General features: G+C 51.0%; 2 protein-coding genes across 5 annotated transcripts; one reads left to right on the forward strand and one right to left on the reverse strand.

The window, feature by feature from the left end:
* Window positions 1–1,544: 1,544 nt before the first annotated feature.
* On the reverse strand, window positions 1,545–35,056 carry LOC136640369 (zinc finger protein 721-like). 4 transcript variants are annotated; one of them, XM_066615448.1, is made up of 7 exons: window positions 11,697–11,845; window positions 9,645–10,221; window positions 9,037–9,184; window positions 8,786–8,868; window positions 7,730–7,856; window positions 6,699–6,827; window positions 1,545–4,726 (listed from the first exon to the last, which is right to left on the reverse strand). In XM_066615448.1, the coding sequence occupies exons 2-7, from the start codon at window positions 10,182–10,184 to the stop codon at window positions 3,543–3,545; spliced, it is 2,211 nt and encodes a 736-aa protein (XP_066471545.1). In that variant the 5' UTR covers window positions 10,185–10,221; window positions 11,697–11,845; the 3' UTR covers window positions 1,545–3,542. The 4 variants fall into 4 exon arrangements, with proteins under 4 accessions (XP_066471545.1, XP_066471546.1, XP_066471548.1 ...); XM_066615449.1 differs by lacking the exon at window positions 11,697–11,845 and adding an exon at window positions 10,393–10,460; XM_066615451.1 differs by lacking the exons at window positions 6,699–6,827; window positions 7,730–7,856; window positions 8,786–8,868; ... (1 more) ...; window positions 9,645–10,221; window positions 11,697–11,845 and adding exons at window positions 5,078–5,083; window positions 20,635–23,340; window positions 31,233–31,319; window positions 32,543–32,669; window positions 34,902–35,056 and having other exon boundaries at window positions 1,545–4,477.
* A 5,098-nt stretch (window positions 35,057–40,154) lies between these two features.
* Window positions 40,155–52,477, forward strand: LOC136639288 (class I histocompatibility antigen, F10 alpha chain-like). Its single transcript, XM_066613349.1, has 8 exons — window positions 40,155–40,271; window positions 44,555–44,830; window positions 47,010–47,279; window positions 47,766–48,056; window positions 48,466–48,540; window positions 49,412–49,450; window positions 50,503–50,535; window positions 51,106–52,477. Exons 1-8 carry the CDS (start codon window positions 40,202–40,204, stop codon window positions 51,108–51,110), a joined length of 1,059 nt encoding a protein of 352 aa, XP_066469446.1. The 5' UTR covers window positions 40,155–40,201; the 3' UTR covers window positions 51,111–52,477.
* The last annotated feature ends 2,381 nt before the right edge of the window (window positions 52,478–54,858 follow it).

Below are 54,858 nucleotides of genomic sequence, written 5' to 3' on the forward strand. Positions count from 1 at the left end.
GACTGGCTGCGCCGCCCCCCCAGCTACACTACTGCCTAGCTCTAAAAAATCTTTGCAGGCAACGTTGTGTGTTTCTATATATACACTGCTGGTTCCCTACCTTTGAAGAGCGTCGTCGTCGTCCCCCAGTTAGGGCAATTTGTCATTGATTATGTACTCTCTGGTCTCATGAGACAAACTCAAGCTTGCTTGTGACTTTTCTCCCATGTGTGTTGTTTTGTGACGCCCAAGTCCCTCACCAGGCCACCCACCCACCATAACGTTGTGTAACAAGACTTTGCTGGAAGAACATAACATGAGCCCTGGATCAGGCCCATCCAGTCCAACTTCCTATATCTCTCAGTGGTCCACCAGGTGCCTCAGGGAACACCAAGGGATAACAAGATGCCTGCACCCTATTGCCACTCCCTTGCACTTGGTATTTTGAGGTAGCCTACTTCTAAAACCAGGAGGTTGCACAAACCCATCATGGTTTGTAACCAGTGGCAACAGGATGCAGGGATCTTGTTCTCTTGTGTGCTCCTGAGGAATCTCAGTGGTCCACTGTGAGATACAGGAAACTGGACTAGATGGGCCTTCGGCCTGAACCAGTGGGGGTCTTCTGAGGTTGTTATGAGACTTCCCTGGACAGAAGGGGGTCTTGCTGCACAACATAGGAACACAGCCAAAAAACAGGCAGTGCTCAACTCAGAAAAATCCTTGAAGCACCACAAAGACAAAGGCAGGAAAGGGCCTTACCAATTTATATCCTTATAACATCCTTCACCTATACAGGGGTGCCCGAACCCCGGCCCTGGGGCCACTTGTGGCCCTCAAGGACTCCCCATCCGGCCCTCAGGGAGCTCCTAGTCTCCAATGAGCCTCTGGCCCTCTGGAGATTTGCGGGAGCCCGCCCTGGCCTGATGCAACTGCTCTCAGTGTGACAGCCAACTGTTTGACCTCTTCATGAGCTATGGGATAAGGGCTCCCTCCACTGCTAGCTGTTTCACATCTGTGATGCAGCAGTGGCAGCAAAGGAAAGGCCGGCCTTGCTTTGTGCAAGGCCTTTTATAGGCCTTGAGCTATTGCAAGACCTTCATTCATTCATATAAGTTCCATTGCTAATGTATTCATTTATGTAAATTTATTCAAATTTGAAATGTAATTTTTTTTTTTTTTGCTGGCCCCCGACACAGTGTCAGAGAGATGATGTGGCCCTCCTGTCAAGAAGTTTGGACGCCCCTGACCTATAATATCCTTACAATAAAAACTTTATTGACAAGTTACTGAGAGCTACTCATCCTGTATGCCTGCTTCATTTTGAATATTTACATTAATGGGAATGTTTCAGAATGGTGCAGATTAAGACAGTCATTTGCTGCCACGCACCTTTCAAAAAGAGCAGAGCATTTCCGAAGCCAGTCATGGCACAATGGCCCCTATCCTGGCAGCAAGAGCTCCTTCAATACATCTCAGCGCTTCCAAATGCTACACTTTGGGACAACTAATGACTCTTCAGCCAAATGAATTTGATCTCTTCCCTCCTGTCATTTCCATAGGTCTTTGTATCGAATAACAAATCAAACAGAATTTCTAAAAGGAACACTATCCCAGACTCCTTGTAATATTCAGAGAAGTTACACCATACATGAGTGTTTAGCCTCAAGGCTGCCTCCTTTATTATGGTAAAATCTAGAAGAATTTTTTTTTTTTAATGGCAGTTTGAAAATACAATTCCAGAACTTATTCAAGAGATATGCAGTTTATAAACAGCATCAGCCCTGAATGCATATAAAATTCTTACATGAAGTTAAAATATTCAGTCATTTTCGTTCTGCTTATAGTGGGGGAAACTCTTTCTACGCAAATATAAATGTATGTGCAGGAAAGACAAAAGAGGAGGTAGCTGAGGGAAAGATTCTGCCTACCCACTGTGAGGAGGTCATGAAGTGAAATTGTTTAAAGTCTTTCTAATGGATGACTTTGTCTCATAAGAACATCAGAAGAGCCCCGCTGGATCAGGCCAAAAGGCCCACCTGGTCCAGCTTCCTGTATCTCACAGTGGCCCACCAAATGCTTCAGTGAACACAACCTGCATCCTGGTGCCCTCCCCTGCACCTGGCAATCAGAGGCAGCCTACCTCTACCTTTTCCACCCATGCCCAAGACTGAGCCCAATCTACTCAGAAGCTACGTTAGACTTCCAGGCAAGTGTGGTAACAGAATGGTGGGGGTGCCTACCTCTGGCACCCACTCACCTCCACTGCCCTTTGCCCCCACATCCAGACTTGGAAAGCAAGAAGGGAAGAGATGCTGTAGCCCACCACTGTCCTGTCCACCACACATCCACTCCTGCTCTGTCTCTTTCTTCAGAAAGTGGGAGGAGCAAAGGTTGGCACATCAACGGGGAAGGGGGGGCAGTAAGTTCCATGCAGCTTCTGGCGCCAGCAGACGTTGGGCTGTCCTTGTTCTTTCTAGTGCTGGAAGTGGGTGGGTGTGCCAGTGCTGTGCCTTTCCTGCAGTGTGAGGAGATGGGTGGAGGCCAGAAGTGGCAAGGAAGGAGCAGGCCAGCAAGCAGAGGAGGTGGCCACTCGCCTTACGTCTTTCTCACCACAGGGAATCAAAACACTCACAACCCAGTGCCCTATGACCACCACACCTCTTAAAGAGACAGCCTCAAAGCACATTTCCAGCACTGCAAATCTCCCCCTTAGCCAACACTGCCAAGGTGTGGGAGCGGAAAGAGAGATGGAAACTCATCTCTAACCCTAACCCTCATTTTCATTTGGAAAATCCCAGGAGCACTAAGTGATTAGCTCCCTGGATAGGGCAAGCCTGCATTAGCAAAACATGTTTAGTGTGCCTGCTTTGTAAAGGAAGGGCAGCTTTGGGACGCCCGGCCAAAGCACTGAAGCTGTTTCCAGCAGCGGTATATATTTTAATAAGAACATAGAAATATAGGCACGGAATTAAGGCACAAGGAAAAGAAACTGAACTTATGCAAGCTGGTTGGCTAGTAGTTATTGGCAACTTCTTCAAATGAGTCCTCTCATCAAAAAACATATTGTACAGACCAGGGATTCTTAATCAGGGGTATTCATACCCTTTGGGTATATGGGGGCCAAGTGAGGGGGGTACATGGGGGAGGGTATAGGACTCAATCTCTAAACAATTTTTTAAATTAACTATCACCATTATTGATATGGAATGAGGTGTTCTGTTCCTAGCTATCCATATGTAAAGTAAAACCAAGGTATTGACATCTTTAAGTTACGTTGGTACCTATCAGGACTGGTGATGATAATTATTTTGACACTATGGCGAAGGGGTACGGGGATATAGCAGACAGGACATCTGGAAAAGGATAAGAACCCCTGCTGTAGACTATGAGTAATGATGTTTCCAAAATCCAGAAATATGGGGGCAAGTGCTCTCAGCATCAGGTGAGACCTGCATTAAACTAATTTTCAGTGAAAATCTTGGTCTCTCCACTTACAGTTTGTTTTGACTGAAGTTTCAAGTTTTCAGAGCATCAAAGGAGGGCAGTGCTGTTTTCTCTGAAGTTCAATAAGGGCTGATGTAGCAACTAAGATCTTGCTCTGTCTCAGAAATTATATATTTGTTTTCCTCAGCAAACTCACTGATGGGACATAAGATTGGCGCCCCATCTGAGGCCATTTCAACACTCCAAGAAATGATAGGACTGCCCACCCCTGTGTGAATTCTCTGATGTCTGTTTAGGTCTGCGTTTCTGTAAAAGTTCTTTCCACACTCCAAGCACTGGTAGGGCCTTTCTCCTGTATGAATTCTTTGATGTGAAGTAAGGTCTGCTCGCTGCCTGAAGTTCTTTCCACACTCTGGGCATTTAAACGGCTTCTCTCCAGTGTGAATCCTTTCATGGGAAATTAGGTTTTTTCGCTGACTGAAGCTCCTTTCGCATTCCCGACATTTATATGGTTTCTCTCCTGTATGAATTCTTTGGTGCGTAAGAAGATTTGATTTGTCATTAAAGCTCTTTCCACACTCTGGGCAATTGTAAGGTTTCTCACCTGTGTGGATTCTTTGATGGGAAGTGAGGTTTCTCCTGTCACTGAAGTTCTTCCCACACTCCAGGCACTTATATGGTTTCTCTCCTGTGTGAATTCTTTGGTGTCTAAGAAGGTGTGAATTATCATAAAAGCTCTTTCCACACTCTGAGCAGTTATACGGTTTCTCTCCCGTGTGGATTTTCTGATGGCAAGTAAGACTGAAGCTCCGATGGAAACTCTTTGCACACACGGAGCATTTATATGGTTTCTCCCCCGTGTGAATCCTTTGGTGTATAAGAAGGTGTGACTTCTCAAAAAAGCTCTTCCCACACTCCAAGCATTTGTACGGTCTTTCCCCTGTGTGGATTCTTTGATGTGATGAGAGGTTTGCACGCTGCCTGAAGCTTTTCCCACATTCTGGGCATTTGTATGGTTTCTCCCCTGTGTGGATTCTCCAATGGACATCAAGATCTGATTTATGATTGAAGCTTTTCCCACACACTGGGCAGACATTCCTCCTCGTTCCCGTTTGCTTTTCCCGCTGGGCTGGAACGTCAGGGAAGCCACCACGCTGCCAAGCGGCAGATTTATTCCTGCACTGCTCTCCTTGGTTCCCCTTCGGCTTTTTAGCCTCCTCTTCATTTCGGAAGTTCTCGTCCATTCTCTCAGATGCCACAGCATGTCGTCTCCCATCATTCTCACTGTCCCACCCGTCACCTGCTGGAATAAAGAGATAAGCCTGTTAAGATCTACGGGGAGAAAAAAAACTTTGAATTTTTGTCCATTTCACACCTGCTGCCACACCTGTTCCAGAGACTTACAGCTGCTCTATACATTCAGCAGAATTGCACGGTCCAGCTTCTTTCCTGGAGCAATGCTTCTCAGCCAATGGAACAGCACCATATAGCAGGCAGTACTTGGGGACCAGGTAGCACTGCCCCACGTGGCCCAACTCAACCTGAAGTGGTTGAGGCAGAGGGGTGCAATCATGGGGAAGTTGGTCTGTGGAACTCCTTGCCACAGGATGTGGTGATGGTGTCTGACCTGGACGCCTTTAAAAGGGGATTGGACAAGTTTCTGGAGGAAAAATCCATTACAGGGTACAAGCCACAATGTGTATGCGCAACCTCCTGATTTTAGAAATGGGCTATGTCAGAATGGCAGATGCAAGGGAGGGCACCAGAATGAGGTCTCTTGCTGTCTGGTGTGCTCCCTGGGGCATTTGGTGGGCCGCTGTGAGATACAGGAAGCTGGACTAGATGGGCCTATGGCCTGATCCAGTGGGGCTGTTCTTCTGTTCTTAAACTACAATTCCCAGGAAGCCTTGCAGGTCTCTTGTTATCTGGTGTGCTCGCTGGGGCATTTGGTGGGCTGCTGTGAGATACAGGAAGCTGGACTAGATGGGCCTATGGCCTGATCCAGTGGGGCTGTTCTTATGTTATGCGGCTGGGTAACTGCTTGGCCTTCAAAAGCAGTCCGATTTAGGGGTGGAAGGTGCAGACCAAAGTCTCACTGAGGACAAGCCATCAATTCCTGTGTACAACTATCAGCAAAAAAAGTGGCAGCACTCGCAGTTTGGAAAGCCTTGCCTTGAAGCACATCGCTTGAAACTGCCACTGGAGGATCCATGGATGACTGTGGGTTTCTCCCTGAGTTTGTCCAATACATTTGGTGTTTATCCTCCATGGATGCTCACTTCAACATATGGTTTCCTCCACAGGTGCACTCAAAGGGTCCAGTCTGCAGAAGAACCTTACCATGTGCTTCTGTTAAATGGGTACTTCAGCTCCCTTAGCCGCTGTGAGATACAGGAAGCTGGACTAGATGGGCCTATGGCCTGATCCAGTGGGGCTGTTCTTATCTTCTTAACTACAATTCCCAGGAAGCCTTGCAGGTCTCTTGCTATCTGGTGTGCTCCCTGGGGCATTTGGGGGGCCGCTGTGAGATACAGGAAGCTGGACTAGATGGGCCTATGGCCTGATCCAGTGGGGCTGTTCTTATGTTCTTAGGTTCAGTTAGAATCATTATGAGGCAGCTGCTCATTCTTCAATCAGAAGGGAAAGCCACTTCAGCTTTCTATATGCTCAGGGAAGAAGGCTGGGGTTGGATTTACTTATTAAATTATTATCCCTGAAGGGACTATCAGGGTAGCTAATAGTACTATAAACTACAATCAGAACAGCAAAACAATAAAAACAGGAGACAATGAAGTAATATGATAACCAAGGATAACCAACATCTGAAAGCCAAACGTAATAAGTGCATTTGCACTGCCTGCTTGAAAATGCCAATGATAGAGTCAGTTGGGTTTCCCAAGGACTAAAGTTGCACAACCTGGGCACCACCAATAGGAAGGCCCTGCTTTGCCTTCCTCTGGGCTGTGCTCTGCTGACCCTTCAGAATGACCACAGCAACATCTTCCCTGATGTCCTGTTATCCTCCCCACTGCCCTTATTCCCTTGAGACCTTCATTTCTGCTCCTCAAGTGCAATAATCAATGTTGTTGTGAGATTTTACAACAAATCAAGTAGGAGAAAGAAGTTCTTATTTACACAAGATCAGAGGGGAGAGAGGCACACACAAGAGAGACCGTCCTGGGTGAGTCCTTTGTTGTATGTCAATAGTACACCTTATGGATGCTCCCTGGATATTTGTGTCCATTGTTCCTGATAAATCTGTGAAGGGTACTCACTCTCAAGAGCCTCACTCAGAAAGCGAATGCTCTCTCCAGAGCCTCCCAGGAAACTCTCTGGAGTTTCCTCTGGTGCAAGGTCCTCCTGTGGGATATTCTCCGCCTGGATTTCTCTCATGGTCCTCTCATCTTTGGGACAGAGAAGGAGAAAGAGAATATGTATCCCAGAAAAGAGAGAACAGGGAATTACTTTTGAACTGCATCTCAAGGTAAGAGGCAAATCCAACCTCCTGCCACGAGGGTGGGACTTTTCCGGCCCCACACTCCACCCAACACTATAGGAAAGAAGGAGGTTCTAAAGAGGAAGCACATGGCCAATCCTGTTCCCTATAAAAATATAGGGAGTGTTGGGGAAATTAGGGAAATCAGAGGAAGGAAACAAAAACTACAACAAACATCCTCTTAAAGGAAGAGAGATTGACACAAGTTAGTGCTACAGAGGTCGCTTCTTTGCCACACCCGGACTGTAGGTCTCAGGGGGCCGTTCTCCTCCATGAGCGGGTCAGGGCCTCTACTTCTTCCATCAGGCATTCAGCGTTTTATGGAGGCAGGGAGTTATCACAATTGATTCTATACTGTGGTTTGGGAGTCTTTGTTTTGTTGGTAATTCCTTTAATAGGCTTTATTGTACTTTAAAACCGATTGTGCTGTCACCCTGAGAGAAAGGCGGCACATAAATTTAAAAATAAACTAAAGAAGAAACATGGGCCAAGATCACAGCGGACATAGGGAAGTGTTATTCTGCTTGGCCACTCATCAGCACACAGACAGGACACTTCTACCCGGAGGGAGCCCCTAACCTGCACCTCAACCTCATCTCTGACAGAGGTCCCCAGGCAAGGGCCTTCCTCCCAGTGAAACTGGGTGGGAGAAAAGGCAACAACAGGAGTGCTTAAGCGCAGGACGCATCCTGTCCAGGCCGAAGCACTCAGCTAGATGCCTCCCTGGTGAAGTCCTTGCTTGCAGTGAAGAGGCAGGCTGGAGATCAGGCCTTCCCCAGAGATAAGCCCAGAGCAAAGAGGGCCTCTTACCCAGAGAAGCCAGGTGCCTGAAGTTCTCCTCCATGACTTCCCCATGCAGAGCCCTCTGGCCAGGATCCAGCAGTGCCCACTCCTCCTCGCTGAAGCGCACAGCCACCTCCGCAAAGGATACCCGATCCTGGAAGGAGCAGAAAGCATTTTCCCCTCAGCGCTGCCGTAACAGTCCAACCATCCCGGTGGAGAACAAGCGGGCTCCCCTCCCCCCTTCCCTCCCTCACGCATTCCAGGAGAGATGTGGGGCTGGGGGACGAGAGCAGGGGTGTCCAAACATTTTGGCAGGAGGGCCACATAATCTTTCTGACACTGTGTCGGGGGCCGGGAAAAAAAAGAATTAAATTACATGTAAAATTTGAATAAATTTACATAAATGAATATATTAGAGATGCAACTTATATGAATGAATGAAGGTCTTGCAGTAGCTCAAGGCCTATAAAAGGCCTTGCACAAAGCAAGGCCGGCCTTTTGTTTGCTGCCACGGCTGCATCACAGAAGTGAAATAGCAAGTAGTCGAGGGAGTCCTCGTCCCACAGCTCAGGTGAGAGGTCGAACAGTCCTCCTCACACTGAGAGCAGTTGCGTCGGCCAGCATGGGCTCCAGCAAGTCTCTGGAGGGTCAGAGGCTCATTGGAGACTGGGGGCTCCCCACGGGCCAGATTGGGAGCCCCTGAGGGCCGCAAGTGGCCCCTGGGCCGGGGTTTGGACACCCCTGTCCCAGAGGATGCAGCCCTGCACATGGCAAAGTCTGGGGCCGCCAGCGGTGAACAGTAGCTCTGCATTGGCTGCCCTTACTCCTGTCACCACTGTTGCCACCTGCCTCAGGCTACACAGAGAGAGGAGAACTGCTTCAACACACTCAGAAATACCACAAGAACTTTTGTTTTTTTTGTTCCCTAACAGCCCTGTGAGGTAGGACAGGCTGAGAGCAAGTGGACCCAAGGAACTTCATGACTCAGGAGGGATGGAAGCTGGCTGGGAAACTGGTCGCGTTCCGCTGCAGAAGGAAGATGGTTCTGGTCCTGTGCATGTTACGCAGCAAGAGTTCCCTTACCTGATGTAGCCGCACAGCAGCTGCTTCTGCCCCTTCACAAACAGGAGGTGTTTCAGAGAGTATCTGGGATGTCACTCTGCTGCCTGCGAGGAAGATGAAGGAGATAGTGGGGAAAGGCTCTGCAATGGCCCTCAAAGAAATCTGCAACTCCCACAGCCATGAGTGGGGAAGGGGGAGGGGCAAGCTGGAAACTCCCACCCTCAAAAACTTAACAGCGTTCAGAGGTTCAGGCAGACCGAATCCCTCCTTACCCAGCAAGGTGTCTGGAGCTCGGCCCTCCCGTGAGATCCCTCTGAAGGACACCATCTGCCAGGGACCTGATGGAGCCTCCTCTGGCTCAGGGGAATCAGTGGCCAGCCCCACGAGTGTCCTCTGAAGCTGAAAAAGTAGAGGTGGCCCCTGGCAGGGGAAAAGAGAGGAGTGAGGAAGGGTCTTTGCCCTGGGATAGGTTCCCCCCCTTCTTCCCAGCTTGGCAAACTATTCCTGCAGCCATCAGTGGGGTGGAATGAAGGCTATCCTCCACCCACAGCCTGCAGGACCTGGACCCAGTAGACAAGCCAACTGCCAATCCCTGGTACAATCTTCCCAACACAGACAGTGAAGCCTCCTGGCTGGATGAGTCCCAAAAATAACTGCCGTGGAGGGAGGGGGAGTGGAATCCAGTATTTGGTCAGAAGCTGCCCTGACTTTTCTTTTAATGTTTAAGAACAGGGTATGAATGGCTTAAACAGAGAACCACCCTGGAACATATTCACAGACATTTGCAACTAAAGCACTGCTAGCCCATGTTTCCATTCTTCCAGAAGCTTCTTCCACAGCCTTGGGCTGCATTAACTACAAGGATGAAACATGCTCTCACCTGCTGTTTTTCCTGCCTCTTGTCCTCCGCCTGGCTCAGGAGGAAGCCTTCCACCAGGGCCACCGCCTGGGAGCAGGTCTCTGCCCCGCACTCCCTGACCCAGCTCCCCAGCTCTGGGGGTAGAACAGTCAGGAACTGCTCCAGGATCACCAGGTCGAGCATCTGCTCCTTCGTGTGCTGCTCTGGCTCCAGCCACTGACGGCAAAGGTGGTGGAGGTGGCTGCAGACCTCACGGGGCCCCTCAGCCTCCTGGTAGCGGAACTGCCTGAAGCGCTGGCGCTGGGCATCTGATCTGGTGGAGGCCTCTCCCAGGATCTTCTGCACAGTCCTCTCCCAGAATTTCCCAGTGCTCACCGCCCAGGTTGCATCCAGGCCTCTTTCCTTATCACCCCCTGACCCAGATCCAGCTGAGCCTTGGGCCTTCATTTCCCTTCCAGGTTCCAATGAGGACAAAAGGTCTCCTTCTGCTGCCGCCATGTTTGCTCCCAGAGCAAGGGGCCACTGCTGTGTCTCAGAAGGCCGGGAGTCTCTGCCAGTCATGGCGCATGTTTTTATAGTCCCCAGGCGAGGAGAGATTCTTGACCAGCAAAACGGGGTGTTTCCATCACGTGGGAAATAAACAAAGCACAAGAGCCAGTGGGCAACACAGACCACCTCACGGAGCCCCAACTCACAAACATCCACCCCTTTTTCATACTTAAAATAAAAAGGAAGCATGAAGCTCTTCTGTGGCATTGCAAATACTCACCAAACAATTTGACATTTTCACAAGCCAGATATTTTCCAAACAATTCTCCGCCTCCATTACCCTGCTGGGGAGGGATGGAGCACACCCACACTCTCTCTCTGGTCTAGGGGCATAACATGGGCAGCTGCTGCCTACAGAGTCAGGCCACCAGCCCAACTCATTCAGGGGGTCTTCACTGATTGGCAGCAGCTCTCCAGGGGTCTTTTCAAGCCTTGCAAGATGCTGCCAGATGCAGGGGAGGGGATTCTGTTGTCTTGAGGGATCTGGTGGGTACCTGTGAGATACAGGAAGCTGGACTAGATGGGCCTAAGGCCTGATCCAGTGGGGCTGTTCTTATGTTCTTAACTACAGTTCCCAGGAAGCCTTGCAGGTCTCTTGTTATCTGGTGTGCTCCCTGGGGATGGGTCTATGGCCTGATCCAGTGGGGCTGTTCTTATGTTCTTAACTACAATTCCCAGGAAGCCTTGCAGGTCTCTTGTTATCTGGTGTGCTCCCTGGGGCACTTGGTGGGCCACTGTGAGATGCAGGAAGCTGGACTAGATGGGCCTTTGGCCTGATCCAGCAGGGCTCTTGTGATGCACTTAATGAAGCGGGCACTTTCTGCAGGCAAAGCAGGGGTGGCTCCTCCACGAAACTCCCCTGCCCAGGGGAAAGTGCAGCCTATCAGCTGCTGTCACCGACAGCAGCTCTCCCAAGAGCCTTTAAATGCCAGGGATCCCGCCTTGGCCCTTGCGCCCACAGAAGAGGACGCCCTTCCCCAAAGCTCCACCAGGGGCATAAGAAACTGCCCCATACCCAGTTCTGCCCCTCACCCGTCTCAGGTGGCGTTGCCTGCCACCGGGACAGCTGCTGCCTGGGGGGGGGGGAGGCAGAGGAGGGCCACTTGCGTAGCACGTCCTGAAGCGGGGGGGGGGCGGAACAGCCTCTTCTCCCGGCCAGCCCTCCCAGCAGAGGCAGCCACCTCAAGCGAAGGGGCGGCACATCCACTGCTGCCGGGAAGGGGAAGAGGAAGTGTGGAGGAGGCTCCGCCGCCCCTTCTGCTCCAGGGGCGCTGCCAGCACCGCACGGGGGCGCCTGCAGCCACCTGGTGCGTGGGCGATCTTGGGGCGGCCCCGGAGCCGCGCCCCTCCCGCGAAGAACCCCCGTCCTGCGACAGGGGGCGAGGGGGCCGCAGCCACGGAGCCGGGGGCGCGCAGTCCCCCCACCCCCCCAGCAGGCAGCCCCGCCAGCCAGGCCGCCCCCCTTGGCGCCCGCCCCGACGCCGGTGGGCGCAGAGGACGCCCCGCCCCAGGAGGTTCCCCTACCGGGAGCTGCCGGCGCCGAGGACCGAGCCCGGCCGTGCGGGGCAGAGGCGGGCCGGCGGCGCCTTCCGGAGTGCCAGGATGGAGCCACTCCTTGCGACGCAAGCCGCTCGCCCTGCCGCTGCACACGCGCCCGCGGGGCCGCCGCCGCGCTTCCTGCTCCTGCCGGAGGGGCGGCCCGGCTGGCGCTCTGCTTCCCGTCCTGTCCGCCCCGGTCCCTGCTCCGCCTCTCCGGGCGCGGCGAGGCGGGGCGGGGAGGCGGCTCCGTGGCAGGCTGGGGGCCGGGAAAGCGCTCGCTCCCTGCCCGGGTCGCGGCAGCGCTGCTGAGCTCGGCGTCCGGGACAGACCCGGCGGCAGCCCCGTTCTGCGCGCGTCTGCTCGGGTGCCGGAGCAGCGGCGTAACGGGAGGGGCGCAAAGCGCCAGGCAGCCTCTCCGGGCCGTTCCGGGTGGGGGAGCCATTCGCCTCTCCCCGCCCTGAACGCTCCGACGGGGAGGGGCCGCTGGCACTGCGAGGAGGCTCCCTGCAACACTTGGCGCTTTGCACCCCCTCTAGCTACGCCACTGCCCCGGGGGGAGGTGGCATCGCGCCCCTCTGGGCTCTGCGCCCGCAGCTGCGATCCGGCAGAGGAGCGCGTGGGTCGGTTCCCTTCAGGCTGGACGAGCTGGAACCTGCCCGAGCTCAGGAGGGGGCGGGAGGGCTGTGCGCTGCCGTCGCAGCAGCGGAGGTGGCTGCCATCTCGATCTGCGCCTCTTAGGAAGAGGGAGAGCCCCCACCTGCCTGTCCCATAGGGAGGAGTCCTAATCGCTGGCAGGAGTCATCCTCCCCCCCCCCCAATGGAGCTTCTGGAAGAGCCTTTGGGGTGGTTTCCAGGTGTGCGCAGAATGGGGGTCTGCAGCCAAGGCTGAGCTGGGCAGAGGGGCAGAGTGCAGCACCGCTATAGGCAGGTACAGGGCCTTAAGAACATAAGAACATAAGAACAGCCCCACTGGATCAGGCCATAGGCCCATCTAGTCCAGCTTCCTGTATCTCACAGCGGCCCGCCAAATGCCCCAGGGAGCACACCAGATAACAAGAGACCTGCAAGGCCTCCTGGGAATTGTAGTTAAGAACATAAGAACAGCCCCACTGGATCAGGCCATAGGCCCATCTAGTCCAGCTTCCTGTATCTCACAGCGGCCCACCAAATGCCCCAGGGAGCACACCAGATAACAAGAGACCTGCAAGGCTTCCTGGGAATTGTAGTTAAGAACATAAGAACAGCCCCACTGGATCAGGCCATAGGCCCATCTAGTCCAGCTTCCTGTATCTCACAGCGGCCCACCAAATGCCCCAGGGAGCACACCAGGTAACAAGCGACCTGCAAGGCTTCCTGGGAATTGTAGTTAAGAACATAAGAACAGCCCCACTGGATCAGGCCATATGCCCATCTAGTCCAGCTTCCCGTATCTCACAGCGGCCCAACAAATGCCCCAGGGAGCACACCAGGTAACAAGCGACCTGCAAGGCTTCCTGGGAATTGTAGTTAAGAACATAAGAACAGCCCCACTGGATCAGGCCATAGGCCCATCTAGTCCAGCTTCCTGTATCTCACAGCGGCCCACCAAATGCCCCAGGGAGCACACCAGATAACAAGAGACCTCGTCCTGGTGCTCTCCCCTTGGGGCAGACTGAACCAGGGGGCTGAATGGGACTGACTCAGTCTCATGCCCCTTTCGGGCTGTGGCCAGGGCCTCTGAGAGGAAGTTTATCAAGGGGTACAAAGTTTCTTTGGGGCCCCTTTGCAGAGGGGGAGGGGTGAAACAGAGGGGGAGCGTGGTGACAGGAGAGCAGAGTAGGGCCAGGAAGGGGTGAAGCAGGGTGGAGGGAGGGTAGAAACAGCTGGAAAAATCTTGGGAGCCCAGGTCTACCAACCCAGGTGGCATCAGGAGTGTCCCCAGCATCCCGTGTGCGCAACAAGTCTGAGAGGAAAATGTAAGATCTCAGGAAATTTCTGGGCCCCTCCTTTGGCTCCTGGGCCCTGTTTTTGACAAATTACCCCCCTCTCCTAGGTCCTGGCTATGACCCTCAGATGAAGACCCCAGGCTGGAGCCCCAGCCTGCATCCTTCACATCTAGTCTCTGGTCTGCAGTGTGGTTCACCCACGCTGGGTAGAGACTTGAAGCAGAGGTTCCTCCTGACGTTTGTCTCATCATGCCATGTGTGAGAGCCTGGCTGCTGGATCAGGCCACAAGAGGCTTTCTAGCCCAGTGTGGGCTTCCCCCAGTGGCCCCCCAGCTGCCCCTCAGAGCACTGGCAAACAGTCCGGGCTCCATGGTTCATGAGCAAACAAACCTGTTCGTCCAAGTGTCCTTAGGCACGGTTCCAGCTGGAGCCCAGAAGGCAAGATAGCTGAAGTCATGAAGATGCTGGTCAAGCACCCATGATGCATTTTGGAAATGGGGAGATGCATCTCTGCAGCCTTTGAAAACCCTTCCAGGCCTGCAGGAATTAGCGGCAGGAGAGGAGGTGGGCAGGTGCCTGTGTGGGGTTAGTTTGCAATCTTCAGTCTCGAAAGACTATGGTATCGCGCTCTGAAAGGTGGTTCTGGAACAGCGTCTAGTGTGGCTGAAAAGGCTGATTCGGGAGTGACAATCCCTTCTACACTGGGAGCAAGTGCAGTCTGTCCCTGGTCTGTCTCCCTGGCTATGGGCCTTCCTTCTTTGCCTCTTAGCCTCAGACTGCTGGCAAAGTGTCTCTTCAAACTGGGAAAGGCCATGCTGCACAGCCTGCCTCCAAGCGGGCTGCTCAGAGGCCAGGGTTTCCCACTGTGTGGGGTGCAGGAACCCTTAGCCATTGGGCCTTGGCCAGAGGTGCACGAGGTGCCCTGGGATGGCCTAGGAGGGCTGGGGGGGTCTCCCCTTTTGGGGGCTAGTTTGGAATTCTGGCAGCTGCAAAGTGCCTTGAAGGGCTTCCTTTTCCCAAAACGGACCTTGTCTACCGTCTGGGACCATCAATCTCCCAGTTGTTACATGGTCACCATTTTATTTTGTGTCATTCATTCAGATACGCAGCAAATCTAGCATCCCCAGTGCTGAGTGCCTGCCTGCAGAGCAGGAGGACCAGACCAGTGAGGTGCTTGGTGGCCAGAGGCCAGGAAGGCCAAGCATGTGATTCACAGCATGTCCTCAACCCCCGCCCTCCTCCCATGAATCTGGAGCACTGCTAATCCACGTGGGGGTGCAGCCTGCTCACGCCGGCCCATCTGGTTCAGCTTCCTGCATCTCACAGCAGCCCACCAGATGCCTCAGGAAGCACACAAGAGATCTGCATCCTATAAAGGAGGCCTGAACGGAAGAATATCAGAGTTGCGGTGTTATCCCCAACTCTGTTTATAAACTATTATTTTAAAAAAAATCCCCCCCCTTTTTTTCCCTTTTAAGTTGTGATTTTATATCTGGTTATAAGCCAAACTTCTCACAGGCCCAATTTCCAGAACCCTGGTAAAATTCACAAGCTTACACAACCTCCACCTTTCCATGCACACAGCAGCAAAGACCTTAGCAACAAAGACTCTAGCAACAAAGTCTAAAGCATTGTATTGTTTTAAGAGATATATGCAAAGGCGTCTCCTGATCCAATCACTGTGTATGCAAAACAAGTTGGCATGCACCAATGGAAGAAGTCTAGCATTTTAAATCATTGTTTAAGTATCGCCTATTGTCTTAACTCGTCACTGCTTAAGTGCTCTATGCAAGCCTTCCTGAGCTGCTGTATTTAGACACATTGAATTCTGCTGATAAGGGACATCTGGACCCCAAAATACCCTGGCGGGTGGTGTTCTCTCTCAGCACAGCACCAAGCGCATTTTCAGACACAGGAAAAACCCTTTTAAGAGAGGGCTCCGAGCACATGGTCTCTCTCTCTGGCTGCCCTTCCAAGGCAGAGGGTCCTCCATTGGACTCTGCACCCCTCCCCATCCAACTGCTCCTCAGGAAAGGTAACTATATCTGCGTCTGGCAACTTTTCCCTTCTCCCCCCCCCTTGTTTTCTCCCCTTCTCTCCCCATCTAGTCAGCAATTGGGTTGGCAGATCAGGGACCCCTAAAATCCTTCCCTACACCCTGTCCTTTTCTGATTTCCTCAGATGCACCAAATACACTCCACACGCAACCACCATGAAAGTTAGGTACACTGGATCCAAGTACTAGGATTCAAGTAGACATATACTTACCATTTTTTTCCCCATGTGCATTATGTTTACCTGTGTGCTTTGTAATAAAAATATAATCTTTCTCTCAGTCTCTTTTCAAGCGAAAAAGGAATTTCTTTGCATTACGCCGTCTTGTTATCTAGCCTGCGATCTTGCAGTTTCCAATGAGGGCACTGTAATAATTCCCCTAAAAAACATAACAGCCCTTTTTGGTAACAGCGGCAACCTCTTTCAAAAGCCCACCTCACTTCCTCCTGCCTGGAATGTAGGGAGAAGGAGTATCAGGGCAAGGTGGGGGCTTCCTTCCCCCAGCAGCCACTGTCAGTCTCTCAGCCAACCATCCCATCCTTCTGGCCCCCCATTTCTGTTAGCTACATGCACTCTTGAGCAGGCTCCTGCGTGTTACCCGGCTAAGCACGCGCCCCCCCCCCTTCCAGCCACTGTGCTCCAAACAGTTTAGGGCTTCTGCTGATGGCAGAGGGAGGAAAGGGTGGTACCCCCACCTGGGCTAACTTAAGAAAGCATCAAGACTTCCAGGGGACCCGCCCCAAAGTGGGTCGTCTGCCACCACTCCTTCAGTGTTTTGCCCCCAAAGACCACCAGGCTCCTCGAGGAACAGAAGAGAAAGGCCCCCCATCGGTGTCTCAGCACAGCATATGCAAAAGGGCAAGGAGGGGCTTATCTGTTTATTTAAAACAGGGGTGCCCAAACCCCGGCCCGGGGGCCACTTGCGGCCCTCAAGGTCTCTTAATGCGGCCCTCAGGGAGCCCTCGGTCTCCAATGAGCCTCTGGCCCTCCGGAGATTTGTTGAAGCCCACACTGGCCCAACGCAACTTCTCTCAGATTGACGGCAACTGTTTGACCTCTCGTGAGCTGTGGGATGAGGGCTCCTTCCACTGCTTGCTCTTTCACATCTGTGATGCAGCAGCGACAGCAAAGGAAAGGCCAGCCTTGCTTTGTGCAAGGCCTTTTATAGGCCTTGAGCTATTGCAAGACCTTCATTCGTTCATATAAGTTCATCTTTAATATATTCATTTATGTAAATTTATTCAAATTTGAAATGTAAATTAATTCTTTTTTTTCCCCCGGCCCCCGACACAGTGTCAGAGAGCTGATGTGGCCCTCCTGCCAAAAACTTTGGACACCCCTGATTTAAAAGATTCATATACTGCTTTGCTAAATCTCAAAGCGGAGCACGTATTTCTCAGAGCCCCAAAGAAGTGCACACACAGCACAGAGTGTGAGTAGAAAGCTTTATTGCTTACAATTGTGCTGACATTAGTAAGTATGAAGCACCCCCCCCCCCAAAAAAAACAAACAAACAGGTGGCCTCAAGGAAGATAAGAGTTATAAAATATTTTTAAGGCCACAAAGTAACATACTAACTTACTTCATAGTCTGTGCTAAGGTCCCACCCTGCAGGGTTGTGGTTGTTCAAGCAGAGTCCCCCACCACTGCAGCCAAGAGCTGACAGATATGGTCTCTCCAGCATCTGTGAGGTTGCCCCATCCAAACAGGCCTTAATTTGGCAACTTGCTCTTCTGCCTACAGCCTCTGAGGCACATTGGCACCCACAGGTGTTCCGGCTCTCACCCACCTGACACCGTGGGACCAGTGGCCTCGCTGGGGTTGGTGTCACCAGTGCATTTTGTGCACAGGCTTCCTTCGAGGTGAGGAGGGGTCTGTATGTCTCTGCCTGCCCCGTCCAGGGTGCTGGGATGAGGTTACGGGGTCTAACTGCTGTCCGCAGGGATCTGTAAAGACAGCAGTGGGATGGCCACTGTGGTTCCTAAGGGTGCAGAGGCACGGAGGGGCCAGCAGGTTCACCCAGAATCCCTCGCCTCAACATGGAGCAGGTCGGACTGGCCCAAGACTCCACTCCTTCCTCAGCTGCTCAATCCCACCACCCAAAGACCTCATCAAAAAGGCATCTTCTTGCTGGCCTCCTCCCTTCCTGTTCTGCCCTTCTTAGCCCAAGGGCTGGTCATTCCCCCATTTCCCCCTTCCCTCCCGGTGTGCCCTCCCTTGTCTCTCCACGGGGGCACCAGCTCGCTGACCACCGGCAAGGGCATGGACAGCTCCTTGGAGCTCCTGGTCACGGGTGCGGGAGCTGCAGCTGGAAGGGGGCACATGCAGTGTCAGCTGGCATCTGAGTGCACTCATGCAGCCACCGTGCCTCAGCAACCAGGCTGAGAACTTCATCCGAATGGTTGGCAGCTGGTTGCAGCAGCCTCCAGCTCTAGGAATCTCCGTAAGTTGGTGGACAAACAGGGCCTTCCTCCGCAATGAGCCTTGCTTCTGTCATGTTCTTGGGTGGGTGTCACCTTCCCTGAAGGTATCACCCAGTGCGGTCCGCACCCCCTAGCGGTGCCACTTCTCAGGATCAGCGTCCTCCACACCTCCCTGCCCCCATCACTCCAAGCATTGATATGATTTTAGAGATGGGCAGCAGGTCCTCCGAGCTGCTCGCAGCAAAGTCCAGCAGACTGCCAGGAGATGTGCTAACGACTACTGGCTCCAGCTCTGCTCCCAGATACAGATAGCAGCTGACATGGGCAACGTCAAGGGGATGTATGATGGTATCAAGCAGGCCCTAGGTCCAACACAGAAGAAAATTGCTCCTCTGAAGTCTGCCACAGGCGAGGTCATCCAGGATCAGGCGCAGCAGATGGAACGCTGGGTGCAGCACTACTCTGAGCTGTATTCCTGAGAAAATGGTAACAGAGGAAGCACTGAACAACATTGAGTGCCTGCCTGTGTTGGAGGAGCTTGACAGTGAACCAACCCTAGAAGAACTTCACGTGGCCCTGGACTCCCTTGCCTTTGGCAAGGCACCTGCAAAAGACAGCATCCCTGCTGAAGTCCTAAAGTTCTGCAAAGAGATCATCGTCACTGAGCTGCATGAGATCCTCTGTCTCTGCTGGAGAGAAGGTGGAGTACCTCAAGACATGAGGGATGCAAACATCATCACGCTATACAAGAACAAAGGCGACAGGGGTGACTGCAACAACTACCGCAGCATCTCTCTCCTTAGCGTTGTAGGAAAGCTGTTTGCTCGAGTTGCACTAAAGAGGCTCCAGGTACTTGCAGAGAGCGTCTATCCAGAATCGCAGTGCGGATTCCAAGCCAACAGGTTCACCACTGATATGGTATTCTCCCTTAGACAACTGCAGGAGAAATGCAGGGAACGACGACAGCCACTCTTTATAGCCTTCATAGATCTCACGAAGGCTTTCAACCTGGTCAGTAGGGATGGCCTCTTCAAGATTCTCCCCAAGATTGGATGTCCACCCAGGCTCCTCAGCATCATCAGATCTTTCCACAAGGACTTGAAAGGCACTGTTGTCTTTGATGGCTCCACATCAGACCCCTTTGACATCCGAAGTGGAGTGAAGCAGGGCTGCACCAACCTTGTTTGGGATTTTCTTCGCCGTCCTGCTGAAGCAGGCCTTTGGAACTGCAACAGAAGGCATCTATCTCCGGACCAGATCAGATGGAAAGCTCTTCAACCTCTCCAGACTGAGAGCAAAGTCCAAAGTCCAGCTGAACTGCATGACTTCCTCTTTCCCGACGATGCAGCTGTCACTACTCACTCTGCCAAAGATCTTCAGCAGCTCATGGATCGTTTTAGCAAGGCCTGCCAAGATTTTGGACTGAGGATCAGCCTTAAGAAAACACAGGTCATGGTTCAGGATGTGGACTCACCTCCCTGCATTACAATCTCTGCGCATGAACTGAAGGTTGTCCATGACTTTGTGTACTTTGGCTCAACGATCTCTGACACTCTTTCTCTCGATACCAAGCTAAACAAACGCATCGGTAAAGCAGCTACCATGTTTTCCAGGCTCACAAAGAGAGTCTGGTCCAACAAGAAGCTGACGGAACATACCAAGATCCGAGTCTACAGAGCTTGCTTCCAGAGTACACTGCTGTACTGCAGCGAGTCATGGACTCTTCGCTCACAACAGGAGAGGAGACTGAACGCATTCCACATGTGCTGCCTCCGACGCATCCTCGGCATCACCTGGGAGGACAAAGTTCCAAACAACACAGTCCTGGAAAGAGCTGGAATCCCCAGCGTGTATACAGTGCTGAAACAGAGACGCCTGCATTGGCTCGGTCATGTCGTCAGAATGGATGATGGCCGGATCCCAAAGGATCTCCTCTATGGAGAACTTGTGCAAGGAAAGCGCCCTACAGGTAGACCACAGCTGCGATACAAGGACATCTGCAAGAGGGATCTGAAGGCCTTAGGAATGGACCTCAACAGGTGGGAAACCCTGGCCTCTGAGCGGCCCGCTTGGAGGCAGGCTGTGCAGCATGGCCTTTCCCAGTTTGAAGAGACACTTTGCCAACAGTCTGAGGCAAAGAGGCAAAGAAGGAAGGCCCATAGCCAGGGAGACAGACCAGGGACAGACTGCACTTGCTCCCAGTGTGGAAAGGATTGTCACTCCCGGATTGGCCTTTTCAGCCACACTAGAAGATGTCCCAGAACCACCATCCAGAGCGCGATACCATAGTCTTTCGAGACTGAAGGTTGCCAACAGACTATGTCAGAATGCCAGATGCAAGGGAGGGCACCAGGATGAGGTCTCTTGTTATCTGGTGTGCTCCCCGGGGCATTTGGTGGGCCACTGTGAGATACAGGAAGCTGGACTAGATAGGTCTATGGCCTGATCCAGTGGGGCTGTTCTTATGTTCTTATGCTTTTCCCATTGTGTGAACTCTCTTATGGACACCAAGGGCTGAACTCTGAGTGAATCTCTTTCCACACTCCGCACATTCAAATGGTTTCTCCCCAGTGTGAATTCTCAGATGAACAGTCAGAAAACTACTTGTACGGAAGCTCTTTCCACATTCCATGCATTTATAGGGCTTCTCCCCTGTGTGGCGTCTTTGATGGACACCAACGTCTGCTGTACACCGAAAGCTCTTACCGCATTCCAGGCATTTAAATGGCTTCTCTCCTGTGTGAATTCTCTGATGCGTAGTAAGGTGATCGCGACGGTTGAAGCTCTTTCCACACTCTTGGCACTGATACGGTTTCTCACCAGCGTGGATTTTTTGATGAATAGTAAGGGCTGAGCTGTTTCTGAAGCTCTTTCCACACTCTAAGCATTGGGATGCTTTTGTATGAATTCTCTTATGGACAGCAAGGGCTGAACTCTGACTGAAGCGTTTTCCACACTCCTCACATTTATATGGTTTCTCCCCAGTGTGAATTCTCTGATGGACAGTTAGATCTTTGCTCTGACTGAAGCTCTTTCCACACTCCGTGCATTTATAGGGCTTCTCTCCTGTATGGCATCTTTGATGAGCAGTAAGGGCTGAGCTCCAACTAAAGCTCTTGCCGCACTCCAGGCATTTAAAGGGCTTCTCTCCTGTATGGATTCTTTGGTGGTTAGTAAGGTGTGCACTACGACTGAAGCTTTTCCCACACTCCTGGCACTGATACGGTTTCTCTCCTGCGTGGAGTCTTTGGTGGCTAGCAAGGGCTGAGCTGTTCCGGAAGCTCTTTCCACATTCCTGGCATTTATACGGTTTCTCTCCTGTGTGGATCCTCTGATGCGTAGCAAGGTCTGAGCCACCTCTGAAGCTCTTTCCACACTGCTGGCACTGAAACCTTTTCTCTCCTGTGTGGATTTTCTGGTGCGTACTAAGGGCTGAGCTGTTTCTGAAACTCCTTCCACATTCCTGGCACTGATATGGTTTCTCTCCTGTGTGGATTCTCTGGTGGCAAGTAAGGTCATTGCTCTGACGAAAGCTCTTTCCACACTCCATGCATTTAAATGGCTTCTCACCTGTGTGGGTTCGTTGATGCACAGTTAGGGTTGAGCTCAAACGGAAACTCAATCCACACTCCAAGCATTGATATGGTTTCTCCCCTGTGTGGGTTCTCTCATGGGTAGAAAGGGCTGTACTTTGAATGAAACGTTTTCCACACTGCAAACATTTATACGGCTTCTCCCCTCTGTGGATTCTCTGATGTAGAGTAAAGCTGTAACGATGACTGAAACTCTTCCCACACTCCTGGCACTGATGTGGTTTCTCCCCTGTGTGCGTTCTCTGATGTGAAGTAAGACTTCTGTTGTCACTCAAGCTCTTTCCACACACTGAACATTTAAAGGATTTCTCTCGTGTATGTATTCTTTGATGTAAAATGAGGCTGTCGTGATGACTGAAGCTCTTTCCACACTCCTGGCACTGAGATGGTTTCTCCTCTCTGTGGGTTCTCTGATGTAAAGTGAACTTGTAAGAACAACTGAAACTCCTTCCACATGTCTGGCACTTACGTGGTTTCCCCCGATGTGAAGCAAGACTGCTACGATGTCTGAAGCTCTTTCCACACTCCAAGCATTTAAGCTTCTCACCTGTATGCACTCTTTGATGCTTAGTAAGATGTGTTTGCTGACTGAAGCTCTTTCCACACTCTGAGCATTTAAAGGGCTTCTCACCTGTGTGTGTTCTGTGATGGACAATTAGTAGTTTATTCCTGCTGAAGCTCTTTCCACACTCCAGGCATTTAAAGGGCTTCTCACCTGTGTGCACTGTTAGATGGCTAGAAAGAGTTGAGCTCTGACTGAAGCTTTTACCACACTCCAAACATTTAAAAGGTTTCTCTCCTGTGTCTGTTCGCTGATGGACAGTTAGGATTTCATTCCCGCTGAAGCTCTTTCCACACTCCTGGCATTTGAATGGCTTCTCCCCTCTGTGCATTATTTGATGCTTCAAAAGATATCTGCTCTCACTGAAGCACTTTCCACACTCCTGGCACTGATATTTTCTCTCTCCTGTCCTGATTTTTTCATGCAATGCAAGCCTTTTTCCTCGACTGAGTCTCTTCCTGCCTTTAAATAATACAGATGTTTTCTCCCGTCTGTGCATCCTTTGGTGTACGATAAGAGTCGTCCTCTGACTGAAGGTCTTTCCACACTGCCAGCATTTGTGCAATCCCTTCCTCTTCCTCATATGCACTCTCCAGTGTGCCCGAAGGCTGGCATTAGTGGTGAATGACTTTGCACACACTGAACACTTTTTCCTTCTCTTTCTTTCTTGCCCTCCTGGAACGGCCAGGAAATCTCCTCCTTGAGGAGCATCAGATTCATTTCTCCACCTCACTGTTTGATTTCTGTCCTGCATACGTGATTCATCTTGATTCTCCTTTGTGTGGGTTCTCTGAGGAGAGATAAGCTGTGCAGGCTGAATGAGGCTCTTTTCACATCCTGAGCATTTGCATGGCTTTCCCTCCTTGTGGGTTAGATGACAACTGAGTGTTTTCTCACCCGCATTACTGCAATATTCTTGTTGGGCTGGAATTTCACGGCCCTCTTCCTGGCTTCCCTGCGGCCTCCTTGATTCATCTTGATCCCCAAAGGTCTCTTTTTCCATTTCATGGTTGGTTGTCTCCAATGACATCCTTCGTGGCTCGACACCATCTCCCATGCCCTTTCCATCACCTATGGGAATAAAGAAGAAGTTCTGAGTACTTGAGATATATAGGGCCCAATCCTAACCAGGTCTACTCAGTCCTATTTTGTTCAATGGGGCTTACTCTCAGAAAAGTGTGGTTAGGACTGCAGCCTTAGCCTTTTTTCAATTATTACACATAATTAGTTGTTGTGGAAACCACATCCCAAAGAGGAATTTTGCCCCATTCCATAGCCTGGAACTTTGGAGATAACTCTCATCTTTATTCGAATAACACTGGTTTATATGGTGGTGGTGGCAGTGGTGGCCCAGCCAGGAAGACGCACAGCCTGGCAAACCATCTAACCAGCAGGAGTCTTGGACAGTGGTGCCTTTGATTGATTGATTGATTGATTGATTGATTGATTGATTGATTGATTGATTAGATTTATTCTCCACCTTTCTTCCCAAAGGGCACCCAAAGAGGCTAACAATCAGTACATTAAAATACAGAATAAAATACAGATAAAAACATTAAAAATAAAAACAATTTTTAAAAAACAAGATAAAATACACAGCAGTTGGCAATAAAATGCATAGTAAAAAACAGATTTGTAAAAGCAGTCATTATAAGGTCTGAAAGGCTTTCCTGAATAAAAAAAGTTAATAATGAGGAAGCTGTCCTCAATTCAATGGGAATTCCATAATGCAGCTGTCACCACCGGCGGCAACAACCCTAACCCTAACCCTAACCCTAACCCTAAGGCACAACCAACTGGGCCCCCTCTGTGGACCTTTGATCAATGTCACAAGACCTGGAGACAGTCTCCCAAACCAGTGAGGTGAGACCTCATCCTCTCAACTCTGCCTTGCAGCCTCTATGATGGACTTCCACAGTCCCTGGACATGGGACTGCCCTTCGATTCAAGTTGCGACCTTTTATTTAAATCACCAGCCTCAGAAGTTTTAGAACAGGGGTGCTCAATAGGTGGATCGCGATCTACCGGTAGATCGCGAGGCAAAATGAGTAGATCGCGGAGTGCCGACGCCCCCTCCCTTTCAGGTGCCTCTGGGAGGAAACGCCGGGAGTAAGGCCCATTGTACTCAATGGGGCTTACTCCCAGGTAAGTGCGGCCAGGATTGCAGCCTCACAGCCTAATCCTAGGCATGTCTACTCAGGAGTAAGTCCTGTTATACTCAGTGGGGCTCAAGGTACACCAACATACATTATACACATAAATGTTATATGTTATGATGGCGCGAACATTGTAAAAAAAACTCTGGTAGATCTCCAAGCTTTGCTGGATTTCAAAGTAGCTCTCGAGGTGTGAGCACCCCTGTTTTAGAACAACTGAATACAGGTTGACACTCATTATTCAAGTGGGTTCCTTTCCAAGCACTCAGGTGGATGGCAAAAGGCACTATAGCAAATCAATTTAAAAAACAAAGTTTCTTTGCTCCTAAAAACAGCCTTGCTGACCCTTGTTATGTAAGATAAGAGTCATTAAGAAGATAATCCATCAATCACTTACAAAGGCGCTTCACTCAGCCCCTCCCTTCACCAATGCAAAGAGATCACCTTTCTTTCACTGCTCAGGGGGAAGGGAGGGGCCGCCTGGAGAGAGAAGGATTGATGGATTGTCAGCCAGCTGCCCTCTCTCTCTCTCTCATTAAGGAGGCTATTGTTAAAGGACTGTTCAGTTTTTAAAATGGATTTTAAAGGGATGCATTTTTCCCCTTCTCCAGGGATCAGCACATTCCTTCTCATTTGCAGGGGCCATTCGTGTTGAGTCAAATCCGTGCATCAAAAATCCGTGTATAAATAGGCTGGACCTGTACTTTAGGTTTAAACTGGATACTTTATTCAAGCTGAAATTCTGTGGAGGATTCCCACTCTGGTTCCCAGCTTTGCAATAACTATAGTTGAGGTGTGGCCTAGAACAGTCTCCAGGTAATCTGGAACCCACCAGCTCCCCTTGTGGGCTCTTTCCCATATGGCTACACCCTTGAAGGTGACTTGGGCTGCAATCCTAACCTCACTTTCCTGGGAGTAAGTCCCATTGACTTCAATAGGACTTACTTCTGAGTAGACCTGGTTAGGATTGTGCCCTTGGTTGCTTTCGCTTAAGGAAAATGCAGCTGCTCATCTCCAGACAGAGGCAGGAGTCAGGAACACCTTCAGCTTATTCCATAGCTGCAGAACTGGCTGCCAAGTGGCTTCTGGACCAGAGTTAAGGTGATGTTTTAACCTTTAAGGCAGTGGTTCCCAAACTTTTTAGCACCAGGACTCACTTTTTAAAATGACACTGTGTCAGAACCCACCTCGGTTTATCAAAGGAGACTGAGAAAGAAATATTCATTGATTTATAAGTAATGATGGCGTGAGCCAAGAGCTCTCACTCAGCTCTGGCCAAAGTAATGCCAGTTCAACATCAGCTCACTGACTCTGCCTCTGGTTCTAAAATGATTGTTAGCAAGAAACTGTGAGCTGCCCCAACCCAGTGCCTGGCTGCCTAGTGACCTAGTCCTTGGAGACCAGATGGAGCCGGTTGGTGTAAATCCCCGTTTTGTGCCTGCTTTTTCGGGGAGGGCTGTGAAGCGCAGGGCTCCTTGCACCTCCTGCAGCCTGCTGCAGCCCTGTCTACATAATGTAAATCACAAGCACCCCCCTCGCCCCCGCCCCATACGGATGTGATCCTGGGGATTGCTTCCCTGCCTCTCCCCTTCCCCCGCCCCTTAAAGGGACAGGGAAACCTTTACACAACCCACCAGTTTGAGAACCACTGATCTAGCAAATGCAGCACAAGCTCACTGTGGCATAACGTGGAGTGAAGACCAGAGGGACTGAGCAGAATTTAGTGGACCCTTTGCTCATATGCTTGCCTATGGTTGAAAGGAGTATAAGAAGCCAGCTGCGTCTAGCTACACTTGCGCATGATCCGAGGCAACGGCCTCCTTGCTGCCAGGAGGAGGCAGCAGATGTCTCTCCATCATCCCCAGCTGCTTCCAACTAATGGGGCTGCTGATTTTTATTACTGTTGCCCTAGAACCCACAAAGGCAGTGTGAGGTTCAGTGCCCTGCGTGCAAGATCCAATTACACACCAAGGGCAGCAGAAAACAGCTTGTTTATTGCTGGTACCAAAGCAAGGCAGCAAGGAGCGTGGGAGGATGGAGGCCAGAATGAGAAGCCAGATCGGAATGAAACACCTGAATGTTGTGGTTCTTGGAAGACAGAACCTTCTTTCAATTGTAAAAATCCCTACGGGGATTGAAATAAGCCTGCCTATGTAAACCGCCTTGAATAAAGTCTTGAATAAAGACCAAGAAAGGCGGTATATAAATACCTGTATTATTATTATTATTATACCATCCATCTTACCAGGTATCCTGTCCAGTGGTCCACGGGGCTTCAGTGCCTTCATGTCATGTTGGAGGGGCAAGACAGAATAGGAATTCTGTTGGTGTCCGCCCACTAGTTTCCCTGCCTGAGCTGACCAAGGTGATCTCAAGCACGGTGTTGGAGTGCCCCCACCTTTTAGTGCTGGGGGACTTGCCATGGCCTTTGAGACAGCTGCAGCTCAGGCCTTCATGGCCCCCATGGGTCTTTCTCAGAGAATGTCTGCCCTGACACATGATGTGGGACACAGGCTGGACCTGGTGTTTACTGCTGGGTAGGTTGATGGTGATCTGGATGTGGAGGAGATTAAGATCACTGTCATAGACAGATCACTTCCTGGTGGGATTTAGGCTTATCAGAGCCTCTTCCCTCTGCAGTGACAGAGGACTGCACAGTATGGGCTACTCTTGGAGGCTGATGGATCTTGATGCCGTGGGCCAAGAGCTCTCACTAAACTCTGACCAAAGTAACGCCATTTTAACATCAGTTCTGACTCTGGTCCTAAAATGCTTGTTAGCAAGAAACTGTGAGCCACCCCTGACCCGGTGCCTGGCTCTCTAGCGCCCGAATCCTTGAAGATCAGACAGAGCTGCTCTGCCTTGCCAAAGCAACAACTAATAGGAGGGTAAAGTGTGGCAGGGATGGAATTTTCAGGACCCTTTGTCTATGCTTGTCTATGTTTGAAATGAGAATAAAAAGCCAGCTGCCTCTAGCTACACTTTTGCATGATCTGAGGCCACTGGCCTCCTTGCTGCCTTGCTTTGGTACCAGCACAAAACAAGCTGTTTTCTGCTAGACCTTCCCTCCGAGTGTTAATTTGGAATGTAGCACTTTGGGTCATGAACCTCATGCTGCCTTTAGGCAGGAGGTCTGGTCTAGAGAGTAGATCCTCTGTTTGCCTGAAGATAACATCCACAGGTCGCCAGTATGAGGCCACCGGCACCGTGAATGGTGAGATCTTGAAGCAGCTGACAAGCTGAGTCGAGTTATTCCATCTGCTCTGAGCGTGGGAGGATGGAGGCCAGAATGTGAAACCAGATCAGAAAGAAACATCTGAAATGTTGTGGTTCTTGAAAGATAGAACCTTCTTTCAATTGTAAAAATCCCTACGGGGATTTAAATTGCCTGCCTATGTAAACCGCCTTGAATAAAGTCTGAGGAGAAATCTGACGACCAAGAAAGGCAGCATATAAATACCTATTATTATTATTATTATTATTATTATTATTATTATTATTATTATTATTAATAATAATATTAATATTAATATTATTAATATTATTAATAATAATATTAATTATTATTAATTATTAATTAATAATAAGCCCTATACTGCTCTGGACCAGGGTATCTTAGAGATCGCCTGCTCTCGTACAATCCGGCTCGTCCTCTCAGGTCATCAAGTGCCGCCGCCTAGGGAGGTACGTGGGGCGGCTGCAAGAAATAGGGCCTTCTCAGTAGTGGCACCAACGCTATGGAACTCCCTTCCCCTTGACTTAAGAATGGCTCCCTCTCTTGAGACCTTTCGGCGAGGCCTGAAGACCCTTCTGTTTAAACAGGCCTTCTGAGTTCTCGGCCTTTTAACATCTTTTAAACATGTTTTAATATTTTTTACAGGCCTGATTCTTTTATGACTTGCTGCTGCTCTATGCTCTTTTTACCTATTTTTTTTACTCTGACTGCTGTTTTTTATGATGTGTTAATATGTTTTTATTTGTTTTTAAATTATGTTTTTAATATTTTGTAAGCCGCCTTGAGTCCCTTCGGGGAGAAAGGCGGGGTAAAAATAAAGTTATTATTATTATTATTATTATTATTATTATTATTATTATTATTATTATGCGAATCAAAGGCAACAATCTGGACAGATTCCTGAGGGCTCTAGGGGATTTTCCCTTTGCCAGAGTTGGTGACTCACCCTGGTTGATCTCTGGCATGGGGAGATACCAGAGCCCTGGATGAGATCGCTCCTGAGCATCCTCTGCCCAACCACAGAGTAAGAGCGGCCCCTTGGTTTTCTGGGGAGCTGCAGACAATGAAGCAGCAGGGCAGATGTCTAGAGCAATGGTGGAGAAAGACTTGTGCTGTCTGACCACACATAGGCTAGAGCTCATTTGAGAGCCTATTCTGTGGCGGTGGTGACAGCTAAGAGGGCATACTTCTTTGCCACTGTCACGTCCACGGAGAATTGTCCAGCTGAGCTTTCATACGGTCTGTGGCCTACTCCATCTGGCCTCCTCCCCCACTGAGGGAAAAACCCAGTATCTCAAATTGAGTCACTGAGTCACCACCCCTTGCAACTTGACTCGAAAACAAGTCATAACAAGGGACACTTTCTGAGTCGCCGAGACACCCTTTTGTGACTCTAAAGGTCTAGAGTTGCCCCACCCCCTTTAAAAAGCCAGCTGTGGAAAAAACAGGGCTGCTGCCAGGGTGTGTGAGTTGGAGTTCTCTTTACTCACTCCCTGATGTCCCTGCTCATCTGTAGAGATGGCGAGAAAGCGGGGACAAAAGCAGCAAGAGAGAGAAGGGTCAGGAGCAGCAGCTGCAGGATGACCCGATCCTTGGCAACTCTACTCAGAAGTAGTCTCACTGCAGTCGGTCATTCAATGAGGTCATTCCCAAGTAACAACAGCCAGCCATGCAGTTGCTATGAACCTCCCCCCTTTCCCCTCCTCCCTGGCTTTCTGCAGCCAATCATAAGGCATAAGAACATAAGAACAGCCCTGCTGGATCAGGCCATAGGCCCATTTAGTCCAGCTTCCTGTATCTCACAGCGGCCCACCAAATGCCCCAGGGAGCACACCAGATAACAAGAGACCTGCAAGGCTTCCTGGGAATTGTAGTAGAACAGCCCCACTGGATCAGGCCATAGGCCCATCTAGGCCAGCTTCCTGTATCTCACAGCAGCCCACCAAATGCCCCAGGGAGCACACCAGATAACAAGAGACCTCATCCTGGTGCCCTCCCTTGCATCTGGCATTCTGACATAACCCATTTCTAAAATCAGGGGGTTGCGCATACACATCATGGCTTGTACCCCGTAATGGATTTTCCTCCAGAAACTTGTCCAATCCCCTTTTAAAGGCGTCTAGGCTAGACGGCAGCACCACATCCTGCAGCAAGGAGTTCCACAGACCAACCACACGCTGAGTAAAGAAATATTTTCTTTTGTCTGTCCTAACCCACCCAACACTCAATTTAAGTGGATGTCCCCTGCTTCTGGAGTAATGTGAGAGTGTAAAGAGCATCTCTCTATCCACTCTATCCTTCCCGTACATAATTTTGTATGTCTTAATCATGTCCCCCCTCAGGCACCTCTTTTCTAGGCGGAAGAGGCCCAAACGCCGTAGCCTTTCCTCATAAGGAAGGTGCCCCAGCCCCGTAATCATCTTAGTCGCTCTCTTTTGCACCTTTTCCATTTCCACTATGTCTTTTTTGAGATGTGGCGACCAGAACTGGACACAATACTCCAGATGTGGCCTTACCATCGATTTGTACAACGGCATTATAATACTAGCCGTTTTGTTCTCAATACCCTTCCTAATGATCCCAAGCATAGAATTGGCCTTCTTCACTGCCGCCACACATTGGGTCGACACTTTCATTGGCCTGTCCACCACCTCTCTCTCCTGATCTCCAGTTTCATTGTTCCTATCAGTGGGAACCAAAACTCTGCATGAAAATGTTTTCAAGGGGCCCTGATGAAGTTGTGTGTGGAAAAGTGTGGGGCAATTTATTTGCTTAAGAAATGGGGGGCTGGCACCTGACTGCAGGTTCCCACTGCTTGAGGCACACTCCACCGTCCCTCTTCTCTTCCTTCAGCGGAAAAGTTCCTCGTGAGGGAGTACATGCTGACACTTTTCACCAGCTGTTTGTGAAAATCACCTTTTTGGAATTGTTGTATATGCAAAGGTTGGGAGTAAATCAGAAGGTGACAGAGCTCAACAACCAGGATACGTTCTCTGATTCCTGTTGTTAAGTGATTCCGTTGTTATGAGGACATTATTTATTTATATTTTATTTATTTATTTATATCCCACCTTTTTGCCCCATGGGCACACAAGGTGGCCTACAACAATTAAAATACAAAAATAGCAATTAAAAACAATAATTAAAACAGTTACACATACTTAAAAAATCTAAAACAAGCCCCGTGGATCCTAATATAAAAGAGAAAGAAGAGAAAGACAGACAGCCAGCCAGCTTGTCAACAATTAAAAGCTTTTTGGAATAAAAAGGTCTTCAGTCCACGCCGAAATGTTAACAACGAAGGAGCAGTTCTTAATTCTAAGGGAAGGGTATTCCAAAGTTCGAGGGCCACCACCGAGAAGGCCCTTTTCCTGGCCGCCGCCCCTCTCACATCTCTTGGTGGCGGCACAAAAGGCCCCCCCAGATGATCTAAGAGCAGGGGCAGGATTATAAGGAAGGAGGCGGTCCTCAAATACCCCAGGCCGTAAAGGGCTCATTCAGCCTATTGTATTACATGCAGGTCTTTGCCCTCCCCCTGCCATGCTTAGGTAGCAAAGGAGCAAACAACATACCAAAGTGGCTGCTCTCCCCTCCCTCGTGATCTTGGGCAAACCGATGCTTCACTCCCTCCAGCCAGGAGACAAGGTTCGGTTTGGGAGCTGTTTTGGAGGAAGCAAAGAGATTAGCTACAGTTGGTCGGGGAAACATCCAGGCATTTCAAAGCAGGAGGAAGAAGTGGTTGGGACCCAGAAGTAGCAGAAAAGGGATGCAAACACATCAGTCTGGAGTCTGCAGAGAGGAGTCTGTTCCTCCTCAGGCAGAGACACTGGCTGCCACATCTCCACACATGGAAGGGAAGCCCCGGCAGCCCTTCTGGGGGAGAGGCCCAGGAGTGATTCTGGACCGGTGAGCAGCGAACAATGCAAGGTCCTCTCATCCTCTGTCCACAGCTCTCTATTTCTCTTTCTGCTCTGTTGATCAGTGGCTGTCCCCACTGATCAACAGTGCAAACTGTGGAGGTTTGCACTCCACAGGAGGAGTGCAAACTGTGACGAAGATATTCTTTAAGCCCTGCACCCTCCTCTGTCTGGACCAGTTCCAGGTCGAGAGCCCCCCTCTGTCTAAGAAACCATTACTAAGAATAAGAGGAAATCCGGTCATCAGAAGGTAGCACTGAAGAACTAAGGTAGCTGCCTTTTGCCTTGGATTCTGCGGCCAGACCAGGCTAGCAAACAGCTGCCAAAGTCCTTTCTTCATTGCATAACAGAACTAGCCCATGATGGCATCCGCCCTGGAGCAGCTCCAGCAAATCTAAGGGGTCCCTTGACTGGCATCAGGGGAGCAAACAACTTGGAAACAGTCTGACTTCAGCTGCTCCTCTTTTAACATCAACCCTCCCACGTGAGCAACCAGAAATGATGCCTCTGTCCCGTCCCACCCCCAATATGGCAGCCCAATCAGCATCTGAAGTGTCAGTGCTGGCACCAGCTGACATGATGGGTAACACACCCAGCCCTGGTTAACCTGGTTATTCGCTTTCCAACTCAGAGCTCCAGTGCAGGGAGAGAGAACACGAGGAAGACTTTTCGTAACCCTTCTCACCAGAGGCTGGCCACAGATAGGCCACCAATTAATGGGCCAGGAAACTGGAGAAGACCAAGGCAGGAGAAGAATGCAGTGTCACAATTGTTCTCCATGACAAGTGACTTCCGTTTGGAACTACTGTGTCTCCTAGAATGGATTCTGTCCTCCTAGAACATGGCATCCCTGGCACCTGCACAGGAGGTGCCAGATAAGGCTGGGGGAGGCAGTCCCTTCCACGTCCCTTGCCAAAGGTCCGCAACTACTTGTCTATCAACAAAGGGCCCAGAAAGGTTCTCACCCACGGAGGTCACATTCCTGTAATTTTCCAGCATGACTTCTTTGTACAGGGCTCTCTGGCCCGGATCCAGGAGCGCCCACTCCTCCTTGCTCAAAGGCACCATCACCTCCTCAAAGGTCACCGGACTCTGCAAAAAGGAGACCCATCATCCGCTTGCAAATCATTCCCCCAGAGACATGCACAGGCACACTTCCTCCCCAGTTGAAAGGAGAAGTCTAGGAAGGGGAGCTGGGTGTTCTCCTGCAGGACCCCACGGTCTGTGTGCTCCCTGGGGCATTTGGTGGGCCACTGTGAGATACAGGAAGCTGGACTAGATGGGCCTCTGGCCTGATCCAGCGGGGCTGTTCTTATGTTCTTAACTACAATTCCCAGGAAGCCTTGCAGGTCTCTTGTTATCTGGTGTGCTCGCTGGGGCATTTGGTGGGCTGCTGTGAGATACAGGAAGCTGGACTAGATGGGCCTATGGCCTGATCCAGTGGGGCTGTTCTTATGTTCTTAACTACAATTCCCAGGAGGCCTTGCAGGTCTCTTGTTATCTGGTGTGCTCCCTGGGGCATTTGGTGGGCCGCTGTGAGATACAGGAAGCTGGACTAGATGGGCCTATGGCCTGATCCAGTGGAGCTGTTCTTATGTTCTTAACTACAATTCCCAGGAAGCCTTGCAGGTCTTCTTGTTGTCTGGTGTGCTCCCTGGGCATTTGGTGGGCCGCTGTGAGATACAGGAAGCTGGACTAGATGTGCCTATGGCCTGATCCAGTGGAGCTGTTCTTATGTTCTTAACTACAATTCCCAGGAAGGCTTGCGGGTCTTCTTGTTGTCTGGTGTGCTCCCTGGGCATTTGGTGGGCTGCTGTGAGATACAGGAAGCTGAACTAGATGGGCCTATGGCCTGATCCAGCGGGGCTCTTCTTATGCTATGTCCAGAGGGGCAGGTATCTGCCCAGTGAAACACAAACAACATGCACCAGGAGAGAGAGCACGGCACACATTGACACAGCAGGACTGGTTTCCTGAGGGCTCCAGTGTCCAGACCTTCCCTGAAGTTTCAGAGTGCTCTGGGGAAGATCCCACAGACAAAGGGATCCACTCAGACCCCGAAGCAGCTTCTCTGAATGCAGGTTCCTGGTCACTTGTGACTCTGTCCTGCTTCTCACTTCTACAAAGAACAGTTTAGGACCCCCTGGCTGGATGCATGTGGACGTGTGCTGAGCTCCTTTCGAAGGGGAACAGAACCTTCCCCAGAAGGAACCTGAGGGCCAGAGAACCTCAGGCACACACAGAGTGCCTGGTTTGTGTAAACAGAATGCTTTAGCCACAGACTGTGCCACCTTCCCATTGCTCCAAATGGGGGGGATGTCCCAACACACACAGATGAAATGAAAATGCATATTCAGTGTTTCTCTGTCCACTACTAGAACAAGGGCAGAGGATTCTTTGGAAGCCATTGCAGTGAGGAAGCCCAGCCCAGCACTGCTCAAGCTGGAGAACCAGGTCAGAAGTCTGAGAAAGATGGAAACGGGCTGAGTTTTGCAGAGAGGAAAGGAAGGCAATCAGTAGATGGCAGCGGAGTGGGAGTGCAGGACATGTGAAGGGTGAAGGGACATGTGAAGGGACTGCAGGACATGGATGGATGGATGGATGGATGAATGGAAAGACTGAAAATTGCCATAGAAGCTGCTTGTAACCAACGCCTGGGGCTCCGGCCTGTCTCCAGGGAGCCTTGAGAATTCGCAGTGAAGGAACCTCTGCTTCCCCTCAGTGCCTGCGTGTTTGGTCTCCGTGTGCTCTGCACCAGGAAGCACCCACCAGCCATTGACCCTTGGCTGGCCTGTGCCTAGGTCCGGGCCAGCATTGGGTCGCTGCTGCCAGTCCGTGTGGGCAACACTGGGGCAGCTGCGGGCAGTGGGGTGCTCCGCTCCAGCCGGACTGGCAGCTCAGGCCTCTCCCTTCCAGGAGCAGAGCTCCAGCGAGCAGGGATGTGGGGTGAGTGGAGAGGCAGGTGAGGCAGCGCCTCCCCACCAGCACAGGTCCTTTGAAAAGCCCAGCCCCGGGGGAGGCGCTCAAGCACTTCCGACCGAGGCGCTTGCGCTGGGTCCAGGCCTGCCCCTGAAGGGTCAACGGCTTGCGAGTGCCGGAGCACCTCCCGGGCAGCGCGCTTCGAAGGACTCCGGAGGGGAGGCTCTGCCTCGCCTGCCTCCCCACCCACCGCAGGCCTTGCGGAGAGGGCCACGCTCCGCTGCGAAGAGCCACGCACAGCCTGCCTGGGCGACCCGGCTGGCTCTCCGAGGCTGCGGGCTGGGAGGCTGGAGACTGAGCTGGGCTCGGCCGCCCCCCGCCTCCCGGGATCCTCCCGCCGCCTACCTGCGCGGCCTGCATGCTGGCGGGTGGGCCTGCCCGCCTTCCTCGCGAGGAGACCGGCCCTGCAGGCGCCGGCGGCTTCGGCTGCGCGCCCTGGCGCGGGATGCGGCTGCGGGGGGGACGGAGGCCCTTGTCTCTCCCTGCGGAGCGCCAGGCTCCCTCCAGACGCGCGGAAGGACGGAGCGGGCTCCGGGCGGGGAGGGGGCGGTGCGGAGGCGGGCTCGTCGCTGGGCGGACTCCAGCAGGCGCCGCTGTCCGCGGAAGGTCCTGCTGCCCGCCCTGCCTTGGCAGCTGCAGCGCCCTCTTCGCCCCCGTCCTGCAGCCAGGCAGCCTCGCTCTGCCAGGGCGTGCGGTGGGGGAGGCAGGTGAGGCAGAGCCTCCCCACCGGCCGTGGGAAGCGCTCCAGCACTCTCAACCCGCGTCGCGCGAGGGCCCAGAGGGCTTGCTTGCCTCCCAGGGCGGCGGCGCTTCTCCAGGGACTGGTGGGGAGGCTCTGCCTCACCTGCCTCCCCCACCGCACGCCCTTGCGCTCTGGTGGAGCTGTCACCTGGGAAGGGACACCGCTGCACAGCAGGAACAAAAGGAATCCTGTGCAGTAGCGTAGCTAGCGGGGGTGCAAAGCACGGAGTTTTGCACGTCCCTCCCCTTGGCTTGCAAAGCACTGCGTGTTGCACGGAGCCTCACCGCCAGCGGCCCAGAATGTCTCCGAAGGGGAGGGAGCCGCTGGCACACTTGCCGCGTGGCTCCATGCAACACAGAGTGCTTTGCAAGCCGTGGTGGGGCGCCATGCAAAACAGTGTGCTTTGCACCCCTTCCTGCTATGCTACTGCCTCTGTGCACTCTATTTGCAGACAAATCCACCCGGACAGCCTCCGGGGTTCGTGACCCAGCTCCTGCACACCTTTCAAGTCTTTCTTTTTATACCTTCTGAAAGATCGGAGTCGTCCCACCCCATAAAATCATCTTTCTTAATCACTAGAATGAAAATAGACATTCATACACACTTTTGCAGGCATTGGGAAACCGGCCTCTCTGGGTCAAGCAAACAGACAGGAGGCTTCTGCAAACAGTCAAGCTCCACCTATGCCAGAAATGGGCTGCTGTTCCTATCCAGCCCCCTTCCTGAAGCTGAATCATCATAAGCAGCTCCCCTTTTGCTATAACTATCAGGGGTTCTGCTGACAGAACAACAGTTTTCTGATGTCCACAATATCACTCTAACATGTAAACTATTGCCGTGTTCACACGTTCCACGCTGGAACCCCCACACAGGCAGAGTCTAACCATGCCAAGAAAGAGGATGTTTACAGGAAGGAAGGGGAGAGATCAGGCTACAGGCCCTTGTGGCAATTCAGGGACTTTCAGAACATTCTCATAGAAGCATTTTCATGCGTAAAACACTCCTTGCGTAGAAAAGAGGCCTGCTCACAGCCTGCTCACACAATACTCCGATCACTAAAAATGTGTTGTGCCAATGATGCTGGCAGCCTTCCTCTCTGGCAGTGCCAAGGGAGACTAGAGAAGCCTCTGACTCCACCACTTGGCCAAGCAAACCAGAAATGAAAACCCTCGATTTGCAGAAGGCAGACTTTCCACACATGAGGAGGTTGGGTGGGGAGGAGCTGCCATGAAACAAACATGATCATCCAGTGGTTCCCAAACTTTTTCAGTTAGTAGCTCCCTTGACCTACTTGGCCAGTGGCCGCGGCTCCCACAAGGGTTACAGCCTTGACATTGCATAAGATGGTGGGTTTTTTGCAAGGATTCTGCGGCTTCCCTGGCTGGTTTCCACAGCTTCCCAAGGATCCACTGGTGTAATTTCTGGGCTGAGGGCCAACCTAATATTTGGGATGCAGTAGAGTCAGGTTGGTAACCAAGAGACTTAATGTGGGGCCTCCTGAGATGCCCCGCAGAATTTGAGCTTCCTGTTTTTGTTTTGGGTCCCGTTAGGGAGAAGGGCGGGATAAAAATAAAGTTTTATTATTATTAGCTTCCTGTTTTGTTCTCCACTGCAAAGCACACCCGAACTCACATCCTCTGCAACTTGCAGGCCTCGGCTCTGGCTGTCACAGAATAGAAGCCCCCCCTCCCCCAGCACCCACCTGGATGGCTTAAAATAGCGTGTAGAACATGCAAGACTGCTGCCACCTTAACCATCATCCTCTTACAAATGAAGGCGAGTGAACCACACATGACATCCACTGCTAGAACTGATCAGAGCCTGTCTGTTTTGCTCAGTCAGGAACTTGTGAACTTTGGGCTGGAAACTTGCAGCCAAAAAATTTCCGTTGGAATCCTTTGACCTTGATGGAAATGTCGACCCAGAGTGCGGAGGCAGTGGAGAAGTTCCATTCCATGCTCGTGATAGTTAAATCAAGAGTGAGAGCAAAACAGCCAGTATTATTACTATTATTATGCCATTGCACACATCAGTGGTATGGCTACATCTGGAGTATTGTGTCCAGGGCTTGCATTAGAAGCTGCGGGGTCCCATTGCAAACATTTTTTGCAGGGCCCCCTCAGGTTTACAGCCAAGGTCTGTAGAAGAGATATAAATAAAATTTATTATAGACTTTTATCTTTAGGATAGAATGGAAAGCAATCAAAATGTGCGCTTAAAAAGTGCAAGCGTGTTAATGGACCAAATGGATCTAAGCACATTTTAATACAAAACATAAAATGTAAGCCTACAATAAACAAACAAAATGTGTAGATGGTTTGAAAAATAAATATAGTGGATCCTCCTTATCCATGCATTTGGAATCCGAGGATTTGACCCACTGCAGGTCCAAACCCGTGTCTGGAGGATCCACAGAGGACCTCTGCACGCAACCAGAACTGTATGGCCAGGATTGGCCCATCCATAAGGATGACTGAGCCAGTCCCGTCAGGGGACACCACCTCTGTCTGTCCACTTGTTCCCAGCACTTCTCCTCCTCTCTTCACACCCTGGATGGAAATGGGTGTGTGTGCCTTGGCCATGGGCTTGAAGGTTTTTGGAATGCCAAGGAAGTGACATGACAGGTTTGCTTACAAGGAGAGTTTGTTTAACTTACAAGACAGACGCCATTTCGAAACACTGCTGCAGCTACGCTATCTGTCTGAAGAAACCAAAAATTTGTGTGCGCACTCCTGAAAATTCAAATAATGTATAACTAAAGTTTCGCATTCGTACCATTACTGTAGGCTGAGAAAAAAAATGTGGTGCATTACTTTCTGGGCGACCCTCGTAAGATTACTGCTATCAAAAAACTTCTTTCTACATTCTAAGAACATAAGAACAGCCCCACTGGATCAGGCCATAGGTCCATCTAGTCCAGCTTCCTGTATCTCACAGTGGCCCACCAAATGCCCCAGGGAGCACACCAGATAACAAGAGACCTCATCCTTGTGCCCTCCTTTGCATCTGGCATTCTGACATAGCCCAGTTCTAAAATCAGGAGGTTGCACATACACATCATGGCTTGTAACCCGTAATGGATTTTTCCATAGGCTCATCTAGTCCAGCTTCCTGTATCTTACTGTGGCCCACCAAATGCCCCAGTGGGGTCCCACTTCAGGGACTAAGACAGCCACTTCTTTCATAGACAGAAACTACCACCAGTGGCACCACTAGGATTTGCATCACTGGGTAGAGAAGGCCAGCACATCACCCCATGATGAACCTCCTCCGATGCAGTGGGTGGGGTAAAGCCCCTGGGAGGTGGGTGTGGTGACACATCATTGCCTCGCTCCTGCTTAGGCCAGTTGCATTTTCCTTTTGTTCTTTGGTTATAGCTTTTGATAGAACAGAGATACAGGTGTGCCGTCACATAAGGTTGGTTTGTTGGCAACCTTCAGTCTCGAAAGACTCTGGTATCGCGCTCTGAAAGGTGGTTCTGGAACAGCGTCTAGTGTGGCTGAAAAGGCCGATTCGGGAGTGACAATCCCTTCCACAACAGGAGCAAGTGCAAGTGTCCCTGGCTATGGGCTATGGGCTATGGGTCTGTCTCCCTGGCTATGGGCCTTCCTTCTTTGCCTCTTAGCCTCAGACTGCTGGCAAAGTGTCTCTTCAAACTGGGAAAGGCCATGCTGCACAGCCTGCCTCCAAGCAGGCCGCTCAGAGACCAGGGTTTCCCACCTGTTGAGGTCCACTCCTAAGGCCTTCAGATCCCTCTTGCAGATGTCCTTGTATCGCAGCTGTGGTCTACCTGTAGGGCGCTTTCCTTGCACGAGTTCTCCATAGAGGAGATCCTTTGGGATCCGGCCATCATCCATTCTCACGACATGACCGAGCCAACACAGGCGTCTCTGTTTCAGCAGTGCATACATGCTAGGGATTCCAGCACGTTCCAGGACTGTGTTGTTTGGAACTTTGTCCTGCCAGGTGATGCCGAGGATGCGTCGGAGGCAGCGCATGTGGAAAGCGCTCAGTTTCCTCTCCTGTTGTGGGCGAAGAGTCCATGACTCGCTGCAGTACAGAAGTGTACTCAGGACGCAAGCTCTGTAGACCTGGGTCTTGGTATGTTCCTTCAACTTCTTGTTGGACCAGACTCTCTTTGTCACTTAAGGACAGGGATGCATTCCTGTTCCCTTGTTCTCAAGTGATGCAGATGTTAAAGGATGTCACCTGTTCAAAGCCTCTGGAGCTGAGGGGAGCTGTGCTGCCTTTGCCTCTGGAGCCTTTTCGGAGCCCTGCAAAAGCCATGCGCATCTGCTCAGAAGGGCCAAAAAGGAAAAAAAAAACACAACCTGGTTTCCTCAGGAAACTGGAAGTGACTTTTTTTGGCCTTATAAGGCATTCTGAGGCCGGAGGAAGCCTGTATTTCAAGGCAGTTTGTTCTGCTGCATTCTGCATGAAATCACACATGGAGAAAAGCCCTTCCTTGTTGAGAGAAGCCCTCAACTTTTTCCTGATGCCAACCACTGGAGGTCCCCCAGACTCTCTGCTGAAAGGGCAGCAAAGCAGATGAGGAAAGGGGGAGACACCCCCCTTGGGATGGGGGCACAGAGTGCTCTGCACACCATGGCAGAGGGGGAGGGCTCGAGGAGGGGGGTGGCACCTCAGCCCCCCCCAACCAGAAGGCACAACGTTGGGTTAGGGCTGCTCTCTGCCCTTCCTGAGGTCTGTGGAGAGTAGCACTACGAGGGCCGAGCGAGTCCCCCCGCCCCCCCGTGGATGATGCGAGGAAGCCTGGCCAGGTCTGCGCTCCTTCGGATCCAGGACTCTGCGCGCCCTTCCCCCTCGCAGGGCGCCCCGCCCCCTCCTGCCTTCGCTGCTGCGCCACTTTCGCTCCTGCTCGGGAAGGGCGAGCGCGGGAGGGATGCGGCTTCTCGGGGCGCCTGCCGCCCTGCTCCTGGCGGCGCTCGTGGCTCTGCGGGGGGACCGCGCCGGTGAGAGCCCCCGGGGGCCGGGAGGGAGGGGGGGGGCAGGGCGAGCCCAGCGCCTGCCCGGGAGCGGAAGCCAGCCGGCCAGGCAGTTCCCGGGCACAGGTGCGGGGGGAAGAGGCGCCCTTGGCAGACCCGCTGCCTGAGCGGTGGACGCTCCGGGGCAGGGACCTCGTGCTGCTCAGGCCGGAGCAGAGCGCGGCTCACTCGCTCCCCTTGCCCGAGTGGTGCCCCAACTGAGAAATGTGAACCTCCGGGGGTCCCAGGGCAAGGCTAGACCCCGGGCCGCCAGTGGTGCCAGCCCCGGGAGGCAGGGCTTGGCTGCTAACCTGGCCAGCCTTGTGGGACCCCACTCAGGGCGCTGGGCTCACGTCAGAACCCCAGATGGTTTGGCACCCAGGCACCCGAAGGACCTGCCGTGTGGATCTCCCGCCAGCCCTGCTTGGCTCTGTGCCGCATACGACCTTGGAGCTGTCACTGGACGTCGGGTGGGAGCCTTGTGGAGCAGGGCCTTTTCAGCGGTGGGCTGTGGCAGAGCTAGAGGGGGTGCCAAGCACTAGGTCACCGCAGCATGCAAGGGGCCCCTCCCAGTGACCTCACTAGGGTAAGTATGACTTACTAACACCTTATTGCAGCAGTTCGCAAACTTTCAGCACTGGGACCCACTTTTTAGAATGACAATCTGTCCAAGACCCACCAGAAGTGATGTCATGGTGGAAGTGACATCATCTGGCAAATTAAAATAAATAAGTATAAATAATTAAAGCAAAACAAATAATTCAATAAGCAGAAGCCAGCCCTGGTCCACCAAGTGAATTTCCTCTGTAGCCTGCCTGCAATAACACCCCCCCCTCCAAAATCATTAAGGTCTTCAGCCCTACCCAGTGCCCAGTTCAGTTGGCACCTCTATGCCAGTGCTAGAAAGCACTGAGCACAGTAAGGGGTTAGGATTGCGCCCTTAGTTTCGCTTTCCATAGGACTCAATACATTTGTCTGCTTGGAGGAAGGGACTTCCTTCTCAGGTGTTTTTGGGGGCTGCATTCATTGGATCAGGACCATTCTGGTGTCATTGGATTCCTCTCAGCCTGCCCTTTCCGACGGACTAAGGCAAGTTTGCCTACTTGCAAATAAACATGTGATACGGCTCACTTTCACTTTCCATAGGGATCCATGCATTTTTGTTCTCCAGGTTTTTGGCCATAACTTTTGATAGAAAGGAGATATTTCACTCTGGTTTTTGCATTGCATTCCACTGGAAATTGCGCATCCAACAGTATATAACACGACAGTATTACTCCTAACCACCGCAATTTTAGTGCGGGTCACCCCCCTGTGCGCATCACCTGGTGTGGCCCACACACCCCGCACCCCCTAGCGACGCCACTGGCCCCTCCCCATTGGAGTCATTCTGGGCAGGGGGACCAAAACAGAGGCAAACATCTTGACTGCCTCTGGATCCCACATGGGATCTTGACATCTCTGGATTCCACATGGAGCCTCTGTTTTGCTCCTCCTGTCCAGAATGACTCCAGAGGGGAGGGGGACACCACAGTGAGGCTCCCTGCAAAACTTAGTGCTTGGCACCTCCTCTAGCTACACCACCGGTGATGAGACTGGTTCTCTGGAACGTCCTCCCTGTTGAGCCCAGGGAGTCTCTCCCCCTGTATGTGGTTTGGAAGCAGGCAAAAAGTTGACTTGTAAGGAGAGCTTTTGTTATCAGCTGGTCTTGGTGATGCTGTCTTAAGATTATGCTGTGTTTGCGATGCTAGTCGTGGTTGTGGCCATCATGGTATTTATTTCCATTCTAAAAGGACGGCCAAGGCGGCTTGCTGGAGAAACCTAAAAAGCAAGGACAAAACCCACCTGCTCCTGAGAGACCAGAGGCAGACATTTCTGCACTATGCTCTCTGGACTGGCTCAGAAGCATTTTGGCCCTTTCAACACTTAGAAGCAGGAAATATCAGCAGAAACACAGTTGTCTGATACCCAAGGCATGAAAGAGAAACTGAAAGTGAAGCAGAAAGAAAGCCAGAATAAACTGTCCTGATATCAATCTGTGGACTGCGTGAATTTCCCAGTGCCCTGGAAAGGCTGGTGTGCCAGTCCCTCTTGTTGACCCTGAAGCGCCTGTAACTTCGGCCTGTAAATTACCCTGTTTGAGGAGGTGGCAGTGCTGAAACCAGCCATGCTTCTGTCCTGTGGTGCAACTTCTGGCTGGGGATCTTCCATATTTCCCCTTGACTTGTCAAGTGTGCCTCCTACAAGAAGAACCCAGCTCTATCTCTTTGGCTGTACATGCACCCAGCCCATGTGCAGCTTTTTTGTAGGAAAAAAGGCCCGAGAGCAACAGTGGTTTCAGGGTGATAGTCCAACGCAGAGAGGCAGCCACTGTGCACACCTTGCTTGCTGGAACCCTGTCGTAAAGGAAGTGGAACTCGGGGTCTCAGCACGTGCAAGGGGAACACATACAGCAGCCATATTCTTGTGGAGGGAGTGGAACGATGGATGCAGGGAAGAGAGTGAGACTGAAGCATAGCCTCTGAGGAGTGAGCCTTTTTAAAACTGCATTTCATTGCCCAAGGAGACACCTTCCTGTTTCACCCCATCCACACTTGCAGTGCAGGAATGATGGCAAGAGGGAATGCCCTTCAGTGCCAGTGCATGTTCTCCAGAGCACCTCCCCTCCTTTGCCACTGGCAATTGCCAGGGTCTGCTTTGCAACAGTCGTAAAACACCCTTTGCCTAAGCAAACCTCGTTTGGGGCATGTACACGATGATGATGCCCTGCAGAAGGGTTCCATGTTACAGCTGTTCCATTAATTCAGGACCAAATGACTCAGGGCCCGATCCTATCCAATTTTCCATTACTGGTGCAGCCATGTCAGTGGGGCATGCATTGCATCCTGTAGTCAGGAGGCAGTCACAGTGGCCTACTCAAGGTATGGGAACATTTGTTCTGTTACCTTGGGACTGCATTGCAGCTGCACTGGTGCTGAAAGGTTGGATAGGATTGGGCCCTCATTCACCTGAATGGATGGATGGATGACTTTTAAGAGTTGAACTTTACACTGATGATGCTTCTTCTTTCACAAGGGATCCTGGTAAGGCTGTGGAATGGAACCCACAAACTGATGGGTTTTTTTTTTTGTTTTGTTGCCCTCTTAATGGATTAGAGGTGGCAACTAAATATTTTAAATAAATAAACTGAATGGTTGATTTGGAAAATTACCATATGAAAACCACAAGGATCTGTGCTGCTGAACTTTTCTGGAGACTTTGGGCCTAGTTCTATCCAATTTTCCAGCTGCAATGCAGCCCCAAGGTAAGGGAATAAAGGGAGGCCTCTGTGACTGCTGCCCCACCACAAGATGCAGTGCATGCCCCATTGGCACAGCTGCACTGGCATTGGAAAACTGGATAGGATTAGGCCCTTAGGGTCCAAGCAGGGCTGGATCCCTGTTTTTTGTTTTTTTTAAACAGATACAAGGATAGTTTGTGAAACGACAGTGGATCCAGTGTGTCTCCCTGTAAGAACCAGAAAGATCTGGGCCCTTTGCCTTTGTGCCATGACAGCCCCACAGAGTTCTGCCTCTGTGGTATTGTAGGCTGCAGTGTGTGGGCACTGATGCAAGCAGTGAAGCCAGGGTGTATTTGTGGTGTCTCCATGTGAAAAATATTGAGGATCCTTTTAGAGCCAACTTTCTACTTTCTGTTTGAAAAAGGAAACTTCACCGTTCTCCATGTATCTGTACAGTAGCTTATAGCAACAGCCATTTTAAAACTGCAAACAGAATCCAACAGCAGTGCTAAACTACAAATAATCTCCCGAAGAAGGAAACTCTGAAAGGCAAAGCAAAATCCAAGGAGGCGAGAGAAGCCTGTGGGAAGATGGATGTTTCAGTTTGCGAAACAACGTTGGCAGGGTGGGTGGCAATGACCCCCCCCCACCCTGGGCTGTAGCCTCCTTGGGGCAGAGCTTCGACAGTGTCAGCACGGTGTAGAGCTGGACCTTCAGGGGACCGAGACCCTCCAGTGATGGGAATCTCAAACAGACCCTCCCTTTCAGCAATCATGCCTGGCCTTCGTTCCACCCCTGAGCACCTCTCCTTTCCCTCACCCACCCCATGCACCTGCTTGCCCCCTCCCCTGGTTTTTCTTCCCCCCTTGGGGGCTCCTCCAGTCTCCTCCCGCAGGCTTCTCCTCATGAGGGACTGGTGGTCTGTGAAGGACTGGCAATTTGGGAGTCTCCACAGCTACAAACAGCCCCTAATTCTGCCCCTCATTTCCAGGCTCCTCGTCCCACTCGGTGAAGTATTTCTACACGGCGGTGTCTGAGCCCAGCCAGGAGCTGCCCTGGTTCCTCATTGTGGGCTACATGGATGGCCAGCGCTTTTTCCACTACGACAGCGCCGGGAGGAGGGCAATGCCTGCAGGGCCCTGGATGGATCAGGTGTGCCAGGAGGACCCCCACTACTGGGACCAGGAGACCCAGAGCGCGCAGGGCGAGGAGGCAACGCTCAGATCTTACCTGGAGATTGCAAGGCAGCGCTACAACCAGAGTGGAGGTGAGTGGGGGATGGGGAAGGCTCCAGGCAGGTTGGGGGGTTCACAATTTGCCTACAAGAAAGGTCTGCAGTCGCAGATTGGCTGCTCCTTATGCTTCCTTCATCCCACTGCCTCACCCAGCACTGCAGAGGCTCATTGGCTGATCCATGTGCCACTCTGGAATGCTTCCCACTCTCCACCCAGATGTGTAAGCTCCTAAAATCCACAGGTGGCTTCTTAACTTCAAAATCCTGTTTGAAGCAGAGGGGAGGAAAAATTCTCCTGCTGCTGTTGGAGGAAGGGACACCATCTCAGGCCTGAGGCACTGAAGCCCCCCTCCCGACACCAATCAAGCAGCAGTTCCAAAGATCATGTTACTCACAGACAGCAGGAACAGATTTTCAGAAGCTTGCAGCCCAGTCAGTGTAGTCAGTTCCACTGAGGGTTGAGAGAGGGAGGGTCTTCTCCCAAGAAAGTTCCTGCAGGATTGGAGCCTCTCCAATCCTACAGGACAAGGGGGTTCAAAATATACAGGGTGCTCACAATGTCCAGATGCTTGCCAGCTGAAGTCTAACTACAGGAGCAGGCATAGGGGGTTGCACCCTGTGCAGTTATGCAGGATGGAACATAAGAACATAAGAACAGCCCCTCTGGATCAGGCCAGAGGCCCATCTAGTCCAGCTTCCCGCATCTCACAGTGGCCCACCAAATGCCCCAGGGAGCACTCCAGATAACAAGAGACCTGCAAGGCCTCCTGGGAATTGTAGTTAAGAGTATAAGAACAGCCCCACTGGATCAGGCCACAGGCCCACCTAGTCCAGCTTCCTGTATCTCACAGCGGCCCACCAAATGCCCCAGGGAGCACACCAGATAACAAGAGACCTGCAAGGCTTCCTGGGAATTGTAGTTAAGAACATAAGAACAGCCCCACTGGATCAGGCCATAGGCCCATCTAGTCCAGCTTTCTGTATCTCACAGCGGCCCACCAAATGCCCCAGGGAGCACACCAGATAACAAGAGACCTGCAAGGCTTCCTGGGAATTGTAGTTAAGAGTATAAAAACAGCCCCACTGGATCAGGCCAGAGGCCCATCTAGTCCAGCTTCCTGTATCTCACAGCGGCCCACCAAATGCCCCAGGGAGCACACCAGATAACAAGAGACCTCATCCTGGTGCCCTCCCTTGCATCTGGCATTCTGACATAGCCCATTTCTAAAATCAGGAGGTTGCGCATTTTTCCTCCAGAAACTTGTCCAATCCCCTTTTAAAGGCATCCAGGCCAGATGCCGTCACCATATCCTGTGGCAAGCAGTTCCACAGACTAACTACACACTGAGTAAAGAAATATTTTGTTTTATCTGTCCTAACCCTCCCAACACTCAATTTTAGTGGATGTCCCCTGGTTCTGGTGTTATGTGAGAGTGTAAAGAGCATCTCTCTGTCCATCCCCTGCATAATTTGATTGGTCCAGGCTTATGGCTGTCCAATCGGGTGATGGATCGAAATCCTACTGACTGCTTGGCCCTCTAGTTAAAGTTTCATTTGCACCAGAAGTCTGGGCGGAGTTAAAGGCTATAAAAGGCCAGGGGTTTGCCTTGTATTTTGCCAGGTTCTGTTCTGAAGACGGAATAAACGTATTGAGCTGTTATCACGATGCTCACATGGACCCACCATATAACAGGGGGCAACTGGAACTGGGCAAGCCCCCCCCTTTTGCCTACCTTTTTCATCCCAGCCCAGGCCACTTCCCAGATTCTTTCATCACCTCCCTCTAGCCTTTATTTTCTCCTGTTAGGAAGCAAGTCTTGGGTTGGGAGGAAGGGTGCAGAGCAGACCCTCTTCCTCTGGGGATGCAAAAGAATGTCCAGCTGCCTTCTTGGAAAGGGGGGGCACTGGCGTCTGCTTCTCCACCCTGAGTCAGGCCCCATGAGCGGAAGGAGGCAGGAAGCAGCCGCCCTCTTCCACCCTAAAAATCTCCCCCTTTTCTTCCTTAGCCTGAAAGAGCCCCAGCAGGGGGAGGCCACAACCCACACCTGCCCCCCCCAAAGAGCTACAGGCAGACAAACGCGTTCCCCACCCTACCTACATCACTGCTCCCTCATTCAAGGGAGGAGATGGGATGTTGAATCATGGGCAGACCTTGGAGGTCAGGGGGCTGACTGACCCTGTTCTGACTCTGACCCCCCCATCTCCCTTCCAGGGCTTCACACTATGCAGCTCATGTATGGCTGTGAGCTGAGTGAGGATGGGCGCAGAGGGTTTCGACAGTATGGCTATGACGGGAGGGACTTCCTCGCCTTTGACAAGGAGACCCTCACCTGGACGGCAGCTGATGGGCCAGCCCAGATCACCAAAAGGAAGTGGGAGGTGGAGACAGTTGTTCAGCGCTTGAAGTTTTACCTGGAGAAGGAGTGTGTGGATGAGCTGCGGAAACACCTGCGCTACGGGAGGGAGAGCCTGCAGAGGAAAGGTGAGGAAGGGAGATGGGGGCCAAATCCTCCAGGTTCCCTCTCCCCTTTTAGCATCCCCAGATGAGGAGCTTCATGTGATACAGTTGGAGGGTGTCTGAGGCTGTCCCAGTTCAGACTAGGGTTGGAGGAGGAAAAATACAGTTGTGAGCATTATTCAGGATAAAACAAGTCCCTGGAAGAAAAAACCCGGAGCAGCAGAGACCAAGCTGGGTGAGAACATTCCTCTTTTGCCTTCTCATCGTTCTGGAGAATGACCACTGCCCTTTGTCAGTGCTGGACATTGTAATGGAGGATTTGCACCAAGTGCTGAAGGATGCCACAGATTCCCTTTCTCTGCAGATTTTCATCTCTCAAGGATTCTACAGGGGTGGGACATCTGCTTTTGGTGGATCAGAATGTCTTTTCCTTTTGGTAAACTGTAGCCCCCCTCCTGCAAGCCAGCCAAGGACCCCAGTCTTAACACTGGCATTGCCACTTTTCCACAGCGCCCCCTGAGGTGAAGGTGACACGCAAGGACAGCCAGGAGGGCTTGGAGACCCTCCTCTGCCAGGTCCACGGCTTCTACCCCAAGGAGATCTATGTCACCTGGAGGAAGGATGGGAAGGTCAGGCAGGAGGACGTGTTCCGTGGGGTTGTCAGCCCCAACCCGGATGGAACTTACTACACCTGGCTCAGCATCGAGATTGACCCCAAGGACAGGAGCCGCTACCTGTGCCATGTGGAACATGACGGGGTGCCAGACCCTCTGGACGTGGCCGTGGCCGTGGAGGACTCTGGTGAGAGGCTGCAGGGGTGGGCATTGGGGGCCTTTGTGGGATGGGAAGAAGTGTAGGTGCTGTGTGTGTGTGTTGGGGTGCAGAGCTGCTTATTTGCCCTGTGTTGATGGTCAGAAGGATGTCACTGAAGGCGGGCAGAGGGATCACAGGAAGCAAAGCACAGAAACGTACGGTTTTATTGCTGTGAAAGGGCGGCACAAGATGCTGGAAATAAAATACTTGTGTGGAGTCAGTCCATTCTGTATGAAGCCTGTAGTGCTGACCTCTGGCAGGGCTCCATGGGGAGGGGATTGTGCCAAATCTAGGTCTCACCTGGGCAAGGCCCCAGCCTCTGTGCCCCACATGTCCGGCTGAAGAATCACGAGAGAGTTGATTCTGTTCTGAGTCAAGATACGTTTTTGCATTTCAGCTTCTATGCCTGTTTGGTTCATTGCTGTGGGGGTCGTTCCAGTTCTGGCTGTGGCTGGAGTCATGTTCTATGTCAGTAAGTGAACCCTTGGCTGCATTAGTTTGTGTGCATAATGTGGTGATAGATTTCAGATTCTGAGCCCTTTGGGGCAGGGGACTGTCTTCTCATTCTGTGCCACGTATCTAGAAGGAGTGCTGTGATGGGCTGGTGGCAGAAGTGGAGCTGCATTCTAGTGCGAGCCTAAATATGATGATCTAATTTTCTGCAATGATTTTCTTTATTTTAAATTTTTTAGAGGTTTAGGAGTGTGTTTAGTTTTCTGTATTACTCTATCTAGCTGCCAACACTATGTGGGAAGGTAGACCTGGGCTCCATATTGGGAAACACAGTAGATCAGGGCTCCAAAGACTCTTCCTGTTGCCCTATTTTTTCCTCTTTGGGGGACCCAAAAGAAACAATGTATCCCCTGATTAAATTCCTCTTTGAGGCCTGTGGTTGCACGTGGTCCTCGCCACTTCCAATTTTTGCCTCAGTGGTCCAGCATGTTGGCAACCTTCAGTCTTGGAAGACTCTGGTATCGCTCTCTGAAAGGTGGTTCTGGAACAGCGTCTAGTGTGGCTGAAAAGGCCAATTCAGGAGTGACAATCCCTTCCACACCGGGAGCAAGTGCAGTCTGTCCCTGGTCTGTCTCCCTGGCTATGGGCCTTCCTTCTTTGCCTCTTTGAATCAGACTGGTCCACGGGCTCCTAAAGGTTGGAAAGCACTGGCCTAGGAAATGCCTGATAGCCATCTAGATTCCCCCACATGCATCAGAAGCCACGTTCTCTACATTCAGTGGCTAAATAATCCTTGTATGATGAGCCTACAAAGTCCAGCTCTGGAAATTCAGATTGGATGGTCTCTGCAGGTCCCTCCCAGCTCTGATTTTTTGGTTTTGTCTCTGCAGAGAAACGTCCAGAGAAAGCAGCCTACAGAGCAGCGTCAAGTGAGTGCCTCCTTCCTCTTGGGAATCCTGAAATTTGAGGAGCAGAATGTCAATATCAGAGGGACAATCTGCAGCTGCTGTTTACCTTGGGAAAAACTAGCATGCAGGGCCCAGCTCCTCTCAGCCCCAGACCCCCCTTCACTCTGCCATTCCCTGGGCTCCCTTCCTTTCCTTCCTTTCCTAAGCTTCCCACCCTTGAGCCCCCCTGCCTGCCCAAGCAAGCTTCTCCTCTCCCACTCCTTCTTAGGCCTTTTTCGCTAGCCAGATGGACCCTTCCGCTGCCTCATAGAAGCCTCCCATTGGTGGTATCTCATTTGCTGCAGACTACTTAAAATATGTATGAACCTTCCATGACATCACAGCAACTCAGCCATTGGGAGGCAGGGAGAGCATGAAGGCAGAAGCAGCCAGTTTTTGTTTCTTATATATGGTTTGAATTTATATCCAGCCTTATCTCAAGGTCCCGGCAGCAGAATATGCCGTGAAAGTGACATAATCCAGTGAATTACCTGGGAATCTGTCAAGGTGGGAAGGGAGAACTTTCATGACAGGAAGACCTCAGGACCACCTGCTCTGCTGTGACTGTTCAGGGGGATCCCAGGTTGAGGGGAAGAGAGGTCATGATGTGACAAAGTACAAACAAGGAGGTCCTTTTTCAGCAACTCCTACTGTGAATGTGGAAGGGGCTCTTTGGGACTGGACAAGGAGATGGCTACTCCTTGGCAACACTGCAGGGTTGATTTGCAGTGGCTGATGGCTAAAGCTGTATGATTGGAGCTGAATCAATGGGTCGGGAGTGGTTTAGAGCAGTGTACCAGGTGGAGGGAGATCCAGGTCTAGATCTTGATCAACCAGATCAGCCAGAAGCTGCATGGTGCCCTTGGGCCAGTCATCATCTCTCAGTATAACTAACCTCACAGTGTGGTTGTGAGATAACATGAGCGGGGATGGATCAGGTTGACTGCCTTGGAGGAAGGGAAATTGTATAGAAATGCAATAATAGTGATCAAGAGCACGACACCTATCCCCAACCCTATTTTCTCCCTTTGCAGTGAGTGACCAGGGGTCTGACAGCTCTGCCAAAGGTAAATGAGGTGGGGGGTCTTTGAGAGAATTGGTATCCATTGGGGGGGAGGGTGTCTTTCTCTTGGGGATGCATATGAATCTTCAAAGGGCTTCTACTTTTCTGTGGGCCAAATCTCAAGATTTTCTTAGGGGGATAATAGAAACTGGAGTGGGAGAAGATGGAAGAACTTCCACCCATCTTTTATTTCACTGGAACTGGGGGGGGGGGTATCTTTATATGTCTGAGGAGTGGGTTCTGTTCAGGGTATGAATGAGGGCCCTATTTGGGGTCTGGGAAGGGATTCACCTCTGGGTCAGGGCGTGCAGTGTCCCTGTAGTTTTTCTGCCTTCCCCTGAAGTCTCCAGTTTAGTTTGCTTGCTCAGGCTCTCATCTGTTCAGGACCTCCTCCTCTGTGTGTTACACCTGAGCTCGGTTTGCAGCACAAGGGGGCTGGGGCCTCGTCTGTGAGGGCTGGGGCCAGGAACACAGTGAGGTCCCCTCCAGCTCTGGGATTCTACTGCTCTCTCATGGACTGAAATGTCCATGATGTTGGCTGAACTGTCCCCTCCTCTCTTTTTGGTTTTTGCAGCTTGATCTCCTCTGTATGAAGAGAGCAGAAGGAAGTGGAATGCTGAATTACTATTATGAAGAATATTTTTCCCTGCTAGCTGCACCTTCAGTTCTTCATGCCATTTTTTATGCAGCTGACACTTGATTTAACGGAGTGATGGGGTGGAAGAGGTCTCTGTGTAATGGTGAACATCTCTGTCAAATCCAGACGCACAGAAGTTGGTGGAGACATCCATGCGCAAAACATCTATGTGGCTTGTCAGGCCTTTGGCATCCCAGGCTCTGAATTGTTGTAAGCTGGGATGTGGCAGGAGGGGCCTTGATGTCCAGGCCTGGTATGAAATGCAAATGAAGGAACAGCTGCACTGCATATGTGTGTGATTAGCAATCAACTGCACCTGTGTTAGGTGGGAGCCATGTGACCTGGGGAGATGTGTGCAGAGTCATGTAGGCTATGGTGGAGTGGGGCAATGCAGCACTGGACAGCCAGTCAGAAAGGGTCACAAGACTGAGGGTCACATTGACAATGATGGGGGTCACATTGACCACAAAGAAAGGGTCACAAGACAATGATGAGGTCGTCCTATTCTGATTGGCTGGCCCCGGTATATATGGGGGCAAGAGCAGACACCAAATGTGGGTTGCTGTGGTGGAGTTTCTGCGTGTGGTGCTGCTGGTTTGTTCTGTGACTTGGACTGCCTTCTCGAGACTGTGACCTGCGGTATCCCTGACTTCTGGACTGCTTGACTGACTGCTCTTCTGCCTGACCAATACCTGCTTCTGCAACAAACAAGCCTGTGTCTGCTTCTCGGGCTCTGTTTGGGATCGCCTGCTTCCTGTGCTATCTCCCTGCGCTCCCGTTCCACTCTGCTATGGGGAAGGCAAGGGCTTTCCTCCCCTGCTGCCCTGACACGGGTGATCTTTAAAAGGGCAGAAAATGTCCATTGATCCAGAGTCTGTTTGATGGAGGCCCGTTAAATCGATTTATCTTACTGTTAACACAGATAACTGTTGCTGCAAAACTTTAATTTGTTGCATGACGTTTGCATTCCCTAAGGGTCTCTCTAGTTCTTCTTCCTTTCTTTTTATCTCCTGTAAAATATTTTGAATTTTGTCTTGCTTCTTCCTCTTTAATTGAAAGTTATATTGCATGAAACGCCCTCTAATAAAAGCTTTACTAGCATCCCAGACCATTCTTGGTTGTGTTCCCTGACCCGAATTGTCTTCAAAAAGTTCAATCAATTTCTTTTTACAATCTTGAATAATAACTGGGTTTTGTAACAAAGCTTCATTTAGTCACCATCTATTAGTACTCTGCCTCCAAATATCCACTAATGCCAAATTGTCCATTAAATAATAAAAAAAAAATTTGGCAATTTGCCCTGATAATTTTTGATATTTCTTTCTGATTTCCTATCTGCCTGTGGCAATATTATTCCATTCCAATCACCCAACAAACACTAGTTCTCAAAAGACAACTCCATAAGCTTAAGCATACGTTGTTGATAAAACTTCTTTTTATCCTCATTGGGTGCATACACTCCCAACACCATAATTTTGGAACCATTTATAATTACTTGTACTCCCACATATCTACCTGAATCATCTGACATTACAAGCTCTGGTTTAAGGTATGACTTAATATATAAAATGACTCCATTTTTCTTTTTATCATTTGCTGATATGAACTCCTCCCCTAAAGTTTTATAAACCAGGTATTTTGCATCCTTTTTCATTATATCTGTCTCTTGTAAACAAGTGATCTTTTAGGTGGTCCTTTTCAGTGCACCTGGCCAAACTCTTAGCCTTCCCCTTTTCTCCAGGGGAGAATTTAATCAGCTGGCATTCTCCCAAGCTAACTTCTAACCATGTTGATATCTCTACCATGGTGAAGATACAGCCGTCCGACACAGCTCCTCCACTGGAAGTCCGAACTAGGCTAACTCTGGTTGTTCCTGGTTGCTGCAAGGCTCCTGGTGCCTGGCCAGGCTGCTGTGATGTCACAGATGTCTGTGATGTCACAGAATGGACATTCTTGTGAAAATTCTGACTGCTCATCTCTTAGCAGCAGAAGACCAACTGCTCAGGGTCACTGCAAAGAAAGGAAGGAAGGGTGTGGGAAGAAAGTTTGGCAGAAAGGAGGGATGATGATGGCTAACAGGTGGAGATGCTGGAGATTTGCAACAGAGAGAAAAGAAAGCCTGGAGCCTTGAATGAAGTGGGAGAGACCATCATGCCAAGACCTGGAAGTCATGCTAAGTCTCCATCAGAAAATGAGGGGCAGCCAGGGATCCCATAGGAAATCTCCTTCAGAAAGCTACTCCCAGGGTCCAGGTGAAGGTATATCTGCACTGTCCAATCAGGTGGGTGGCAGTGAGGGGACTGTGCCACTAGCCCTCCAAAGCATTGCTGTTGATAGCAAAAGACAAGACCATTTGGCAGTTTAAGTTTAAGGTCCACTTCTTTGATAAAACTTAATTCCTGATGTTTTACCCAAGTTGAGGTCTGGGGTCTGCCATTGCCAGGCTAGGCCTGGAATGGAAGAACTCTCAGGAGAGGAACTGGAAGGAAACTCCAGAGAGAAACTCTCCCACAGGAGGTGCATTTAGAACTCCTCCCAGTTTTGGAGTGCTTAAAATTCACCTTTTCCCGCTCACTTTTTGGAATGATATGAACATAAGGTGGTTCTCTGCTGGTTTTCTGTAAATGTATTACTTTGTTTTAAATTTTTCTATGTAGTAGTAGTTGGCAACCTTCAGTCTCGAAAGACTCTGGTATCGCGCTCTGAAAGGTGGTTCTGGCACAGCGTCTAGTGTGGCTGAAAAGGCCAATCCGGGAGTGACAATCCCTTCCACACCGGGAGCAAGTGCAGTCTGTCCCTGGTCTGTCTCCCTGGCTATGGGCCTTCCTTCTTTGCCTCTTAGCCTCAGACTGTTGGCCAAGTGTCTCTTCAAACTGGGAAAGGCCATGCTGCACAGCCTGCCTCCAAGCGGGCCGCTCAGAGGCCAGGGTTTCCCACTTGTTGTTGTTCTTGCACCAGATCCTTATCCTGACTCATATATGAGATATATGGAGAGGAGATATATGAATAATCTGTTGGGGGGCGGGGGGTGCACCCTGCTGATGTTTACAGGCAGGGCATTTCTGTGTGTGGAGATTGGTTTGAGCCAACTGTGTTTATCAGCTGATTTTCAGAAGAATTGGCTTTGATTGGATGAGGAATTTGAACTTGTTCTTTGAAAGAGCAGGTTCACAGCCTGGGAGGAGTCCTGGACCCACAGCAGTCCCTGGACGCTCAGGTGGCATCTGCGGCTGGAGGGGTTTGCCCAGGTTTGGCTGGTGCGCCGATTGAGGCTGTACCTGAGTCAGTTGGATCTGGCATAGGAACGTAAGAAGAGCCCCCCTGGACAAGGTCAAAGGTCCATCTGGTCCAGCTTCCTGTGTCTCAAAGCGGCCCACCAAATGCTTCAGGGAGCGCACAAGACAAGAAGATCCCTGCATCCTGGTGCCCTCCCTTGCACCTGGCACTGGCAGTTGATACAGGTATTTCATTCTGTAACTTTTGGTGGAAAAACACAATCCTTTACCATTCGTAATATCTCAGTACTTTAAGCTCCCATACAGGTATTCAAAATACATACTGCAGTTGCATTTTCAGTGTTACACTTTCTGTGTATTGTTCTCCTTCCAAGGTGTTAACATGGATGGATGCCTTTTCATGTTACATCAGTCTGACAGAAAAACACTTTACTAACATCTGTGATCATCAGAT

Source organism: Tiliqua scincoides, chromosome 2 (assembly GCF_035046505.1).
Source record: "Tiliqua scincoides isolate rTilSci1 chromosome 2, rTilSci1.hap2, whole genome shotgun sequence".
Classification (NCBI taxonomy): Eukaryota; Metazoa; Chordata; class Lepidosauria; order Squamata; family Scincidae; genus Tiliqua; species Tiliqua scincoides.

Coding starts and splice junctions, on each gene's coding strand:
- LOC136639288 (XM_066613349.1), top strand. CDS start 40,202: ATGCGGCTTCTCGGGGCGCCTGCCGCCCTGCTCCTGGCGGCGCTCGTG. Junction 44,831..47,009: donor GCGCTACAACCAGAGTGGAG/GTGAGTGGGGGA, acceptor TCTCCCTTCCAG/GGCTTCACACTATGCAGCTC. Junction 48,057..48,465: donor CGTGGCCGTGGAGGACTCTG/GTGAGAGGCTGC, acceptor TTTGCATTTCAG/CTTCTATGCCTGTTTGGTTC.
- LOC136640369 (XM_066615451.1), bottom strand. Junction 31,320..32,542: donor CAGGAATGTGACCTCCGTGG/GTGAGAACCTTT, acceptor CCTCCAAAACAG/CTCCCAAACCGAACCTTGTC. Junction 23,341..31,232: donor AGGGGAGAGCAGCCACTTTG/GTATGTTGTTTG, acceptor TTATTCCCATAG/GTGATGGAAAGGGCATGGGA.